This window comes from Cervus canadensis, chromosome 5 (assembly GCF_019320065.1).
Source record: "Cervus canadensis isolate Bull #8, Minnesota chromosome 5, ASM1932006v1, whole genome shotgun sequence".
In the NCBI taxonomy this organism is placed as follows: Eukaryota; Metazoa; Chordata; class Mammalia; order Artiodactyla; family Cervidae; genus Cervus; species Cervus canadensis.
The window spans coordinates 84,054,918-84,126,287 of record NC_057390.1 but is presented as its reverse complement, the minus strand read 5'-3'; the positions used below and the strand labels follow the sequence as shown (position 1 = coordinate 84,126,287).

At 52.3% G+C, this 71,370-nt stretch overlaps 2 long non-coding RNA genes across 3 annotated transcripts; both read right to left on the bottom strand.

Annotated features, from left to right (window-relative positions):
* Nucleotides 1–51,041: 51,041 nt before the first annotated feature.
* Nucleotides 51,042–53,471, bottom strand: LOC122442663. Its single transcript, XR_006269696.1, has 3 exons — nucleotides 53,350–53,471; nucleotides 53,005–53,101; nucleotides 51,042–51,502 (listed from the first exon to the last, which is right to left on the bottom strand). It is a non-coding gene; the product is annotated as an uncharacterized LOC122442663 (long non-coding RNA).
* A 1,821-nt stretch (nucleotides 53,472–55,292) lies between these two features.
* LOC122442662 lies at nucleotides 55,293–63,304 on the bottom strand. Of its 2 annotated transcripts, none has more exons than XR_006269695.1 (3): nucleotides 62,939–63,304; nucleotides 57,074–57,185; nucleotides 55,293–56,134 (listed from the first exon to the last, which is right to left on the bottom strand). It is a non-coding gene; the product is annotated as an uncharacterized LOC122442662 (long non-coding RNA). The 2 variants fall into 2 exon arrangements; XR_006269694.1 differs by lacking the exon at nucleotides 62,939–63,304 and adding an exon at nucleotides 59,454–59,584.
* Nucleotides 63,305–71,370: the final 8,066 nt, after the last annotated feature.

The following is a 71,370-nucleotide window of genomic DNA, read 5'->3' as shown; positions in this document are numbered from 1 at the left end:
CAACCATGCCCAGAGTGTGAGGCCATGGTCCAGCCACCCAGCTCTGAGGAGAGTGGACGCAGAGGATTCTAAGAACTGCCTGGCAGCCTCCTCCACTTCCCCTGTGAAGAGGGGACAGTGACAACGGTCCTGCCCACCCTGAGATGGCGTGCCCTCTCCATGACCCCTTCTCTTTCTCAGCACAAAGAGACCCCACTTGCCCCACCTGGCAACAAAATGTTAGTACTTATTGATTCTATCTTCTTTTATTTATTCTATCTTCTTATATAAATTAATCTAAAGCTCTAAGAAGTAAATGGGGAAAATTATCTTGGATCCATTTATCAGATGAGAAAGTGAAAGAAAGTCACTCAGTCGTGTCTGACTGTTTGCGACCCTGTGGACTGTAGCTTACCAGGCTCCTCCATCCATGGGATTCTCCAGGCAGGAATACTGAAATGGGTTGCCATTTCCTTCTCCAGGGTATCTTCCCAACCCAGGGATCGAACCCAGGTCTCCCGCATTGCAGGCAGATGCTTTCCCCTCTGAGCCACCAGGGAAGCCCTATTAGGTAAGACAATATGCCCAAACACAGCTATATTTGTTGTATATACAAATATATATAACACATGCACATAGGGACACACATGCACACCAATTACAGGCACTTCCTACACGTCAAGAGATGAGAGCACAAAGCTCTCATCACGTCTCAATTACATTCTTGCTGGTGGTACTGCTGTCCCCATTTTACAGGTGAGGAAAGTAAGGCTGTTAGAGGCAGGAGGTCCATGCATACAAGTCATGGAGCTGGGAGCCAGTGCAGACTTGGCCAAACACAGAACCCACGCTGTCCACTGCTCCCGGGACAGCAGAGGGACGACGGCTCTTCCAGGCTTGGGGCCGAGGATCACACCAGTCCGTCTCTGCCTCTCTGTCTCCCTGAGAAAATCTGCAGCATCAGTGATTGGGGGTGGGGGTACAAGCAGGGGAATGACCTGAGGGGTCCCCCCACAAAGGAGACCTGGGGTAACACAGCCTGCATTCTCAGCAGTAGAATGATCTCATGAGTTTCTGTTACCTTCTGTTGCTTGAATCATTATAAAGTGTTTTTTAGGTTATACATGTTTATTCTAAAAAGTTAGGGGGAAATAGAGTATTATGAAAAAGAAAATCATGTTATTGTCTCATTACCCATGTATAGCCACTGTCCATATTCCTGTGCATTATCTTTGGTCTGTTTTTATGATACAGCACACACACATGTCAATATAGGCTATATATTAATGTATGATTTTACCTGATTAGGTACACACTATACCTACAGCTTTACATGCAACCATTTAAGTCTAACATTACAGGGTAAACATCCCCCTGTATCATTAACTATACATCAGTGTGACTTGAATGGGCTTAAAATATTTTCTTATATATGTGAAAACACCAGGATTGATTTAATTCTTCCTCTATTTTGGACATTAAGGTTGTTCATTTCCAATTTTACCCATAGACTAGGGAGATACATTTTAAGACGAAATCCTGGAACACAGATCTCTATGAGCATGTCGAAATAGTTCCTGAGCATAAATTCCTCGGAGTTAAAATGCTGAGTAAAAGGCTGTGAACATTTTTAAGACTCCTGATCAATATTGCCAAATCGCTCTCTAGGAAGGCATTACCAAGTCATGCTATCTTTGTCGGTGGCTTAATGAGCTGAGTTTGGATTTTATATATGAAAGAGGGAAATTTCAGCTGGCGGAGCTAAGGCCTGGCCTGCTTCACGTTTCTCTACAGGCATACATCCACACCCATTTGCATCCATGGACTTGCAGAGGGTGGCACTTTGTAAGGAGGTGTTTAGGGGTGGGATGGTGGGAGGGGCCAGGTGAAGGATAGAAGGGACCACATGGTCCTGGGGTTTTGCCCCAAGAGGAGAGGAGCCTGTAGAACCACTTACTGGACCCCAGAGGTTGCAGAGCCAGGCAGTCTGCCTCAGACCCAGGGATCCCTGGGAAGAGGCCATCCACTCATCTGTGTCTACAGGAAACTGAGGACTTGCTGGCCCCCCTGCAGGCTGGAAGCCTGGGGCACCCCTGGAGGTAGCACCCTGCTCTGGACAGTGATCTCCAGGCCAACAATGACAGCAGTAAGACACCAGCCCATTCATTCATGGGCAGCAGCCCTGGATGGAAGAGGCCGGTGACCTCATGTGACCTGGTCCATAGGCAATTTCGGGGAATGTCAGAAATAACTGGGTACTCTCTGGGAGAAAGGGCTTCCTTGGTGGCTCAATGGTAAAGAATCTGCTTGCAAGGCAGGAGACCTGGGTTCATTCGCTGGGTTGGGGAGATCCCTAGAGAAGGATATGACAACCCACTCCAGTACTCTTGCCTGGAAAATCCCATGGACAAAGGAGCCTGACAGGCTACAGTCCATGGGGTCGCAAAGAGTCAGACACGACTGAGCAACTGACACTTTTTCTCTGGGAGAAGTCTTACCCTATCACTCAGGTCGCAGCTCCCGGGCCAACAGACAATGAAATTAGACATTCATAATTTTTCCCATCATTTTTAAGCATTGAATTGGTTTTTCACGGCAGGAATCCATTCATTCATCCTCGTACTGGAAAGCTAAACTGCAAGCATTTGGATGGTGGCCTCCTCAGCTCCATTAACCTTAGTGGGGAATAAAACCCAGGAGATGGAAAACTCTGTCTCCTGGCTCACAAGCTCAATCCCAAACAAAATCTCTACCATGGTCACCTATGTGTAACAGCTCAGTCTGGCTATGACCCTCACAAGTTAGCAGCCAGAAGAAGAGTGTGGTCTTCAGAGTTAATTACAGTCAGAGGGAGGACAAGCTGAGCAAAAGTCGGAGTTAGTGTTTCAGTTTACACCTCCCTAAAAATATAATTGTCTATTTAAGAAATCTTTTTGACTTCCCAGGTGGCCGAGTGGTAAAGAATCCACCTGCCAATGCAGAAGACACAAAAGATATGAGTTCCATCCCTGGGTGGGGAAGATACCCTGGAGTAGGAAATGGCAACCCTCTCCAGTTTTCTTGCCTGGAAAATTCCATAGACAGAGGAGCCTGGCGGGCTACAGTCAATGGGGCAGCCAAGAGTTGCATACAACTGAACGACTGAACACACACACACAAGAAAACTTTTTGCCTTGTTATCAGAAATTAGCAAATGAAAATGTATTTCCGGAGATGTATTAAAAGTTCACAAATATAGCATTACATAATAGAATAAGTCTAATCAATATTTCAATCTATGAAAGTCATGTGACTTATCCTTAAAGTGATATGCTTTAGAAGAAAAGTCCAAATAACCACAATTCTTATTTGTCATCATCAAATTGTTTTTTCTCCATCAAACCTCAGTCAGCACTTATCCTACAAATAATATTAATAACTACTGATTATCAAATTTTATTACTTGAATGGCTTAGCTCATTTAATCCTTACACATCTGTGATGTGGGGAATATTATGAAACCCCTTTCACAAATGAGACAGCTGAGGCTGAGGTCAAGTAGCCTGCCCAGCTTCCAATGTTTAGTAACTTGCTCAAAGGCCTTGCCCAGCTCCAAATCTTACAGGCTTAAATCCTATGTGCACCAAGCATTTGCAACCATAGGATCAAGAGTTACTGAGTGCATATTCCCTCGTAGGTACTTTATATGTCATATCTAGAATCCAGCAACCTCATCCTTCTAAGTAAGGAAAACAAAGTCAGTAGGGAAGCCCAGATCCAGACCCAAAGCCTGCTTCCTGCCCTTTGGGGCCATCCTACTCTTCCAGGCCTGCATGGAGAAACCACGCTGTGGGGCGGGGGGCGCCTTCTAAATGCTGATGCCCAGAGATTCTGACCCCATTGGTTCAGGGGGCCCAGGGCTTCTGCATTATTTTTAAAAGTCTTCAAAGGATTCAAATAGTCCACTGGGCAGAGGGCTAATCACTCCTGCAAGGTCCTTTCCTTCCTTCCAAGTCTGCACTGCGTGGTCATGGGCTCTGGGCCCTGTGTTTACCCCGAATCCTGCCCCCCAGGGGCTGCCAGGTGGTGAGGGGGCTGATGAGGAAGCAGAAAACCACAACCAGCCTGAGAAGTTTCCCAGTGAGGGCCTCCAGCATGCCAGGGAGGTTAGAGGAGAGAGGCTGGAGGAAGGAGGCTTCAGGGAACAGTCAGGAGAAGGTCCATGGAGGAGGGACTTTAAGATGAGTAAGAGTCAGCTGAGAGTAAAGGAGAAAAGGAATCTGCCCACTGTAGCGTCTCCGCTTCTCTTTACTGCCAAGGGGCATCAGAACACACCGCCCACCAGAGATGCCGCGGTCTCTGCTGGCCCCTCTGCCCTGCCGGGCGCGGGGAGGACCAACATCTACCCACCAACCCAGAGGAGCCACAGCCCCAGCCCGACTGCCTGGGAGATGAACTCAATCAGGCGAGACACGCGGAGTTCAATTTCCATTTCAGCTCTAAAGAGCAAAATGGGGATCTGGGTGGAAGTAGGATTGTCGACGATTTTTCATTATAATTGGGAAACTCACCCAGAAAGGCTGCGAGAGCCGAGATAATCAATCTCCTGTACCGAGTGTCAGGGCAGCCTTCCCATCTCATCCCACAGGGATGGAACAGAAGTCCCGAGAGGCCCTGGCGGTGGGGGGTGGGGGCGGGGGGGGGGGGGCGGTGGGGGGGGGGGTGCGGGCGCTGGTGTCACGGGAAGCCCCCTTCCCACAGACTAGTTCCCACTGCCAGAAAAAAAAAAAAAACACAGGGCGACATCCCCACAGCTTCTCAAGGTCCAAATCAATCACCTCCATCTCAATTCCCTTTTCTCATCAAACCCCAGCCGTAAACCAGCCCGGCCTCATCAGAATTCTGCTGCGAGGGCGCCAAGACTACAGGAATTGAGAACTAGGTCACCCCGCGGGGAGGGAAGGTCGCCGTGTGGTTTCATCTAACTAGGTGGCTGGAAAGCCCCCAGGCCCCAGTCCTCCCCTGAGTCACCAGATCTCTGTCAAGTGGCGGATTTGCAGAATCCAAAATTCGTTCTTATGGATAAAGAGCACGGGGTGGAGAAGGAGCACAGACCATTGTTGAAATCAGATCTGATCATTCAGGGACAATTTCCTGGGTACCTTCTCGACACCCCCCACCCCAGGGAACAAAGCAAAGGGACACTCAAGCCCTGGCCAGTGGCTCTGATTGAAAAGAGCTCAAGTCCCTGCTGGGCGCAGAAGCATGGTGGCCGTGAGCAGTGTATGGCTGGGGTGCTGGGGGTGCGCAGGGCAGGCAGAGAGAGCCTCCGGCCGTGATGCTTGGGTCCAGCTGAGGGTGAAGAATGAGGAGGGATTTCTCCAGATGAATACACTCACTGGTATCCCACCCATCACCCCCATTTGGTAAGAAAAGTAAGACTCCGGAAGAGCAAGCGTCAGCTCTGAGGTCACAGGGGTACCGGCCTCTCCCTAGAGACCATGCGCTCAGCATCTCACCCCAGACCCCCAGAACACAAGGAAGAGAACACAGGTTTGGGCTGTGGAGACCAAGGTTATAGGTGAAGTCATGAGTGGGCATGAGGTTGCCCAGAATTACAGAATGAATGGAAAAGGTGATCAGGCCGGAGTCCTAGATTCCCACCACTACCTGGGGATACGGAGAAGAGAAAAGGTCTCTAAGGGCCGGCTTGCTCAGTCGCTCAGTCATACCTGACTCATTTGGACCCCCTGGACTGTAACCCACCAGGCTCCTCTGTCCATGGGATTCTCCAGGCAAGGATATTGGAGTGGCTTGCCATTTCCTCCTCCAGGTGATCTTCCCGACCCGGGGATTGAACTCATATCTCCTGCGGCTCCTGAATTGGGAAGCCCTCTCTCTAAGGGAGCTCAGAAGAAATAAATAGGAGGAAAGCCAACCCTTATTCATTTTTACTGAGAAACAGCCTGGTTTCCTATGAATTTCTATTCCCAAAGAACTTCTTTACACTGCAGAAGTGAAAATCACTACCCAGGCCAGAACCCAAAACAGGACTAGAGCAGGGGCAGAAAGTGAGAGATGGCCTCTGCCTGATCTGGTCAAGGAAGGCTTCCTGGAGGAGAATAGTGTTTCTTCTGAGCTAATGCCCATATGGGCTTCCCAGGTGGCTCAGCAGTAAAGAATCTGACTGCCATTGCAGGAGACACGCATTCGATTCCTGAGTTGGGAAGATCCCCTGGAGAAGGAAATGGCAACTCACTCCAGTATTCTTGCCTGGAGAATCCCATGGATGGAGGAGCCTGGCGGGCTATAATCCATGGGTTCGCAAAAAGTCAGATACCACTTAGTGACTGAATGACAACAATGACAACGCCTGTATATAGGAGAACTCACGAAGCTCAGTGGAACAATTGCCTTGAAATAACACATATTATTTCAGATTCAGAATGTGACAAAAATCAATGTTGTACATGTAAGCTTTTGGAGGTAGCCTCAGATATGTAAATACCCTAAAGAAAAATGATGTGGAACACTGCTTATAAGTGGTTTTCATGAGGTCATGACTTTTATTGAATCATGAACTATTGAGCCGTTCTATCTTTAATTTGAAAAAGAAAATTCAGGAGATGACACAGAAACACATCAAGGGAAGTTTATCTGTTTGTTCCATTAAAATATTACCTGCCAGAGGAAAGTATGTACTATAATTATTGCCCTTGCTCAATGCATGCTAAATATCTCCACGTGGCCAGTGGTTTATTTTCCCTTCAACTTCTCTGCAGTTATTTCAGCTATTTCAGAGAAATCAGCTCAAGCAAGTCAATTTGAAGTTTAAAGAAATGAGACTTGGACTAGGAGATAAATAGTATCATTGCCGCCGATTTCATTGTTTCAAATACAAGATTTTATTTTGAGAGGAAAGTTTAATTAACCAGAGGTGGATCACTAAATTCTTTGACTTTAAAATCGTACTTTCTGCAAGATTTCACCTGTGAAATTCACAGCCTTTAATTACTGCCTCACATCTTAAAAGGGAGAACCTTTCTTCTGAGTGGCTAATAACATTATTATCCGAGGTAATTACAGATCCGGGGTCTGTGGTCCATCGCACCATAATGCATGGACCACATCACTCTGGTTTTTGAACTCTGAAAGTAATTTGTTAGAGAAACACTTTCTCCCCCACGCTGAAACAGTGTTGATGTTTTGGATCTGCTGTTAATTTCTGTTCTTTTATCTTTTTAAAAAGGGGTGAGGTGGGGGAGAAACATTTAGAAATCAGTCCTTTACTGGATGAATTTCTTCACTTCCCAGAAAGCAAGAAAACAATTGTTTCCTGTAATTGGACAGTTTGATTGGAGGCAGGTGGTGCTGAGCTGAGGAAACTGGAGCCACAAAGCCAATTTTGGCTTCAAGCACATTTCCTTGCGTTTTCAACTCCGGCAGCACAACATGGAAATTGGCTCCACAAAAGCCGACTATAAATTTAGTTCCCATCTCTGTAAGTAGCACCTTATCAGCCATGAAGCACTTTAGCAACTGGGGCCAGTGTGCAGATCTGACATGACTGCAGCGCTGCCCTCAGATACCCCAGCCTTCATTTCTCAGGCCAGTTCTTGCTGCCACAAAACAGGAATTTATGAACAATTCTGGAAGCATCATGTGCCATCGTTTTTAACACACGGGGATTATTTTCTTCTTCTGGGTTTGCTGACCTTCGTGTAGCTCAAGTTGCATTATCTTGAGTTAATATTTGCTTTCAACATTTTGGAGTAACAGGCCGTGTTATCCACAGGTCTGTAACGGGACCACAGATTACAAACATCAGTCCAGAGAAGGGGCCAAAATCAGAGGCGTGGAGGGTTCGTGGGAGCCATCTGTGACTCCTCTGCTGCTTCCCATCCAAACGTCCCCCAGCCTTTCCCTGATTTCTCTGCCTCCACCGCCGCCTACGGCAGCTGACAAGCAATAGTCCTTCACAGAGAAGCCGCGGCTCAGAGAGGTGAATTGCTTTGACCAAGGTCACACAGGAAGTTAAGAACAGAGAACTAATAGGCTTAGAATCTAACTTCCCAGCCCACTGCTTCAAGTACATATTTCTCCATTAATTTCCTCCCTGCTAAAAATCCATAATTCAAAACAGTCATGTTTAAGCAACTGGACACAGTAACAGGGCGGGGTTGGGGGTGGAGAAAGGCAGGAGGTATCCAACCATTGCCCTTTGTATATTCTGCATATTAAATCAGTTACTTCAAAGCTCCACTCATTTTGTCACTAATTTCTGGCCATGCTTAAATTTTCTTAAAAAAAAATGTTAATCTGATGGTTACATAAATTTTAATCTCCTTATTTATTTTTAGTAGTTGCAAATAATCTCTTCTAATCCTAAATAAATTAATGGCTTAAATAACCTCATTCCCAAATAAATTTCACCAGGTCAATCTACATATCTGTATAGAATTATTTTACCAAACAAACAAACAAACAAACAAACAGATTGCAAAGTTTGCTTAGAGCCTTGGAACTACAACACTATTTTCCAAGGTGATTACATCAAAGGAAATACCATTAAATTTTCCTTTCCAAGCTAATGGGTACCCATGGTTTAAAGTCTTGACTTCATTAATGAGAGTCTCTGAATCTAAACACCTAAGGTTTAAGTGCAAACAATGAGTCTCCTCCTCCACTCTGACTCTTTCCTTTTAATACTTGGCTTAACAATATTCTCTAAACGATGGTCTCTAAAGATACTCCAGGAAGAATTAGAGTTGTCCTCTCTCCCAGACTGTTGGAGAAAGAATTCCCCAGCCCTTTGCGTGTGTGCTCAGTCGATTCAGTTATGTCCAACTCTTTGAGACCCCGTGGACAGACGTATAGCCCACTAGGTTCCTCTGTCCATGGGATTTCACAGGCAAGAATACTGGAGTGGGTTGCCATTTCCTTCTCCAAGAGATCTTCCCAACCCAGGGATCAAACCTGTGTCTCCTGCATTGCAGGTGGATTCTGTACCGACTGAGCTACCAGGGAAGCCCTCCCCAGCCCTTGGCTGTGTCACAATGCCCAAGGCCCAAGCTTCGTGGTTCCTACCCTAGTGGCTGCTGGTGGCCAGCAGGGAACAGAAGAGACGGGCACACAAGCACTGTGACCATTTTCTAAGAAAGATCTCATGCTGATTAAACCTTTCAGAAAGCAGATTGAGTTTGCACAAGGAGACCTGGTTGATAGCTAACTCAGAAATCTTGGCATCACTACAGAACCAATATTTTCACAGAGGTGACACAGTCTTAAACAATGTTGTGAGTGTGAAGGACACAGGCAGCCCTTCGATCAGCATCCAGCAAGGGTAATTTTTCCTCCACCTTTTCTGGAGAAAGAGGCTGATGAAGGGTTTGGGATGGGGGATACGAATGAGAAAGGTGGGTAGGGTGGTGGGGAGTTTGAGCGCCCCTTCAGCACTGTTTCAATAAACGCAGTCATGGCCACAACTCACAGAAAGCTGGCCCAGCCAGGTTCAAACAGGTTCGGGGATCTTGCTGACACCAGCTCCGCAGCTGTTTGGTTTTCCTAATACGTGTAGAAACAGCTACACAGAACTTGGCTTAACCTCAATTTAACCACATAAAGTCAAAAGCGTGTTGCATTTCCCCTCAGTGGGAGGCAGGCCAGCAGCAGCATCTTTAGAGCCCTTGGGCCTTAATGGACCAGGGCCGCCAGCAGAATGGCCCCTGCCTCTTTCCTTTCCACCGGCCTCTGAGTCTCCCATCAGAGAGAGGAGTTCAGATGCTGACCCACAGAGGGAACGGCGCTTACACAACCTGGAGACTGCTGCTGGGACCTGCCAAGCATGAGGAAGGCTCCATCAAGTACCATCTAGGCATAGGCTTAGGGATCAGGAGGGTTCAGGATCTGCCCCAGAGCTCCTCGCTGGCACCTAGAAATTCACACAGTCCTCTTGGCAGTTTCCTCCTCGGGCTGGCGAGTCCTGGCCTGCCTCCCTGGGGGCTGGTTTTAGAATAGATCATGTTCGTGAAGGCGGCATACTGCTTGCTGAATGGCTGGTACTCAGCAAACAGTAACTATGAGGGTTGACTCATCACTTCCCATGGTCTCCATCCATCCAAAGGTGTCCGCATCCACAGCCAGGCCAACGAGCCATCGGGGAATCCTGACATGTCAACAGAAGCAGAGAACACGCGGTAGACGTCGGCCGCCCCTTTATAGGGACTTTCACCCTCTCTCCCGGAGCCCACCCACTCCCAGCAGTAGAGGAGCGAGCATTTCATTTCTGACTCCCTCTCTCTCATACTCACAGGCAAGAGGCCTTCCTTTGCAGCAGCCTTCCATCCCCTTCCATCCTCTTTCCCCTTCTTCCAACTTCTCAGGTCCTTCCTCAGCTTGAAGCCCAGCACACTGGAAAATTCACACCCTGAAATGCGGGAGACCCAGGTTCCATCCCTGGGTCGGGAAGATCCCCTGGAGAAGAAAATGGCAACCCTCTCCAGTATTCTTGCCTGGAGAATCCCATGGACAGCGGAGCCTGCTGGGCTCTAGTCCATGAGGTCACAAAGTTTCGGACACAGCTGAGCCACTAACACTTTTTTCTGCACTTGTACCAAGCCCCTCCCCTACTAGACACCGGCAGAAGTAGGTAAGGATGAGAGAGCAGCCAGCTGTCCAGGAAGCACTGTCCAGGGGAGGTGGACAGGAAGGCCCTCACAATGTGGATCTGACATCGCTCTCCTGCCTCTTCTCAAGCCACCCTCCTCTCTGCAGCTGAGAGTCACTCAGGGCCCTTTTCACCCATCAGACTCCGTGCCTTGATTTCTGGCCCACATCTTTAGGTGTCCAGGTCCTACCCAGCAACCCTAATGCAGGGTCACCCAGCCCATTACAGAGTTCTTACTGTGGCTCAACCACAAATCGGCCCCTATTGTCACTGACTTTCTATGTAAATAGATCTTCCCTTCCAGCTGGGAGGCAGGGCTGCTGGCATCACACAGAACCTGCTTCTCAGGCTTTGGTCTCAGCTGTGATGGAAAGACAACCCTCTGTAGGAAACAGCCCTGCTCCAACCACTGTGCCCACAAACCCTCAGTTTAGTTTGGATGGATTTCTAGCCGAGTCCTCGACACAGCAGACACCCTTATCGGGCAGGAGGCAGACTGACGAGAGAACTGCTTCTGCTCCATTTGGAAAGCTTCCCGCTCCCTGTGAAAGGCCTGGCTGGTCCACCAGACCCAGGCTCCATCAGATTTGGAAATCCCCCTGTCACAGTATCCTCTTTCCACTCTCCCATCAGAAGGTCATCTAACTTTTCCTTGAGTTTCCTCGGGGATGGAGTATTCCCGCCCGTGGAGGCAGGTCCTTCCATTATCAGACATTTCCCGTTGCTGGGAGGAATTTCTGTGTGTTGAGCTCCCAGTGGACACCAGCAAGTCTCAGTGCCTCCCAGCAGATTTTCGGCTCACCGTTGAAGATTATGGTGTCACCATGGGCCGCCACCCAGCCTGGCGTTACCAGTATCGGTATCATAAGGACAAGCTGTACCCAAAGTTTCACTTCTGCCGCGGTGTCCCTGATGCTATGATCCACATCTTTGACCTGGGGCAGAAGGAGACCAAAGTGGGTGAGTTCCCACTCAAGCCCTGGAGGCTGCTCATATTTGTGCTGACATGTACCTGGTGAAAAGCTGTGGCAAATATGGCTCTCTTTATCTGCATGCAGCTACACCCCTTCCCCATCACCTGCATCCACAAGACGTTGTCTGCGCTGGAACTGATCGCATCTGACAGGCTCCAGACAGGTGTGAACAGTGACTCTGGAAAACGCCAGGGCATAGTGGCCAGGGTCCACATGGGCCAAGTCATAATGTCCACCCGCACCACGCTGCAGAACAAGAGGCAGGTGATTGAGACCCTCCGCGAGGCCTTGTTCAAGTTCCCTGGCCACCAAAAGATCCCCATCTCCCAGAAGTGGGGGTTTATGAAGTTTAATGTGGATGAATTTGAAAACATGGTGGCAGAAAAAGTGGCTCATTTCAGATGGTGGTGGGGTTAAATACATCCCTAATCATGGCCCTCTGGACAAATGGCAGCTATCCCTTCCTTACACCTGCCTGCGTGCTAAGTCGCTTTAGTCGTGTCTGACTCTGTGTGACCCCACGGAATGTAGCCCGCCAGGCTCTTCTGTCCATAGGATTCTCCAGGCAAGAATATTGGAGTGGGTTGCCATGCCTTCCTCCAAGGGATCTTCCCACCCCAGGGATCAAACCCGAAGCTCCTGCGTTGGCAGAGGGTTTCTTTACCACTAGTGCCATCTGGGAAGCCCCTCTTTACTCATGTCCTCCAACAAATCCTACTTTCCTGTCCAAAAAAAAAAATTATTGAGCACCAATTGCATGACTGTGAAAGGATAAAATGGAAAATGAGAAAAACTTAGGTCCTGTCTACCTAAGCCTACCATCAAGGGATCATTATAACAAGGTAAGAAAATTATTGTGTAAAGAAAAAAAAATAGACCAAAACAAAATACACTAAAGAGAAATAGCAGTGAACTTCTGGTTGTGAAAATACAAGAAGTTCATTTTCTTCTCTTTTTTTTTTTTTTTTGTGCATGTGTTTTTAAATGTGGAGCAATAATTATTTCTTTCTTCAGATGTAAAGTTCTGATTTAAAAGGCATGTGCCCCCCATGTCACCACCTACTCCCACCCAGGGTGTCCGGGAGAGCCTCCTGGCACCAGGCTGTGGGCCCCATTCAGGGTTCAGCTCTGGCTCCTCTCCACGCCCTAGCAGATCACAGCCTTTCAGGGAATACCCCCACGGGGGCAATGCAGTCGAATGCAGAGGGCACACAGCCTGGCAACATGCAGGTTTGAGTGTGAGCCGCAGCTCAGCCCATCCCCTAGCGGGGTGACCCTGGGTGTGAGGGTCCCCCAGTTCCTCCATTCCCCCACTTCCTCTCCCACAAGTTGAGCAGCCCTGAAAGTTGTGCAGACCCACAGATGTGACACAAGCCGTGGGCTCCCCATTAGCAAAGGTGATGGTTTGTGGGACTTAGTTGAACCCCAGCAACTGCCCTCATCCTGTCTCTCTGCTTTTGCTTCCATCTGACAAAGGTCACTAAGCCCATTTATCAGACCACCTCTTAAGGGTAATGCCAGGGTGTTTAACGTTTAACATTGGCCCATTAGGTGGTATAGATGTGGCCTGTGAGTGGCTGTGTTCCTCTCCAGAGCAGGACCGAGGACAGGGCTGCAGGAGCAAGACCCAGGTTGAGGCACCCTGGTCTAGGAGGGACTCAACAAAAGCAGGCGTTCCAGCATTTTCCATGGCAGGCAACAGTAGTTAGCCTACCCTGCCCGCCTCCTGTGACCCTCACTCATCAGGAGAAAGTACTGGTGTGATTGGAGCCGCAGGTCCCAGAGAACATAAACAATGCCGGGGATGAGGGTCATTCTCAGATGAGCCGAGATAAGCTAGTTGCCTGTTTTCCTGACCTTCACAGTCATTCACACACAGTGGATGGATGATAACATTTAACTGTTTCTAATCACTGCAGTGTCAGACTTTATTTTTGGGGGCTCCAAAATCACTGCAGATGGTGACTGCAGCCATGAAATTAAAAGACGCTTACTCCTTGGAAGAAAAGTTATGACCAACCTAGATAGCATATTAAAAAGCAGAGACATTACTTTGCCAACAAAGGTCCGTCTGGTCAAGGCTATGGTTTTTCCAGTGGTCATGTATGGATGTGAGAGTTGGACTGTGAAGAAAGCTGAGCGCCAAAAAATTGATGCTTTGGAACTGTGGTGTTGGAGAAGACTCTTGAGAGTCCCTTGGACTGCAAGGAGATCCAACCAGTCCATCCTGAAGGATATCAGTCCTGGGTGTTCATTGGAAGGACTGATGCTGAAGCTGAAACTCCAATACTTTGGCCACCTCATGCAAAGAGTTGACTCATTGGAAGAGACCCTGATGCTGGGAGGGATTGGGGGCAGGAGGAGAAGGGGATGACAGAGGATGAGATGGCTGGATGGCGTCACTGACTCTATGGGCATGAGTTTGAGTAAACCCTGGGAGTTGGTGATGGACAGGGAAGCCTGGCATGCTGCAGTCCATAGGGTCGCAAACAGTTGAACACGGCTGAGCGACTGAATGACTGAACAACAACAGCAATGACTCCTCCACACAGCAAAGGATGAACTTAAGCCATTTCTTTGGGAGACTTTTAGGGTTTAAATGTGTTGTGTTCTCTGCATTAGGCATTTGTGAATACGAAATGAACCTCTTCTTTTCCTTTCCTATTCTCCAAATGAGGACAATCCCAGGAAAGCATCGCTAGGGATGTTTAGGAGATGGGTGGCCTAGAGTTAGCCCCGTCTTGGATAAGTCTCCTTTCCTCTGGAGCCCCAGTTCCCAGCTGTGAGATGCATGGTCTGGACCAGATCATGGCTCAGCGCCCTTCTAACCCCACAGCAGTAACCTCACTCCCCTCCCATCACCATGGTGAGTCTGTCTCCGGTTTTTCTCTTCGCTCTTTCAACACCACTTAATAAGTCACCAGGCTCTCCTTCCCGTCACATTTACCTGCTCAGTGGACAAAATCTGCCAAGAATGTACAGTGCCTGGGGCAGAGGAAGCCAGTAGCACGCACTCCACCCCAAGGGCAACCAGAGAGCATCGAGGAGCCAGCCAGACAAGTGCTAGTTCCCAGACCACAGGCTCCAGACCCAACTTCATTTGCCTAACTCCCAGCTGCCCTAACCCTGGGTAACCAGCAGCAAGAAGTGACATTTCTCTACCTGGAGGTTTACATCCGTATTGATGTGCTGGGGCTGCCACGACAAAGCACCACAGACCAAGTGGTTTAAGCAACAAGAATTTATTTTGAGACTGGAAGTCTGAGATCAAAGCGTCGGCAGGGTTGGTTTCCCTTGAGGCCTCTCACCTTGGCTTGTAGACGCTCTGCCTTCTCCCCGTGTCCTCACGTGGTCACCCTTCTGCGTGTTTCTATGCCCTAAACCCCCCCCCCCACTTATGGTGGGTTAAGCCCACCATGTGACCTCACATTACCTCAGTCATTTCTTTAAAAATTCTGTCTCCAAATACAGTCAGGTCTGAGGTCCTGGGAGTTAGGATTTCAGTCTGTGGCTCTGGGGGACACAACTCTGTCCATAATATCATCCATATTATTACTTTACCCATGAGAAAGCTGAGGCTTTTCCTAGATCTCAGAGCAAACTGGGAAGGAAGGGAGGCAGGAAGAAAGGAAGCAGGGAGGAAGCAAGAGACAGGTATTAGTATATTTTTTAAATCCTCCATTTGCACCTTGATGTTCTGTTTTCCAGGGCTTCCCGGGTGGCTCAGTGGTAATGAAATCCCCCTCCAATGCAATAGCTGCAGAAGACCCGGGTTTGAGTCCTGGGTGAGGAAAATCCCCTGGAGGAGGAAATGTCAACCTTCTCCAGGAGTCTTGCCTGGAGAATCCCATGGACAAAGGAGCCTAGCGGGCTGTAGTCCACAGAGTCACAAAGAGCTGGACACAACTGAGCATGCACACATGCATGCACCCATGTCGCTTTCCTATTTCTTTAATGCAATGTGAAGATAAACTGCATCGCCCCCTTAAGATAGTCAAAGAAATGCACCTGCAAGCAAAGTTCCCAGGAGGCGGTGCAGGTGGCGTCTGCCGGGTAGAGAGGACCTGCGGAGCTGGCTGAAGTCCTTCCTGGCCCGCATTCCACTTCGTGAGTCAGACCCAGCCTTCCTGTGGCTGGAATGTGCGGGCCTGCAGTGCTTATTCCTTCTCCACTTTGTGATGAGGCTTCTGATAAGGGTGACCCTCCCTCCGACAGGTGCGATCCTACAACCTGATTCACCCTCTCCTGTGGGTGTCGGACCCAGGACCGCGCACATGCCGGCCGCCCCTCACTTTCCAGCCTACCAGGACAACCACGTCCATCTCCTCCTGGCCGGGAACTCAGCAACTGGGCACTGCTGGTGTTTGTTCGAAGGTTCAGTATCTGAGACTCATGACTAAATTCAGTAATAACACCACAATTTCACCAAAAAGCATTATAGTGATTACTGAGTTATATTAGGAGCTTATTTAAGATAACATCTTATTTGCACAATGTAGTTCAAATAGATGGTTAGAGCAGAGAGCACAGTTGTTAAACTCCTGTGTACATTAGCATAATCACACTGGAAGTGTGTGCCACTTTTAAACATATGAACAGCTAAAACCGAAGCATAAATATATGTCTTTTAAGGTGGTGGCACAGTTAGAATAAGAGGGTTTAGGTTTATATGTAAACAGGAATTTAGTTGTCTCTTTAGCACAGTACAGTAGGATGTAAAAATCTCTCCAAGACAGCTTTGTTAAAGAAGCCAAATCTCTCATCCCAAACTGCTGCGTTTCATTAATAATAGTTTCTGTTTATCAGATACCTTCTCTGTGCCAGGCACAGGGCTGGGCACCTTACGTAACTCTCTCATGTCATTTATTCCTCCTTGCACTATAACAATAAATATTATTATCCCCATTGGAAAGATGGTAAAATTGAGGCTCCAAGAGATGAATTGACTTGTCTGAGGCCACACAGCTAGAACGAGAATTCAGATCTCACTCCAGCATCTGGGCACCCTCTGTGTTCCCTGCACCTCTGTTGTTGCAGTTGTTCAGTCGCTAAGTTGTATCCAACTCTTTGTGACCCCATGGATGGCAGCACGCCAGGCTTCCCTGTCCTTCATCATCACCCAGGGCTTGCTCAAACTCAGGCCCATTGAGTCGATGATGCCATCCAACCATCTCATCCTCTGTCACCCCCTTCTCCTCCTGCCCTCAATCTTTCCCAGCATCATGGTCTTTTCCACTGAGTCGACTCTTCGCATCAGGTGGCCCAAATATTGGTGCTTTAGCTTCAGCATCAGTCCTTCCAATGAATATTCAGGGTTGATTTTCTCCTGTGTTACCTGTCAAAATATGGGGCATGTCCAGCCGGGTTCCAGACAAGGCTCGGGGGTCTCCATCAGCCCCCAGGGCTCTCTAAATGATCCTGGTTGCAGAACCCTCACTCAGCTCCAGAGCATGGAAGGAAAGCAAGCCCAGAACCTAGCCAGCGAGGGCAACCTTCTGCACTGACGCTTTGCCCCGCCCTGAGACCCAGGCAGGCTGGGGGTGCTCCATGCTGGAAACCAACTGTTCTCGGGCACATGGGAACTTCCAGGGAAAGATTGAGGGCAGGAGGAGAAGGGGGTGACAGAGCCCCTGACCTCTCACCTTGCTGCCGCCCACAACCATCCCACTCAGGTGCTCTCACCCGGTGGAGACTCATCCCTACTCCGTGTCGCTCATCATAGCCTAGCAGATGGCTTTCTGTGCTGGACTTTGTTTTTCTTAAAAGAGAAGTGTGACCTGTGACCCCTGAGCAGCTCTGAGCAGCTCAGGTCAGCTCCGGGCCATGCGCACCAGCCCACCAGCCTCCCAGCTCCAAAGCTGTGCTTGAGCTGCCTTCAGACCGCCACATCTAGGACTTCTGCCCCAGTCATTCAAAAACACAGTCATTCTCTCGGTATCCCCGGGGGATTGGTCCGAAATTCTTGGGTGCTCAAGTCCCTATACAAAATAGTGTAATACTCGCATATAACCTATGACATCCTCTCTTAGATGTGAGGTCACCTCTAGATGACCTGTTGTCCGGATACAATGAAAATACTGTGTCAACAGTTGCCCTCTTGGCAAATTCAAGTTATGCTTATTTGAAACTTTCCAGAATTTATTTTTTCAAATATTTTTGATCCAAGGTTGGTTGAAAACACAGATACAGAATGAAGAAAACGGAGGCTGACTGTAGTTCATACTAGTGTAGTCCAAACACTAAGCTCACCTAGGATTCCTTCCAACGATAGCTTCCACGTGGCTCCTCCCTGAACTTATGAGGAATGGTAATTAGTCAACTCCGTTGACTAATTTAAGTTCAACTCTGACCCTCTGGTTAAGAAAGCTGTATGACTGGAAATTTATCAATATACCAATTATACAGTATATACTTAAGCATGTATTATATGACACATATAGGGCTTCTCTAGTGGCTCAGATGATAAAGAATTTGCCTGCAATGCAGGAGACCCAGCTTCAATCCCTGAGTCGGGAAGATCCCCTGTAGAATGGATTGGCTACCCACTCCAGAATTAATATGCGTGCATGAGTGCTAAGTTGCTTCAATAGTGTCTGACTCTGTGCAACACCAATGACTGTAACCCGCCAGGCTCTTCTGTCAATGGGATCCGCCAGGCAAGAATACTGGAGTGGGTTGCCGCGCCCTCCTCCAGGGGATCTTCTGGATCCAGGGATCGAACCCCCATCTCTTACATCTACCTGCATTGGCAGGCAGGTTTTTTACCACTAGAGTCACCTGGGAAGCCCCACTATTTTATACATACATATATATATTTATATATACTTACTTGTGTTCTGTGCTTAGTCATTTAGTCATGTCTGACTTTTTGCAACTCTGTGGACTATAGCCTGCCAGGCTCCTCTGTCCATGGGATTTCCCAGGCAAGAACACTGGAGAGGGTTGCCATTTCCTACTCCAAGGGATCTTCCCAACCCAGAGATCAAACTTGCATTGCAGGCAGATTCTTTACCCACAGAGCCATTGGGAAGCCCATATACTTACTTAATCATGTATTGTGTGTCACATGTAACAAATTCATGTCATGTCACACATTGAGTTATACTGCAGAGAAGGAATAAATCTGCCAAAGTTTCTTACAAGTGTTTTCTTTGAGCATACAGAACATGCCACAGTAATGTTAATCCTGCTCTGTCTCTGCACACACTGCCCAAGTGGATCTCGGTAACCTGAAGGAACACCAAGATCTCTCTTCAGGTCCCAGCTCCACCCTCTCTCAGCTATAGGACCTGGGCTGAGGATCTGGCCCCAGGTGTAAACTGAGACAGCCAGAGCGGGGACCCCACAGAGTAGGTGTGAGGATGAAAGCCCCGAGCAACGTGCCCAGCACACACGGGACACCAAGCTGAGAGGAGCTGGAGTTTACATTAGACACACTGGAGTGTTTCTCTTGGAATGTAACCTACTGTGCACAGCTTACTCTAAGGGGCCGTGTCTACACAGAGCATACCTATAAAAACTCCCTCATCAGCTGTCCCAGGCTTTCTAATATCACTGCATCCCAGGTGTCCTGGGACAGTGACGGACAGAAGCCGTCCTCACATTCCTCGAGCTGAGCGAAGTGACCCTTTGCAATCATTTGTATCTGTCTCCATCGGCCCTGGACAGAGTCCCCTGCCACGGCTGTATCACATTTCTTCCTTTGTCTCTGGTGTAGCACAGAGGACCCTGGCAAACTCTTGTTACTGGATAGATGTTGCCAAGTTTGCTGACAGTTGATGACCTTTTTATTTTCCTTATTTATTGTTTGTTTGTTTGTTTGTTTGTTTATTGGCTGTACTGGGTCTTCTTGCCATGCAGGCTTGTCTCTCTCTTTGCAGCGAGCTGCTTTCTCATTGCCCTGGCTTCTTTTGTGGAGTATAGGCTCCACGACACACGGGCTCAGTAGTTGCAGGGCACAGGCTTAGCTCCAAGGCCTGTGGGACCCTCCCAGACCAGGGATCGAACCCGTGTCTCCTGCATTGGCAGGCAATTCTTCACCACTGAGTCACCAGGAAAGTCCAGCTGATTTAAGAAGACAGACAGATTTAAACACAGGTTTCACTTTGTTTCCCCCAGTAGCCAACCAAAGGTAGATTCTAACCTGGTAGACACTCCTGTGTGTAGCAAATGGGTGAGTTCACCCAGTCCCCATGCTGGCCTTGGACCTGTCAGTCTTATAAAAATAATAAGAGGAACTGTGAGCACGTTGAATGCCCACAGGCCCTGCACACTGCAGTGGGGAGGAGGGGAGAAAGTACACATGGTCTGTGGGCCCATCCTTCCCCCATGAGATAGGTAGTGTTAGCCCCATTTCACAGATGAGCAAACTGACACCCGACAAGTCTCATTTGCCAAAGGTCACACAGCTGCTCAGTGTTTATCTACACTTGAAAAGAGAAAGACACTGATGTCTGTTCTAGGAATTAGGAAGATCGATGCTGAGAACACTTAAAAATAGTCCTGTGCATTTTCCCATTTTTGAAACAGGTTTACTAATCAGGGACACGGCTCAAAAAATCCAACAAAATGACTCAGTTCCTAGCAAAATGTCACGGTTCCCCATCACTTTGGGACAACCCCAGCAAAGCCTGTGAGGACAGACAGAGAGAGAAGAAAAGGACACATCAGCGGGATGGTCAGAGCCATTTCCTCCGTGTCACCCTGCAGCCGCCTGTCCATCAGCTGGGGGCGGGGGGCTCACAAGGCGAGAACGCCCGCTGTGAAGGCAAGGGCAGGCTGGAGGGCTCACTTCCTGTCTTCTAAATATATTCTCGTTCTGATTGTATCTCGCCCCCTGCGTCATGGAGCATGATCGCCCTTTACGGTGCAGATAGCTCAGGGACTCCTCAGCCAGGAGGAAGCCAGACTTTCTAAATGCCTTCAGGAACAGCATGCTCAGGCCCTGCTCAAGCACTCGCAGTCTCTTCCCCTCCTCCTCTCTAGCTCCTTTTCTCCCTCTTGCTCCTCCCCATTCTGCTCCTCCTCTCCATCCTCCCTCCTTCTCTCCATCTTCCCCCTCCTCCTCCCCATTCTCCCTCCTCCTCCCCATCCTCCAGTTCCTCCTCCTCCCCACTCTCCCTCCTCCTCTCCACCCTCCCTCCTCTCCATCCTCCCTCCTCTTTTCCATCTTCCCTCCTCCTCTCCACCCTCCTCCTCCTCTCCATCCCCCTCCTCCTCTCCATCTTCCTTCTCTCCGTCCTCCCCTCTCCCCTCCCCCCTCCTCCCCAGCCAGGCACTTCCAGCCTCAGGGTGGGCAGCCAGATCCAGCAGCTCTGCTCTCCGTGAATGTTATCAGAGGAAACACTTGAGACCCAAGAGGCAAACAGAAACCATCCACACCTGTGGCTCTCCGCCTCCGGATGCCCCAGCCTCCATCCAGGTGTCCTCAGGGGAGAAAGGGCCCATTCACGTCTGCGGCCAGTGGTCTGTGGGCCGCGTTCCTCAAACGCAGCGGAAAGAAAGGGAACGCACACAACAGGAGGTGGCGGAGCCACCCAGCAGCCTCAGAGCAAAGACCAGCCGAGCTGCTCGGCTGATGCCTGGCCCCCGGCCTCAGATCATCGGTCCACTGGGACCTGCAGCTCCTCCTCGGGTGACCTGAGGACGAAGTGATGTGGTGCCCTGAACCACGTAACACATGCTCGGCAATGGGCTCAGAGAGGCTGGGTCCCCACTCTGGACCTGGTACGTTGCCACGATCTCCTTCAACACTGACAACTGGGCTCCTTACTTCTCTCGGTCACTATCTGTAACTACGTCCATTTCGTTGCTGCAGATGGGAAATCAAGGCTCAGGCAGCTGAAGGAACCTGGCCTGTATCACAGAGCTTGGAAGCGGTGGATCTGGAATTCCAGTCCCGTGGAATGGAGGCCCATGTGCATCCTTCTGCTGCTCAGCATCTGCCCCCCAGGCAGCCCAGGCCCCTGGCTGGTCACAGAGGCAATATTCTCAAGGGTGCGATGGGGAAAGAGGCTTAGAAATGGAGGTCGGGAGCCTGCATGTAGAAGGACACACGTGACTGCCTCAAAGCCTGCACAGTGCCAACACCGAGGAGACCGGCTGGGGGCAGGGTGACCAGCATGGTGTTCCCTTCCCGACAAGCTGAACTCCCCAAATACTTAAAGACACCTCAATATTCAGAGACCACCGACTTTAATATAAACAATACTAGGTAGCTTATACGTACTGATTTCCTGCTAAGCGCCAGGGACTGTACACTTGTCAGTAGTATATTCAAGTATCCACAATCACTTAATCCTCACCACAGCCTGCCAAGGTAGGTTCTAGTGACCGTCATTATTTGTATATTGTAGGTGCTGGAGAAGACTCTTGAGAGTCCCTTGGACTACAAGATCAAGCCAGTCAATCCTAAAGGAAATCAACCCTGAGTATTCATTGGAAGGACTGATGCTGAAGCTACAATACTTTGGTCACTGGATGTGAAGAGCTGACTCATTGGAAAAGACCCTGATGTTGGGAAAGATTAAAGGCAGGAGGAGAAGGGGGCGACAGAGGATGAGATGGTTGGATGGCATCATCTATTCAATAGGCATGAATTTGAGCACACTCCAGGAGATCGCGCAGGACAGGGTAGCGTAGCGTGCTGCAGCCCATGGGGTCACAAAGGGTCGGACATGACTGAGCGACTGAACAAACAGCAAGTGAAAAACCCGAGCTGGAGACCAAAGAAGAGACGTGGTTAACATCACACAGCTGGGAACTGGTGCGGCCTGGGGTCAAGTCCAGCCAGCTGGGCTCTGGCATCTGTACTTTAATCGATGTGCTATTTTTCTTTGTAGGATTGTGTTTTAATTTTTCAAAGGGTGATGTGGGGATTAGCTGCCAAGGGCATCCAGGGGTTCCCACTGTGGTGGAGAGTCACTTCCTGTCGGAGTCCTTCACGACAGGTCACGGAGGTCGGAGGCCAGGGGTCACCCTGCTCCCTCCTCAGGCTCACCCCACTCCCCAGGGCCGGCGTGGCTCAGCCACACTGGTAGGAGGGGTTTCTGTGGTACTTCTCCAGTACTCCAGGGACCACCCCTGAATGCCCCCTTGCACGCCCTGGACAGCAGCTCCTTCCTAGGTCAGGGAGAAGGGAAGGGGGCAGGCCACCCCTGAGGGAGGGTGGGGGGCAGGGGGATGTCTCCATGCAGGCTGGGAGTTTGGGGTCCTCTCCAGGCCTCAGGCCAGCACCCCTTCTTGTCCCTCAGGCCCATGGAGGGAGGAGAGTGGCTGAACACCATGCTCTCTGAGGTTCTGAGAAGAGCTTGTTCTCAGAGCTGAGGCAAGAGCCTCGGGTGGGCAGTCATTTGCTATGTGACCTTGGATGAGTCCCTGAGGTCGCTGGTGCTGATAGGAAGTGGTTAGGGTGACGCCCTAAAACCATCCCTTCTGGAGAACAGTCAACTCAGAGCACCCACCTCAGGGTGACTCCACTGGGCCTCCTCGGGACAGGACCCCTGAGTCACGCAGCCCATGTTTCCCTGGTCTCGGTGATCCTCAGGCTGCTCAGTCACCCCTCCCCTCCTCTCTCATGAATGATGGGGGGCTGTCACTGATCGGTACGGTCATGGACCACCCCAGTCAGTGCGTATGGAGCCAGGCCTCACGAGCATCTCTTCCCAAGTGGGCACTCAGAGATGTCTCGCTGGGACCTTGGAAGCAGCTTGGTGAATTTACACCACAGAAATGGGCAGACGAGGACTTAGTTTTTGTCTTTCTTTTGGTCAGTTGTTAGACATTTGCCAGCAGTGTCTCACTGGAGCCCATGAGTGGACAGGCAGAGGGGACCCCGCACTAAAGCCTCCATCCCCCTCTCCATGACTCCCAAGGGGGCAAGAGCCTTTATTACTGCTGGTCGAGGGCACAGGAGCTGCACAGCGGGACACAGGTTCCCCTCCCAGCCCCACCGTGCCACGCAGTCCTTAAAGTATCATCCTGAACGTCTCAGAGCTGACCGAGCAGTCATCTGCCATCTGCAGAAGGAGGTCACCACTGGAAACAGCAAACGAAACAGGGCCTTCCTAGACACCGTTACTCCAGCAACAATCCACTGTTGCTTGGGTTTTACCAAGCGTTCTGCAAGTTTTCTTTCTCCTAACTTGCTTTGATCTTCATGATCTCTTAGAAACCTCCTCCAGAGAAGGGCACACAAAGTCTGGAAAACCCAGAAACAAAGGGTTGCTGTTCACAGAAGGGCTCCTTAGACTTGCCCGACTCAAGACCCAAAGCCTGAGCTCAATACTCTGAGCGAGTGTGCTCAGTGACTCAGTCAAGTCCGATTCTTTGCAACCCCGTGGACTGTAGCCCGTGAGGCTTCTCTCCATGGGATTCTCCATGCAAGAATACCGCAGTGGGTTGCCATTTCCTCCTTCAGGGGATCTTCCCAACCCAGGGATCTAACCCACGTCTCCTGGGTCTCCTGAATTGACAGGCGGATTCTTCACCATCAGCACCACCTGGGAAGCCCCGAAGTGGAGTCACCCTCAGGAAAAGCAAAACCACATGTTCCTTCACGCTCTTCCAATCTCATCCGAGTCATCTGATTCAAGGACTGATTCAGATCCTCTTCCCATTTCTGCTTCACGTCACGTCGTCAATGACCGAGTCCAGTTGGTGAGCAGAATTAGAAACATACGTCAGTTTCTATAGCAAGGCAGGGAGTGATTTTCCTGAGAAGTCAGTTTCAACACTGCCCTCTGGAAGAAGAGTCAGCAAGAGAATCATGAACATTCACCAAGTAAATGTTCTGAGGATGGGATCTGGCCCTCCGATCTCCTGCCCCTGCCCACACTGGCGCTCCCCTGGGTGAGCCCTGCCTCCATCCTCCACGCCCAGAGTCCAGGCACTAGGGCCTTCCCACACACTCACCCTTAGACTCAGCTACAGGCACCCTGTAAATGGCCAGGCCCTCCACAAAAGAAGACCCAGGGTTCTCCCCAGACGGTCTCCTGAATCAATTCTCTCATCTACTAATAGCGAATTGCATCCCCTGCTTTGTTTGATTTTAATTAAGTTTTTAAATGGAAAAAGTCACATACACATGAGGTAACAAAAAAAAAAAAAGAGAGTAGGAAAGGATATACAATAAAAAACTGAGCTACTCTCCTCGCTAAGACCCCACATCTTATTCCCCAGAGGCAATTACTATCACAAGTTCCCTGGAAACTCTGCCTATGGAGTTCTTTACATGCACGGGGCAAACCCTATTTGCTGGCTGACTTGACAGCATTATTAGACTCTCTTTCCTTGCTCTCATGCTGCAAAGCCAGATACTCACTTTCCCAAGTCTTCTCTGCAGCCGGGGATAAGCAGGTGAGACCCTGTCCTGGACAATGAGAGATGAGGGTGAGATGGCCCATGGTGGAGGAGGAGGAGCCAGGGGGCATCTTGGAGTTTCTCAATTTCCAGATTTAAAAAAAAAATTCAATTGTATCTGGCACTGACCAGCACCCCCTCCTCATTCTTTATACTTAGATGTGATCTTCAGAGCCACAGCAGCCATTTTGGGGCCATGAGGAAACTAGTGTAAGGTTCTAAAAGCCAACACTTTTCATGAAGGTGATATGGGAAAGGAGGAAACTGGGTCCCTGACAACCCTGGTAAGCAGCAACTGCTCCCCTCCAGATGTGGGATTATATAAGAGAAACAAACATGTAATTTTTTCCCACTAGTGTTAGTCCATTGAATCCTACAGGCCTGTCTTACTCTTTTCAATATTGCCAGAGTATCCCACTGTATGGTATATATTTCAGATAAACCCTGATCCCCTTCTAATAATGGACATTTTTGTTGTTTCAATTTTATCCCATTACCCACAATGCTTCCGCAAGCATCTTGGTAGGTGGGTCTCCATATGCATGCGGACACCCATCTGTAGTCATTTGTGCAATGGATCCTGTTCTTGCTGCCACTGCCTCACTTGACTGGACATTCCGAGCCCCTCTTCCTCTCCCAGTCCATCACCAAGGGTTCACACTCAGGATCCCCTTTTCCTTCATTCACCCCCCTGCCCAGCCCTGAATCCTGGGACACCCATGGCCCTGGCCAGTGTTCTGGGTTCCCACTACCCAGTGACCCAGTTTGGGTAAATACTTTAACTTTCCTCCTCTGGGACAAAGACCCAGGCTTGCTCTAAGCTGGCCCTCCTTCCAGCCCAGCCCCCATCCACCCCCAACCCTGTTCTAGACCAGAAGAGCTGCAGGCGCCTAGGTCAGCTCCTCTAGCCCTACCCCGGAGCCATTTCCAGAGTCCGCCTTCCCCATCAGACTCTCTCTTGCTCCGGAGAATTGGTCCACGTCCACGCCTGAGGCCTGGCTCCCACAGGAAGCACCATGAGCGGCCACACCCCACCCCCAGCCAGGCCCTGGCCCCGGTTTCAGCACCTGTAACCAACCTCAGAAATTCACACCAGAAACCCAACCTCACACCCCAACCCAAATCCCACTCGTCAATAGAAGCTGACAAATACCACTGTGGGTGGAAATGGACGCACAGAGATGGGACACCAGATAACTAAGAACACTCAAAACGCCCATGCATCTTTGGTACCAGTGACTGCAGACACACTTCACGTTCTATCAGATCAGACTGGCTTGCGATCTCCAGCCTGTGTCCAGCCAGCCAAGGCATGCTAAGAGCTGAAACATATTTGAGGGTGGCAGGGGCCAGTGGGGGCTTTACCCAGACATGCTGATAACATTTTTCAGTATAATGTTTTGTGTTTTAGGGCAAAAAACCATCTTCTTTGATGGGCAGATTTGCAAAGCTGATTCTAATATGTGCCTGGGGCTGGCCACAGGCCAGGGTGCTGGGCTTCTAGGGCCATGCCTACTTACCCCTCTCTAGCCCTCCCCCTATCACCCACCCCCACCCATCTGGGCCCACAGGGAACATTAGGAAGGGGGTGGTCTTCCAAGATCAGCAAGTCCAGTGCCCTGATGTTGTAGTTAGGGAAACAGGGATCAAAAGGTGACAGTCATTAGCAACAGCACAAGGGGCAGGAGCGACAAGATGCTTGTCTGAGCATGGCTACAGTGTCTCTACGTCTACACCGGTCTTGAAGGCTTCTTTAAGATACTCAGGGCTGTCTCCCTCCCACAGTCAGAGACGGGAGGCTGGCAGAGGTGAAAGAACTTGTTCTAGCTCACACATCTGGTGAGGAGCAGGGCTTGGGCATGAACTCAGCCGCCCAGCTCTCCATCCAGGGTCCTTCTGCCATGGCCCCCTGATGCCACTCCTGGCACCCGAGTGAAAACTGGGGGTCGGAGAGCAAGAGAGAGTGTGCTAAGGAGAGAAATGACTGGTTATGATTAAACAACGAAAATGCAAATAAAACACCTAAAACCATCCAGCAGGTGTTCGTAAAGCCCTGCCTTTCTTCTTAAGTAAGCAAGCACCTGAAAACCAAAACAACGAGGCATTTCAGAGAGAGAAAGAGAGAAGGCATCCTGAAAGAGCTCCCACTGCCCAAAGCTGGATCGCTTGTGAGCAACAGTGTACTGGATAATAACCCGAAGCTTAAATATCTGGGAGTCTACGCCAGTATAAATAAAGCATACTGAGTGAAGTCAGTCAGACAGAGAAATATCTTATTCCCTTGAATGTGGAATCTAAAAAGAAATGATACAAACAAATATATTTAGGAAACAGACTCACAGAACAAACTTATGGTTACCGGGGTGGGGAAGGATGGGAGGAAGAGATAGGTAGGGAGTTTGGGATGGACAGGTACACACTGCTATGTATAAAATGGATCATCAACAAGGAACAACTGTACAGGACAGGGAACTCTGCTCAAAGCCATGTGGCAGCCTGGATAGGAGGGGAATTTGGGAGAGAACAGCAACATGTTTATGTATGGCTGAGTCAACTTGCTCTCTACCTGAAACTATCACAACCTTGTTAACCTGCCACGAGGGCCTGAGTGCTAAGTCGCTTCAGTCATGTCCAACTCTTTGCAACCCCATGGACTGTGGCCCGCCAGGCTCCTCTGTCCATGGGCTTCTCCAGGTAAGAAAACTGAAGTGGGTCGCCATGCCCTCCTCCAGGGATCTTTCTGACCCAGGGATCAAACCTGCGTCTCTCAGTCTCCTGCATTGGCAGACAGGTTCTTTACCACTAGCACCATCCAGGAATCTGCTATACGTCAATATAAAACAATAAAAATTTTTTTAAAAAAAAGATCCATGGCGAATAAATAAATAACTGAAAAAAATAAATAATGGGGAGAAACTATTCACCCCGACAGGAGAATTCCACAGACTTCATGTAGACACGCCCCCTGTAAGAGTAGGAGCAGGACCACCGTCTGCCGTGTGTGGGTTCTGCTCTATGACGTGCCTCTGGAGAACACAGTACGGCCAGAGGGGTGACCTGATGGTGGAGGAGCCTGGCGGACTCTGCCTCCATCAGCCAGGTGATCAAGGCCAGCGTGGCTGTGATGAGTCACACGACAGGATGAATACAGACTTCGCCTTTGTGGTCTTCCTTCCAAAACCCATAGTCTAGTCTACGCATGAGAAAAACATCAGCCAAGACAAGAGCACAGGGCTTGACAAAATAACCTGCCCTCAAAACCATCAAGGTCATACACGACAAGGACAGTCTGAAAAAGCAGCAGAGATCAGAAGAGGTCGAGGAGATGTGACCATTAAATGTAAGAAGGTTTCCTGGAGGGGACCCTGGGACAGAAAAAGAACTTGGGGGGAACACCCCAATAACCCATAGAATCTCACTGATAGTGGTGGACGGATGCCGGTGCCTTTGTTGAGACAAATGACTACGGCTTTGCCAGCGGCCAACAAGAAGGGGACAGGTGTGGGGGGTGGACTCTCTCTGCACCCTTGTGACTGCTCTGTAAATGCACAGCTCTTCTGAGCGAAAGGCTTATTTCACCGTAAATAAAGATGCAGAAATGCCTGGCAATCCTAACAGAAGCTGGGCTTCGCTCATCACCCATTCGACGGATTTGGGTATTTGAATGGGCTGGACCACTCCAACTCAAGTAAGCCAGGGTCTCCGAGCCTGGGGCCTGAAACCGGCATTCACAAGGTTCTAATGAGAGTCCCATGCCATTTGGGGGTGAAACCACTCGCCAGGGTGAGACAGGAATCAAGTCCTAAGGGCTTCCGTGGAGGCACATGGAATTCTAAACAAATACTGGAGTCCTCGTCAAACGAGAAAGGGCCACACTGAACGTATTTCCTCCCTGGCCAGCCAGACCTCTAAAGGTCTCCTTGTTGCATCTCCTCCAGCGGCTCCCACCCCCCACCCCCCACCCAGGGAGTGCTGAATGGCTGTGGAAATCAGGTGTTGGAGGGGTTCAAATTTCCGCTCAGTGTGAAAATGCAAAGTGACCTGGGCCAGCAAGGAAAAGAGCAGGTGTCCTCTTTCGTCCAGCTGGGGTCACTGTCCCCTAAGGGGCCCCCCAGCCAGCCCTTCCTGCCATACTGAGGTCTCAGACTTGACTGGCTCGAGCTCCCAGAGGGGGACCCCAGGAGTGCTAATACCACAGCAGGCCCCGGGAAGACCTGAGCTCCGAGCCCCGAGTTTCTCGGCCAAGAGGGGAGCCATTTCCGACTGGGGAGGGCTGGCCCCAAGCCAGCAAGTCCCCAGATGCCTTGCAATGCACACCTGAGCGGGGTAAGAGAATAGGTGTGTGTAAACAGTATTTGAAAGAAAAAATAGCTGTACAAATACAGCACTTGTTAACACAGGTGTTTATAGGTGGAATTATTTTTCCAGGGCTGCTGTCTCCCAACCTTCTTTGTAAGTCACAGATCACACCTGCAGGGACTTTCCTATGAAATGAAGCCACAAAGGGGAAATGGATAGTCCGTATCGACTTTACGAAGCAGGAGTCCAGCGATCGGCGGCAGGCCTGGCTCATTTTCACCCAGTTTCTCCCTTGCTGGAGTTACTTTCTTTTTCTTTTTTTTTTTTTTAACTTGCTCCAACAGGATCTGGCCTGTTCAGGGCTTCCTGCTCAGCTCCAAAGCTGCCCATGACCACCCGAGGGCAGTCTCAGCGAGATGGAGGCTTCCCCAAGGCCAGCAGACACTGGTCGCTTCCTTGGCAGTATTATCTTGTTCTACTCTCTCTCTCTCCCCTGGGGGAAGTATCATTGTTCCTATTCTGTGGACAATGAAACCAAGGACACTTGTCTGAAGTCAGAGAGTTGATAAGTGGAGGACTCCTGGGAGGACATCACCTCCAATGGGGGCTGAGTCCATAGCTGCCAGGACGGGACGCCCCTGGGGACAGGGCTCTCCGGAGAAGCACAGACTCATTCAGCTCAAAAAGTAGAGTTTATTGTCTTGTTCCACCTCATAGAAGGAGGGCTTCCTTGGTGGCTCAGACAGTAAAGAATCTGCCTGCAATGCAGGAGTCCCGGGTTCGATCCCTGTGTAGGGAAGATCCCCTGGAGAAGGGAATGGCAACCCACCCCAGTATTCTTGCCTGGAGAATTCCATGGACAGAGGAGCCTGGCGGGCTACAGTCCATGGGGCCACAAAGAGTTAGACAGGACTGAGTGACTAACACACTTTCATAGAAGAAGGCAGTGCAGTCAGGTGGCGATGGGTTTACAAACATTAAAAGTTACGGAAGAGAAACTTAACACCACCCAAAGTTAGTTAAGTCGCTCAGTCGTGTCCAACTCTTTGCAACCCCATGGACTGTAGCCCACCAGGCTCCTCCATCCATGGGATTCTCCAGGCAAGAATACTGGAGTGGGTTGCCATTTCCTTCTCCAATACCACCCAATGGCACACTCAAAAATGGTGAAGTGAAGTGAAGTCGCGTTGGAGTCTTTGTGACCCCATGGACTGTAGCCTACCACGCTCTTTGTCCATGGGATTTCCCAGGCAAGAGTACTGGAGTGGGTTGCCATTTCTTTCTCCAGAGGGTCTTCCCGACCCAGGGATCGAACCCGAGTCTACCACATTGTAGGCAGACGCTTTACCATCTGAGCCACCAGGGAAGTCAAAAACGGTGTAGGTGGCCGATTTTATGTTAGTGTATTTTGCCACAATTTCAACTTTATGGAAGAGAAACTTAAAACTGAGAACATCCTACTCTGCATGAAAACCTAACCCAAAGGAGGTGAGTTTGGTTTTCTTTTTTTTTTTCTTCATTTATTTTTATTAGTTGGAGGCTAATTACTTGAGTTTGGTTTTCAGTGAGTCTGTCTGTTTCTGGTAACACCCGGTTTTTGCATCTACGCCCAACTCTGTCCCCTGGAAAGAACTTCTCTTAGAGGAGCCTCTTATTCATGCAGATGTGAGGTGAGAATTTCCCCACTGTTGGGGGGAAGCCCTCAAAGGTGAAACAGCCCAAATGCAGATGCTTCAGAGCGAGGTGTGAAGGGCTCCAGTTCCCGGTCTCAAAGGCCGGGAAGGGTGAGGAGGGAGGTAGGGGGTGGGCGGGTGGCGCGGCTCACTTGGCTTGGAGGAAGGAGGGCAGCCCTGGGCACAGAATGACGGGCGTAAGAGAGTGAGTGGCAAGGGGCCGGGAGCAGCAGCAGCCACGGCGCGGGCCCTCCACTTGCCCTGCCGTCCATGGAATGTGGCAGCTCTGGGGACCCTGGGAGGGCTCTGTCTCTCTTGGAAAGGACAGAGAGGAAAGAGCAGGCCAGCAGACCCTGTGGCCAGCTGACCAGAGGCTGCTGGTGGGAAAGCCCAGGCGACAGCCTGGCCGCAGGTGCCCAGGGCTGAGCAGGAGGGAATGGGGAGGCCTGGGAGAGGCTGTATCTCCCACAAGCACCCAGACGGGGCTCAGACAGTTCTGGTGGGACTCAGGATGCGTGATCCCCGAGGGAGGGGGGAACCGGGCTCCTTTGCCATTAGTAGCTTTTTTTTTTTCTTTTTTTTTTTTTTCATTAGTAGCTTTTGATGTCACTGCATCTGCAAATCAGGGGAAACCTTATTACTTATTACTTTATTACTTGGTTTTAGCAGCAAGGTCTTCCCTTGTGGCTCAGCTGGTAAAGAATCCGCCTACAATGCGGGAGACCTGGGTTCAATCCCTGGGTTGGGAAGATCCCCTGGAGAAGGGAAAGGCTACCCACTCCAGTGTCCTGGCCTGGAGAATTCCATCGACTGTGTAGTCCATTGAGTCGCAAAGAGTCGGACACGACTGAGAGACTTTCACTTTCACTTTAGCAGCAAAGCCCTTTGACTTGCCTTAAGGAATGAGGAGGCTTCTGGAAACTTTACGAACCATCACTCTGCTCCAACCTTTGACCTCTACTCCCAGGCCAGCTCCATTTCACAGATGAAGAAACAGAGAGTCAGAGAGACAGGGGCTTTCACAAGTGGCCCTGGTCCTGGAAGGCTGTCTGGGGCTAAGTCCAGCCGTCCTGGTTTCTACTGTGGCTCTTTCATCCTCTGTGACGCTCTCTCCCAGAAAAAGGAGGGAGCCTGGCCTTCCCTCCAGACTCCTCCTGGGTCCTCCCTGGACCATCTCCACCCCTGCCTCTCCTTCTGACTGCAGATGGTGCCAAGGAGGACCAACACAAGGGCCTGAGCACCCACTGGAGTCCGGTGGCTGGTCTGCCCTGACACTTGCCAAAGGGACAGAGAGAGAAAGAACACCAACGGAGATTTTCAAAAGTCACCACCGAGAAGCTGAAAGATTTTCCATTTGAATTTATGACAAGCCTTGAAAAGATGGGATGATACCTCATTAGCCTTTGTTTTACACCATTCTAATTAAAATGATCTCATAGGATAATTATAGACCCACTCCTCCATCACTTGGAAATAAGTGGGATGCTGGGCCATACTCTCCGCCCGCCACACTGGAAGCTCCAGGCTTCACGCTGACATCTGCACCTCGATCGCCTCTTAAAGGAAACCAGTCAAGGGCGTCCAGTGGGCATCTCAGTCATCTCAAACACTAAACTGATGTTTCGTGAACCCCATGGGCCAAGAAGGGGGTCATTTAAAAAATGGATTTTCATCACCACTGTGCACTATTCCTCTTATCTCTGTCACTTGAGGGGCTGCCACCACTGTGCAAAATGCACGCACACACACATAGGGGCAGTTTTCTGATATGAATGCCCAGTGTCCACCTTTAAACAGAGACCACACACACATCAGGCCGCATCTTCTGACCCTTTTCTCCAGGGCTGGTTGGAGCATCCTGGGTTCCCTGTGGATGCTTGTTCAACCATGATCACCTGGAGCGCCAGGATCTTCTGGGGCTTGTCATGTATGAACCATCTCTGCCTCTCTGGTCCTAAAGGAGCATCTCTCCTGAGCTGCCTGACTGAGAAGACCGCCTCCCTTCCCTTCCAGCCTGAAGCTCCAGCTGGGGCTAGGGCCGCACACCAAGCACAGCCCAGAGGCGCCCCCGGGAACAAAGGAGCCCACTCCCGATAGTTTCGGATTCGTGATCTCTGAAGAAGATTTAGCTTCGGGACCAGGGACCAGGGACCAGGCTTGATCACTCAAGAGCTTTTGTATAGCAGAGTTTTATTAAAGTGTAAAAAGGGACAGAGAAGGCTTCTCTCGTAGACATCAGAAGGGGGACAGGGAGTGCCCCACTCGCTAGTCTTAGCAAGGGAGCTATATACTTTTCAATTGGTTATTAACAATAAATCAAAAGAATGTCTCAGGGTTATAAAGGTCTCACCAGACCCACTCCCACAATTTACATTTTAAGATGACAGGATTAGAACTAACAATAGAAAGATCTTACCAGACCCACTCCCATAATATACATTTTAAGATAACAGGATTAGTCAGAAGGTTCTCAAGAAGGAGAAACATGTCCTCAAGCAGGATACATTATTGTTATATAATCCTTAGTACAGAGTTTAAGCCCAGTTGCTTTGTTGTGTAATCATCAACTCTGAGCTTTAAAAAAAAAAAAAAGTTTGTCCTTTTCTCCACCTTGAGAGCTCCAGACCCCTTTCTCCTCCTCGAGGACCCGGACTTCTTATCAACCTGCCTAGGAATTGACTCTCACTACCTGGACGACAACCATCTCTCCCATGTTTCAGGGTCAAGGGCAGCTCACTCCAATTTACCCACTTTTTCATATCTCTCAGCACCGACTTCTCACTCCGTGATGTGATTACACCCCGTGCCCATGAAAAATCATGAAATAAAGGGAGATAATTAATATTCAGCCTTGCCAGACAGAAGCACTTGGGAGGGACCCATCCTGTCATCAGAGGGGCCGCCACTTGTCAGCTGGAGGGCAGAACTAATGAGATGTATCAGCTGCTTGGATCCAAAGCAACTTCCACGGGATGACCAATGCCAAGTGGCACAGGTAGAGACAGCCGCACACAGGCAGACCTTCCATTCTGCATGCACATCCTGAGCGTGGTCGGGCTGTGATCAAGTTCAGGGCCGGACCCAGCCAGGCCATCCGGCTAGTTCTTTCCCCTTTCTCGGAGTCAGCCATGAGGTCAGTCTCAGCACAGCGACAGGGTAGTGGGGACCATGTAGGCCTGTCCTCTGCACCCTAGAGCTGCATCAGCCCACCCAACAACACACAGCACCCCCACCTCAGACCCTAGCCCTTCCCAAAGCCTACCTCCACTCAGGGGTTGGGGAGGGTTCAACAGTCAATAGGCTGGGGGACTGATGCTAAAGCTGAAGTTCTAATACTTTGGCCACCTGATGCCAAGAGCTGACTCGTTGGAAAAGATCCTGATGCTGGGAAAGACTGAAGGTGGGAGGAGAAGGGGGCAACAGAGGATGAGATGGTTGGATGGCATCACTGACTCAATGGATATGAATTTGAGTAAACTCAGGGAGTTGGTGATGGACTGGGAGGCCTGGCGTGCTGCAGTCCATGGGGTAACAAAGAGTTGAACGCGACTGAGTGACTAAACAGTAATAACAACAGGCTGAAGATGGACCAGCAGGTCCAGCTAAGGGTGGGACAGGGAGGGGATGCCGGAGCAAGGCAGGAGCACTGGGGGCCTGGGCTGGAGGCTGAGAGTGGGCATCTGGCTTTGCTGTGGGTCAGCCGGCATCAAGACTGACAGATGGAGGCAGGTCCAGGGGCTGGGTCCTCAGGGGTAGGTGGGATGCTTTTAAAGCCCGTGGAATACAAGCTGGCACAAAAACTCAGCAAGCCCCCAGCAACAGCGGAGGGGAGGGGTCTCAAATAGGGCCTCCCTCACCGGCCTCCGAAGGAACTAGCCCTGCCGACACCTGGATCCCAGACTGAAGCCTCCAGAGCTATGAGAGGGCACATCTCACTGTTTAAGCCCCCTTGTCTGGGACACTTTGTTACAGCAACCTGGTAGCTATGACAACCCCCGGGTTACAGGTGAGGAAACCTGGGGAAGGGGATGAAGGACTTTGCCAAGGTTGTACTGCCAGAGTGGGGCCTAGTTCTGTGCCCCCATCAAGAGCCTATGGGTTCCCAGGTGGCACTAGTGGTAAAGAACCTGCCTGCCAATGCAGGAGACAGAAGAGACCTAGGCTGGGGGAAAAAAAAAGAGACCTGGGTTCGACCTCTGGGTTGGGAAGATCCCCCTGGAGGAGGAAACGGCAACCAACTCCAGTCTTCTTGCCTGGAGCATCTCATGGACAGAGGAGCCTGGCAGGCTACAGTCCACCGGGTCGCAAAGAGTCAACACCACTGACCCAGTGAACTTTGGCCTAGAACTTGTCTCTTGACCTCCCCGAGCAGGAGACATCCAGTCCCGAGCGGCCTGGCCGTGCAGCTGACCCCTGACCATGGTCACCCCTGTAGCGGGAGCTGAGTCAGGGGTGTCATGCCCTCCGCCGGGTGGAAGGGCAGCCAGGGGCTCACAGCAGGAGAATTCAGGAACTGGGGCCCCAGCTGCCAAGTCCTGGGAGGGTTCTCTAACTGCTGCCACTTCCCCACTGCTCACCCTTCTGTCACTGCCCCTCTGCCCCGTGTGGCTGTGAATTAACCCTTCACAGAGGCAAAGACCAGCCTTGGGGATCAGCCAGGGCAGGAGGTAGAGGAGGGCTCTGTCCTCCGTGAACCCAGACCTGCCCAGAAAGTGGAGGGAGGCTGCAGAAGGCAAGGCAGCCTTTGCAGAGGGATTTGGGTGTGAGGGGGGAGCCCAGGCCTAGAGACACTGCACCAGAAATTCCCTGGGTCCCCAGCATCCTCTGAGCAGGGCCTGACGAACCAAGGGCGTCAATGAAGCCTCACTCCCTGGGGGACCCAGAGGCTGCGGTCCACCCTGGTGAGCTATAGAGGGAGGAGGGGCTCTCTGACTGTGGACACAGTTCTACTGCTGATCTTCTCCCCTGTGAAGCCAGCTGCGTCCCCTTCTCCTCCTGTTCCATGAGAAATCCTCTCCTCCTACTCAGAGGGGTGAGACAGGGCAGGACGGGAGGCCAGCAGGGTCCTCAGCGGGCCGTCCTCCAGGCTCCGGGCTCCAGGAATTCAACCCAGGCCAGGTGGGCTTTGCTCTGCACTGGTAGGTGCACGGGAAGTAGGAACAGAGAGGAACAGAGCGCCCCCAGAAACATGCGGGGGTTCACCCAGGCCAGAGCCATTGCTCGGGCACACGCGTGTGCACTGGGGCAGCAGCATTCACCTGGAGTTTCTGAACTAAAAGCATGCCTTTACATACATGGGCTTCCCTGGTGGCTCAGAGGGTAAAGGGTCTGCCTGTAATGTGGGAGACCTGGATTCAATCCCTGGGTTGGGAAGATGCCCTGGAGAAGGAAATGGCAACCCACTCCAGTATTCTGGCCTGAAAAATCCCATGGACAGAGGAGTCTGGCGAGCTACAGTCCATGGGGTGGCAAAGAGTCAGACACGACTGAACGATTTCACTTACATACATGAATCCCTCTGATCCCACGAGGCCTATGTTGGTGTGTTAATACACAGATGGGAAACTTGGGTCTAGACTGGCCGGGTGACTGGGCTGGCACTCAGACCTGTGGGCAGCCCGGGTGATGCCCTCAAGAGCAAGGGCCTCCCCCAACCACCATCTTCAAGGTACAACTTATGGCCACAGGGAGAACCTGCCCGACTCTCAGAGCTTCTGCAGAGCTAAGCTCTGCTGGAAAACCCTCTTCTTTGCCTCTAGCACAGCCCTTCAAGCTGCATCTGAACCTGTTTCCAGAGTTCTGTCCAGAGCTTAGGAGAGAAGCCCTCATACTGTGAAAGCACTCATGAACCTGCAGACGTTAACACGCACCCGAAGTCTCAGCATCTCCCAAACGCCCCTCATGCTTTAATTGGGGCTTTCCCTCTCTCTGGGGGGATGGGTTTGGGGGTGGGAGGCCTGTGGTTGGCACAGAGATCGATGCAGAAGTCCGGGGGGCATCCCTAGGCTCCTTTCTCCCCATGTTACCACAGCTCCGACTTTGGACAAAAGAATAAGATGACCTAGAGCCCAGCCCAGAGCAGGCCTAGGAAAGGCACGCAGCAGACAGGCCTGCTCACCTCTGTTTCCCACCACTTCTGCCATTCCCGGCGAGCAACGTGGACTCAGAGCCTAGGTCACCCCACCCACATGGCAGTTCTCAGCAAAACCCGACAAGATTCCATCCTTGGTCCCGGGTGTGGTGACACCTTCGGCGGGCCTGGGCCCTGGGACGTCCCCCGGAGCCCTTTGGCCGTGGCTGGCACTTGGAGGCCCTGGTCCACCCAGCTCAGAACCAGAGATCCAGGGCGGGAAGAATGTCACACAGGGGCGAGCAACGGCCTCATGGAGCTCCAGATAGATGCCATCTATCACTTCCCTGGGATCTGCAAGCCTGTCGCTGCCTGGGAAGATGAGATTAGACAGAAGTCCAACGAGATACCCAGTCTCTCTCTCGCTTCTGTCTGTGACCCGAGAGCACAATGTCAAGTGTAGAAACAAGCAGGCGGGCCTGCCTGTGCCTGGCTACCCTCCCCATTGGCCTCAACTCTCCCCCCAGCTTCCCAAAGTGGCAGCCCAGCGGGGCTCTGGGGCCTGCCGTTGTCCAGCCATGGTCACCACTCCTGGGTTTTCTAGAAAGAAGCACAGTCCCACCCACGAGTCTCACCCAATGGAAAGGCCCCACACAGCGACATGAGCCCTGCCCTCAGTCCTGACCTTTGCTCCCCAGAACAGGTGATTTAAGGGAATACGAACGATGAATGCTTCCTGTCCCGTTTGCATTTCACCTAGTTGGGAGAAACTAAGAAAGAAAGGGTCAAGAGCAAAGCGTCTTAGGCTGGGGTCTGATGGCCAAGTCTCGCCTCTGGAAACCCTGTGTCTCCTGCCTGTCAGCACCTCAGAAGCAGGGCTGGGACTTCAGCCTTAGAGATGGTGGAACCCCGAGGGCTCACCTAGCCCCTCAGCCGTTCCCCCGCACCCCCAACGGCTCCAAGGCCCAGAGTCCCCCACAGAAGTTTCCATTTCAATCCGAGCTCCAGGAGCACCAGGTCAGGATTTGCTTCCTTAGCTGGCGCTCCTCCGATCAGGCCGAGGCTGCAGGGGATAGAAGCTCAAGGGTCTGACGACGCTGAGCCCTGCCTACGGGGGCACCGGCCTTCCCACATCCTGACCTGTCCCTCTCTCTGGCATGAGGCCACCTGTTCTTCCTCTCCAGACCCAGCCTGGGATGAAAAGACCCAGCTCGGGCAGAGGTAGACCTCTTCCAGGGGACAGTCATCCCTGGGGGTCCGCCAGGTAAAAGTGGGAGAGACAAAGGAGGGCTCTCATCAGGAGTGGAGGTTAAACCTGACAGTGTCTCCAGCCAGGTGACCCTCCAGGGAACCCAGAGAAACATGTACAGTGACAACCCAGCCCTCTCCTACTGGCCATGACCCAGGGCTCCCTGGCTGCCTCTGATGAAAAAAAGAATCCAAACTCTTTGAGCAGAGAAAAGACCAAATCCAAGTGGGCTAGAAAAGTCCACGTGTGAAAAATACCCAACTCCTTTCATCCTGTGCTTTAGTTTGTGAAGTCTTCTCCTGCTCCCAAACCTACTGCTGCTGAGTATCTGGAATATTTGGAAATTCTCGGAAAATATTATAGCCCTGTTCCCTCTGAGGGTTTCCCTGGTAGCTCAGCTGGTAAAGAATCCGCCTGCAAGACAGGAGACCCTGGTTCATTTCCTGGGTTGGGAAGATCCATTGGAGAAGGGATAGGCTACCCACTCCAGTATTCTTTGGCTTCTTTGCTGGCCCAGCTGGTAAAGAATCTGCCCGCAATGCAGGAGACCTGGGTTCGATCCCTGAGTTGGGAAGATCTCCTGGGAAAGGCTACCCACTCCAGTATTCTGGTCTGGAGAATTCCATGGACTATGTAGTCCATGGGGTCACAAAGAGTCAGACACGACTGAGCAACTTTCACTCCTTCCTCTAAACACATGTTCTCCTCTCTCTCCCTCTCATTCTGTCAGTATTGCTCTCTTTCCTTCCTGTCTCCTTATCTTCCCCCCATTCCCGCCCCAGTTATTTCGCTCAGTGTATACTTTTGTCTGTGTGTGTCTGCTTCTTGCATCTGTCTCTGGTCTCTATCTCTCTGTGTCTGTCTAACTCACTCCGTGTTCATCTCTTCATCGCTCTCTGCTGTGTGTCTGTCTGTCTGTGTCTATCTCTTGCTCCGTGTTTGTCTCTCCATCTCTCACTGTCTGTGTGTCTGTCTGTCTGTCTGTCTGTCCCTATCTCTCTCCCCTTCTCTTTGGGTGTCTCTCTTACTCTGCCTGGAGGGAGTGCTGCTTCTGTGGCCCCTGTCCCCAGATGAATGTTTCAACATCTACAAATATTAACTTCATTAATTTGGGAAGGACTTCTCGGTACAGAGGTTAATTGTCTTACCCTGACATGTTTTTACGGAATACATCTGGGTGACAAAATTAATTTCCTCATTAGCTATTTTTAAAAGTGGAACAAGCTGGGGTAGGGGGTGGGGACCAGTGCACAGACTTTGCAGTGTGAGCTGTTCTAGCCGTGCCTGGGCCCCCTTCCTGGGACACCGAGGTCAGGGCTCGGAGGGACCCTGGAGGCAGGGCGGGCCTGCGGGGAGACCTGAGGGCTGAGTGCCGGCGGGAAGCTCCAAGGAGCCCACACCAGGCCCAGGTGTGCTTACAACAGGGCCCCACTCTGAGGGGCGGCCCAGGTGAGTGGGCAGAGTGCCAGCCTCCTTGGGTGTCCAGGCCCAGATCCAGGGCAGGGTGTCCAGGATTCCCTGAATGAAGGTCACCAGCCGGGAGGCTGGGAGTCTAGCAGGTGAGCACCATGGCCGCTGGACCAGCCAATCAAGGCCCGAGGCCTCTTTCCTGGGCTGTGAAGGCAATAGCAGCCCCCCGCACCCCCACCACTGGCTCCCAGCTCCCCCTGCCTTGAACTCTGGACCCTGAGACTCCAGCTCCGAGGTCCCAACCCTCCATGCTGTCCCAGCCCCTCCTCGTCCTCTGTCATCCCCTCCCTTCAGAGCCACCTTCCTGTCCCTCTCACTGGTGGCCCGGGAGAGAGGTGACCAGGATGTGCAACCCCAGCAAGACTCAGCGCTTTCTTGAGCCAAGCCTGCTCCCCACTTGGCTTCTTCCAGGCAAGTGTTCGGGCCTCTTCTAGAAGAAAAGAAAGCGGACGCCCAGGGGCCAGACGCTGCCCTGGGACAAAGCCAGACCACGAGCCCCTCCCTTCTGGTCAGGCCCCATGTTATCTGCCCCTCCTTTCTAGGAAGCAGGGCAGCCTGGGATGTGGTGCTGATACAAATCCTGAATTTCCTGTTTCTCTAAACAGAGACAGCATGCCCGCACACACACACATGTACACATACGTACACACACATGTACACATACGTGCACACACATGCACGTATACTTGTACACACACACATATACACACATACCCATGCACACGAGCAACACTCCCCAGCAACCACTTCTGACCAACCCCTGCACATGTGCATACTGCGGAGACTTCAGGAACAGGAAAAACCAGACCCAGGGAGCTATCTGAATGTCACCAGTCATCAGCCCCAGGCAGGAATCAGATGGGCTGCCAGCGCCTCCCTCCCCATCTTTATCTGCTGTTCAAGAGGGCCTCTCCTTTCTCACGGCCTCCTTGGCTTCCTGAAGGCGGCAGCTCAATGCAGGCATGGGAGCCCTGGCATGAGGTCACGGGCAGCCCCTTCCCTACACTCCTGCTCCTCCAACTAAGCCCCGACTGGGCGGCCTTGTGCTTGAAGGTCAGTGAGGGCCCTGCAGGCACCCCGCCCCCCACCGCCAGCACCCTCCTCACCTTCAGAGAACAGTCCCTGGGCTCCTGGAGGCACCAGCAGGGGCTGAGCACACACCGAGAGGGAGCACACACAGAGAAGGGAGCACACACAGAGAAGGGAGCACGCACAGAGAAGGGAGCACACACACAGCAGGGAGCACACACACAGCAGGGAGCAGCTGAACCACAGTCAGAATGGCTTGTGCTGAACTCCCCGTGATCCTTCCTCTCAAGCCCCAAACTAATGTAAGTCTGAAGTCATCTCCACCCATCTCCAGCCTCCTGACAGCTGTCCTTCCTGCTTCCAGCCTTTCTACCCTGGGTTTCCTGGGACAGGGACTCCAGACCTCCCTCTGAGAGGGAGAAGTCTGGCAGTAAAGTGCAATGAGGCACAGTCACTCCTGCTCCCCCAAGTAGAGATGCACTCCAGCCAGTCTGCCCTGGGAGATGATGAGGAGCAAGCCTCGGGGTGCCCCATACCCCCTGAAGTGGAGCCTGAGGATGGGGGAGTATAGGGATCAGGGAAGGCTCCCCGGTGAGGATAATCCCAGAGCTGGGTTCTGAAGGATGAAGAGAAGTTTGCTGAGCTGGGAAAGGACAGGCAGAGAGGAAACAGCATTTGTAAAGGCCCTGAGACTTGAAAAAGACCTGGCCTGACCAAGGAACTTAGAGCTGCCACATGCGGCTGGCAAGTATACGTCAAGTCAGAGCGGGTGGGCAGGGGACAGAAGGAGGCCTGGATGTCTCTGCCCATCTGTTCTTAGTGGGAGTTAATCAGGACAATGGCAAGACCTGACTGGGAGTTGGGAATGGCACTTGGGAGGCCAGACAGGAGCTGTGAGAGCCACAAGTTTGCTTTCACTAGGAACCAGGAACACTTCTCCTAGTGGGATCACCTCCTCTCCACATAGTCAAAGCTATAGTTTTTCCAGTTGTCATGTAGGGATGTGAGACTTGGTCCATAAAGAAGGCTGAATGCTGAAGAACTGATACTTTCGAACTGTGGTGTTGGAGAAGACTCTTGAGAAGCCCTTGGACTGCAAGGAGATCAAACCAGTCCATCCTAAAGGAAATCAACCCTGAATATTCACTGGGAGGACTGAGACTGAACCTGAAGTTCCAATACTTGGCCACCTGATGCAAAGAGCCGACTCACTGGAAAAGACCCTGATGCTGAGAAACGCTGAGGGCAGGAGGAGAAGAGGGCAGCAGAGGATGAGATGGTTGGATGGCATCACTGACTCAAAGGACACGAACTAGAGCAAACTCCAGGAGAGAGTGAAGGACAGGGAAGCCTAGCGTGCTGCAGTCCAAAGAGTCAGCGTCAGTCAGACACGACTTAGTACAACAGCAAGAGATGGCATGGAGACAGTGCAGATGGATCCTCAGAAAACCTCAGGGAGGCAACAGGAGGGTCTGGCCCCGGGGCCCAGTAGACAGGCCAGGTTCCTGACCAGCGAGGCGGTTTGCCCATGAGTTTTATAGAACCAGGAAAGTTTGATCTTGCCCTGTTTCAGAGATGGTGCAGCGAGATAGTGGCAGGCATCGTATCACAGCCAGTCAGTGCCGGGCCAGGAATAGCGCCCGCTCCTGTGGACCCCCACACTGGGCCTCGCGCCTTTGATGTGGGAGCAGCAGCTGCACGCGCCTCTCTGCACATACACCTGCTGGCCTGCGTCACCTCCAAATGTGGGCATCCGGGTGCGCGGAGGTGCCGCACCTGAAACATCCCCCTCCTTCCGACACCGCAGAAAACTGTCCAGGAAGAAAGCCCTAAGCCAGAAAGGAAAGCTGTCGGGGAGCCAAGGTGGCCGTGTCAGGCTCTGCAGGGTCCAGGTGAGGACCTCGGTTCACTCTAGCCAGATCTCGTCCCCGCCTTGGAGCCAGGACCTGCCGAATCCCACCCCTTCCACCAGAGAAGCGCTCTGAGCAGAGGCGTGAGAGTGCCTAGCAGGCACGTGTAGAATGCACCAAGCACTTCTGTGCAGAGGCTGCCTTCAGAGGGGAGGGGATTAAGGTGGAGCGGTCCCAGAACATCCTGGGGGGTAGCAGTGGCTCCCCAGGGCTCGCCTCCCTAGAACCCACTTCTCTCCTCTCTCCCTGGGTTTTCTGTCTTTGAAAAGAACCCATCCTGGTCAACCATCCGCTTAGCATTGCCCAGAGCCACTCTGGCCAGTGTGTGCAGAAAGGGGACCACAGGCGTCGGGATGTCCAGAGCCAGTCCCGCCTGAGGACAGCGGGGTGTGTAGGCCACCCCGAGAGGCACAGGCTTGGAAAGCCAAGGTTTTCTTGTAATCTGGGCCTTGGGACTTTTTAAGAGGGAAAAAATAAAAACGTGTTGTCTGTGGTTTTGTTCTCAATCCAAAGGCATGGTGCTTTGGAGAGTGCTCAGATTCTGCTTTTGGCGGATCTTAGGATCCAAAAATATGATGATGGATGGAGGAAGGGCAGTGCTTTTTAGGATTTAACATATTTTCTCAGGCACATTTTAAGCTTGATTATAGCTTGAAATACTAATGGTGTGTCTTACGCTCAACAAAGAGCTTCTCTCTGCCTAAAGGTACCAGGCCTTTCTAGGAATGATTACAATATTCTGCTCACCCCACTGACCGGCTAAAAACCGCACACCTGAGGGCTCTCCACTGCCCTCAGATGCAATCATTGTTATCATCTTTATAGAGATTAGTGAGGGCTGTGCTAAGCATGTGGCATCTATTACCTCATGTAAGTCTCAAAACAAGCTTTAAAGGAAATAGCATTCGGCCCATTACACAAAAGAGAAAGCCAAGGCTTAGGGAAATGTCAGAACTTGTCTGAGCCCACCACACACAGTATCAGCGCTGGGATGAATCCCAAACCTAGCAACACTGTATTCTATACAACATCCACCCTCACCTTCCTCTACTTCCTATCCTGATGGAAGAGTTTAGGCCTCACCCCCTGCTCCTGAAGCCCCTCCCAAGCACCCTGCCCACGTCTGACAAGGGAGCATCTCCAGAAGAGGCAGCATCCTTACTAACTTTACCTGCCTCCCCCCGGCCGGGATCCCTTAGGCCCTGATGCCAGTGGTCCCTTGCCATGTCCAGCACAGAACCTGGTACCCAAAAGGGAGGTAGTAACTATGTGTGAAAGTGAAAGTGTTAGTCGCTCAGTCATGTCCAACTCTCGCAATCCCATGGACTGTGGCTCACCAGACTCCCCTCCATGGAATTCTCGAGGCAAGAATACTGGAGCTGGTTGCCATTCCCTTTTCCAGGGGATCTTCCCAACCCAGGGATTGAACCCGGGTTTCCTGCATTGCAGGCAGATTCTTAACTGTCTGATTGTGGAGTGAATCATTTAATTCTGCACTAGAGCATCATTTTCACTCTTGACAACTTTGTCTATCAGGAAAATTAATAATATCTACCAACAGGATCTGCGTCTCCCCAGGCTTGATGGTGAGAAAGATGACCTACAGAGGCAGGTAACGTTGAGACCAACACTCAGAGGGTGGGCTCAGGAGGCCAGTCTGGCTGGAGGTTTTGTTTCTGTTCTGTGTTTTGGTTTGGGGGCCATGAGGCATGTGGGATCTTAGTACCCCACCCAGGGAATGAACCCTCAACCCTGCCCTCACCCAGTTTTAACCACTGGACCTCCAGGAGTCCCAGGCTGGAGGTTTTGCATTCACACAGGCTCCCAGGAATACTGCCGCTGGCCACCGTGGCCTCTCCGAGTTTGAGAAGTGACCATCTAGCCAATTAAAGACACACATGAGGCTTACCAACATTTGGGACAACTTCAAAACTCTGGCTCAAACTTGTGGTTACCAAGAGGGCAATGGGGAAGTGAGATCACTTGGGAGACCAGGACTGATGCACACACACTCCTGTGTATAAAATAGATAACTAATGAGGACCTTGCTGTTGCTCAGTCGCTCGGTTGTGCCCGACCCTTGGTGACTCTGTGGACTGATCATGCCAGGCTTCCCTGTCCTTCACCGTCTCCTGGAGTTTGCTCAAACTCGTGTCCATTGAATTGATGATTCCACCCAACCAACTCACCCTCCGTGGCCCCCTTCTCGCATCAGGAACCCTTCTCCCTACTCTGAAATGACCTATATGGGAAAATAATCTTAAAAAGAGTGGATAGATGGACACGTATAGCTGATTCACGTTGCTGTACTGCAGGAACTGACCAATATTGTAAAGCAGCTATACTCCAAAAAAATTAATGAAAGAAAACCCTCTGATCACAGCATGGAAAAAAAAAAAAAATGAATGAGCACATTCTCAGTTTTCTACTTGAAGGAGTCATTTGCTACAGTGGGGGATTTTTCTCTGCACTTTCTGAAATGCCAGGAAATACAATTTCAAATGTGACTACCATGTCCTCATCCGGGCACTGCCAGCTCACCTGGCTGTACCTCAGAGGGCGCCCGGGGCTCCCCGCCAGAGCGCCAGCGCCCAGCTTAGAGTTACGTTCTGACTCCTCCAAACATGACACCCTGTCCTTCGGCACGGGTGCACTCAGAAAAAATTCCCGTAGACCACACACACGTACACACACGCCCGGGCCCCACACATGCACACGCACGCACACACACACACAGCCTCAGCTTTCGGTTGGCAATGAATGTGCGGTGTTTTTCTGCATCTCACTCGCGGGAACGGCCCGCAGGGATAGCGGAGGTGCCGTCCCTCCGCGCGCCGGGGAGATGCCCCCTGGCACCAGGGCAGCGTCCCCATGGGCCCGGGGCCGGTGAATCACGCAGCCCAGTCCTTCCCCAGTTCCCGGAGCTGGCAGAGCTGACTGAAAAACCAGTAGCAGCTGGCAGGAAATGGGTGCGAGCACTGACCACAGATAAACTGTAGGCCTCCGCAGAGCCGCAGCAGAGAGACCCTGCGACAGGAAGTCGAGCCGTCAGGCCGCAGCCCCACGCCCGCTCACGGGGCACCCCGGGGGCCACGGAGGACTGCGGGCCCCCGATAACGCCGGGGGACTCAGCTGTGGGGTCACGACCACGGGAGGCGCACGGGCGGCCCGACTGGGAGGGCCCGCGGCCCCAGAGGGAGGGGGAAGAAGTGGCCAGGAAGGAGGAGGAAGCTGAGAAAAACCCCTGACTGGGAGTTCCAGGCTCTGCCTTCAGCAGCAGCAGAGGCAACGGTCCTGGCCGGTGGGGCCGGTGATGAAATAACAGCCGGCCCGGGGCTACCCTGTCAAGGTCAAGGCCGCGAAGGCCCACACGCATTTCTTACCCAGGGTCCCTGCTGCAAAACGACCCACTGCCGGGAGTAAAGGGCCTGGCCCCACTTAGCACAGGAGGTAAAGAAGCTCCGCTCTACACACAGTGTGCAGACTCAACGCTTGCAAACACTCTTCAAGTTTCTTGGCCAATTCAAGGGACAGACCCTCTCAAATATATCATGACAGAGGCATCAATGGCCGGGCAGCACGCAAACCCTTCCATACATTACCCAGCTTAATGCGCTAGGTAGGTGGGTCGGATCACACCCCCGTTTTACAGATGGGTAAACTGAGGCTCGCGGAATTAGCCCACCTCGCCCTGGGTCGTGAGCTTATGAAGGACAGAGCCCTAATTCAAGGTCTGACTGCAGTCTCCATGCTGGGCACCAAGTTCAATATCCTCCACTCACAGGGAGAGCCTGTAGGTGCTGGAAGGGCGGGAGAGAGACGGGGAGGTGAGGAGACCTGAGAGTGGGGGCCTGCAGTTAGTATCTAGTAACATCCTCCCACAGCCTGGGGCAGACGTCAGGCCAGGCGGCCCAGTGAGAGGGAACCGAACGTCTTTGCACCCCAAAGCAGACCCAGGGGTCCTTCCACAGACAGCCGGAGCAGGGTGACACTCTGGCCACCGGCTCCTCGGGGATATCTTTGGACAAGCTCCAGCTCTGCACTTGAACTCCTGAACTGGGTCTCCGACTCCCAGGGAAAAAGAGGCTGGGCTGAGAAGGGCCGATGTGGGCATTCCCAGGCCTCTGTCTGCCTCTCCTGAGGGAGGCACGCTGCAAGGGGCGGGGGTCGCCTTCCTGGCTCTGAGGAGCAACCCAGGGCACCTGCCTCAGGGGTGAGAGCGGCCCCCTCTGCTGGCCCCAATTCGGGCCCGTCTCCCCGTCTCTAGCAAGATGCAGTTCAGCTGGGCGACTGACTCACCCTTGTTCCTGGAACTGTCTGAAGGCGGGAGAGGATGCTGTGGGTAGATTCTAACTGTATCATCTGAGCTGGGGCCGGTAGCAGATGGTCCTTAGGAAAAAAAAAAATACTTCCATGTGGGCTTAAAATAGCTCAGCACTCACCATCAGCTGAATGGGGAAATATAGGAGCTCATGGGTCACGTGGGGGTGGGCGCTGTAGGCTGCAGGTTGGGACACGGGGCCCCGGGGCACAGCCGCAGCAGCCAGGCCCAGAAGGCGGGAAGGGGAGGCCACGGCACCCCAACCCCCCACAGTCTGCCCGGCCTGGAGGAGGCGGTGGCGGCCCCCTGACAGTCCAGAGTCCATGTGACCCATGGCCACGGAGAGGACCGGAGTCTGAGACCCACAGCTGGGGCGCGGGCGCAACGCCTGAACTTCGGAACCTGCCCAGGCTAAATCTCAGATCTGCCACTCGCTGTTCCGTGCGCCCTGGGGCAGGTCGCTTCCTCTTTCTGCGCCCCAGTTCCCCCATCTCTGAAGTGGAGCAAACTCAGCAGCCTTCTCTGGGGCAGGCTGGTGGTGGTGGGGGAGGGTCTGCAGGAGCCTGGCCCCGGGGAGGCGCTCTCTAAGCTGGCTCACAGCTCGGAGGGCTCACCCAGAGGCAGGAGGCAGGTCCCCTCTTCTGAAAACTCTTTTCCTGTCCTTATTTAAACCACGCTATGGTTTGGCGGTGACAAGGGACAGCTCTGAAAGTCTGAGTCTCGTGTTACACCCCGGGGCCAATGCCTGTGCCCTGGGAGGGCCAAGTGATGGCAGGAAAGACACCGCAGGCTGGGACAGGCGGAGGAGGCCAGCTGCCCTAGAAGCAGGTGGCAGGCGGGCGGTCCGGCTCAAGCCAGCAGCCAATGGCCCTCAGGGCTCTCTCCTGACCCCCAGACCCCAGCAATCAGAGTCCCCCTGTCCCCTGGTGGTCTCTGATGGGTAGAAGACCTCCCAACTGTAGGACAGAGGAGCAGTACCCTCCAAGGGAGCCAGAGGCCTTTGGGCCATTTGTCCAAGACAGAATGTTGGTCTGGGAATGGACGGCTTCTATACCAGTTCACCTCTGTGTCCTCGGAGTAAGCGGTGTGCTGCATTAGTAAATGTTGAACAACCAGCTCCGCAGGGGATTGGAAAGTGGCTTTGATTTGTGCCAGTCTTCATGGTGCCAATACCCCCACCCTGGGCAGTGTGCTCACCCAACGTGGACTTTGGAAAGACATGGCAGGGTCTGCTTCCACCAGCTCCCATGCACGGCCACGATCGCTGAGACGCCAAGCAGCGTGCTAAGGGAGAAAACAGTGCTTTCAGTCAGACTCTGGGTAACCACCGCTCACCCATTGAACTTGATTCGGTCCTGACTGCTCTTACTAGGCTGGGTGGCCTTGGGCAAGTGACCCACCTACGCTGGGCCTCCCGCGTGAAGCGAGGCCCAGAAGCGCCACCCTCCGTATGAGGATAAGGGTGGTGTGGTAACAATGCCCACACAGTAATAGCTGTTACCTCGGCACACACCTGAGGGCTTGCACGTGGCTCTCGTTCATCAGGAGCACTTAGAGCCATGCCCACCCACCGCTGCTCGAGCAGCCGTCTCCCCGCAGCCCTGCGTACCCCCCTTCCCCTCACACGCTCCTTCAGAGTGCTGCCAGGCCGGTCCCCACTGCCCCTCCCTCCTGCCCCTGGGTCCACCCAGGGCTACAGCCTCAGCCCCCTCACCAGCTCCCACCGACATCTCTGGGTGCTGCAGACCACCCAGCTCGCCTTCCGTGGTGGCTCCCTCTCCTGCCAACCCTCCGCAGTCTTCTTTTTCTACTCTCCCTGCCTGGGCATTTTTTCCTCTGCTGTGGGCGGTCAGGCTGCCTCGAGCCTTAGGCAGGGGTGTGCCTCCCCCAAGAGGGTTTCACCAGCCCACTCCAGGGGCCTCTGCACCCTCTCCACGTCTACCTGCTACTGCTGCTAAGTCACTTCAGTCATGTCCAACTCTGTGCGACCCCATAGACGGCAGCCCACCAGGCTCCCCCGTCCCTGGGATTCTCCAGGCAAGAACACTGGAGTGGGTTGCCATTTCCTTCTCCAGTGCATGAAGGTGAAAAGTGAAAGTGAAGTCGCTCAGTCGTGTCTGACTCTTAGTGACCTCATGGACTGCAGACTACCAGGCTCCTCTGTCCATGGGATTTTCCAGGCAAGAGTACTGGAGTGGGGTGCCATTGCCTTCTCCACTCCACATCTACCAGCCTGTCCCAAACTTGCCTCCACCCAGGCTGCTGCTCTGCCCGCCTCAGCATCAGAACCCAACTCCGCTCCACACGCCTCCTTGGTTCTTCATCCAGAACCCAACAGACCACTTCCTGCCAGACCTGTTCTGCTCCCAGCAACTGTAACTTACCGAATGCCACACCCCCCAACCCCGGTCACCTGGTCCTGTTTGCCTCCATCCTCCCTCTTGGCCCCAGATCTAATCTCCCCCAGACCTGTATCCCTCCAGGCATCTGGCCAACCCATCCCCTTGGTCTTCTCTCTTCATCGCAATCTCCCAGTGCAAGCAAGTACCACTTCTGAGGACCTGGCCACACTGCCCCATCTCACTGGCCTCTCCTCTAGCCTCGCCCTCCAGTCCATCCTCTGTATCCTTCCAGGGTGAGCTTTAGAAATCTCAGAGGGGGTCAAGCCACCCTCAAGTAGGAAGTGAAAGTGAAGGTCGCTCAGTCGTGTCCAACTCTTTGCGACCCCATGGAATTCTCCAGGCCAGAATACTGGAGTGGGTAGCCTTTCCCTTCTCCAGGGGATCTTCCCCACCCAGGGATCGAACCCAGGTCTCCCACATTGCAGGCAGATTCTTTACCAACTGAGCCACCTGGGAAGCCCCAAAATCTCAGAGGCAGTTAGACCACCCTCAGGTAGGAAGCTCAGACCAAAATCTCAGCTTGGCTTCTCAGGACCTGGGGAACCAGCCTCAGCCTACTTCTCTTCTCTCTCTCCCAGTCTGTCTACCTGTCTGTCTCTACTTCCCCTCATCACCCCCTTCTCACCCCACACTCCTGCCTTTTGATTTCAGCCAATCACTGCTTCCCCCTTCCTTACATCACACCCCCTCTGCACCCCACCCAGGAGAGGACCGAGTTCTATACCATTTTCTTCATAGCAGTTAACATGCTTTGTCTCACCTCCTTCTGTGTTTAATTGATTAATATCTAAGCCTCCCACTGGGCCAGTTATTCCCAAAGTGAAATTGGCTGAAGTTTTGAGCTGGGTAATGCTTTACCTTGCTATTGTCTGTGACCGGCAGGAGGGCTGAGCCCCACCCACTAGATGCCTGCGGCACTCCCAGCCATTGTTCAGTTCAGTTCAGTTCAGTCACTCAGTCGTCGGACTCTTGGTGACCCCATGGACTGCAGCATGCCAGGCCTCCCTGTCCATCACCAACTCCCGGAGTTTACTCAGACTCAGGTCCATTGAGTCAGTGATGCCATCCAACCATCTCATCCTCTGTCATCCCCTTCTCCTCCCGCCTTCAATCCTTCCCAGCGTCAGGGTCTTTTCAAGGAGTCAGTTCTTCCAATCAGGTGGCCAAAGTATTGGAGCTTCAGCTTCAGTCTCAGTCCTCCCAATGAGTATTCAGAGTTTATTTCCTTTAGAATTGACTGGGCTGATCTCCTTGAAGTCCAAGGTACTCTCAAGAGTCTTCTCCAGCTCCACAGTTCAAAAGCATCAATTCTGCAGCACTCAGCCTTCTGTATAGACCTGAGACCATCTCAAGTCAGGGGGTTTTAGATGGAGAACTAGGGTCTAAAGTGCAGACAAGATGCCATAAAACCCTGAGAGGAGAAACCAGTGTGGGTGGGAGCAGCACAACAGAAACTATAGGGGATTAGCATCAGGTTGGCCCTTAAAGGATAGGCTAATAATAGCAGTAATAATTAATAATTGTAGCTAATACTTAACTGAGCACTAACACTGTCTTGATCGATTTTTATGGATTATCTCACTTAATTTTCACCATCACCCCAGGACACAGACGTTAGTCATACTCCCATTTTACAGACAAAGAAACTGAGGCTCATAGAATTAAATAATGTGCTTAAGTTTGCACAGCTCACTATCGGCAGAGTCAAGATTTAAACCCATGTGCTCTGACTTTGGGAACAATGCGCTCAGACATTGTCAAGAGGGTTTGGGTATATCGGCTCCTCTACACCTGTGGCACACAGGTCCTCAAGTCTGGCAGCCTAACCCAACACAGATTTATTGCCTCACAGTTCCGATGGGTCAGGAATCCGGGAGTGGCTTAGCTGGTTCTTCTGGCTCCCAGGCTCTCAATCAAGGTGACAGACTGTGGTCACCGCAGGCTCCACGAGAGGAGGGTGTGGCCCCAAGCTCACTCACGTGGTTATTGCAGGCCTCTGGTCTTGGCTGGTGCCCTGGTGGACTCCTTGCCCCATGGGCCTCTGCACAGGGCCGCCAGCTTCCCCTCGAGCGAGAGCGAGAGAAGAGGGCAGAAGTCACAGTCCCCGTGGAGCCTCATCACCCTGGAAGTGACATCCCATCACTTTTGCCAACATCAATTCTTGGGAGGCGAGTCCCCAGGCCCAGCCCACACCCACTAGGGATGAGATTGCACAAGTGGGGCCCACCCGGGGGCTCGCGGAGGAGCTGGGTGCCCCCAAACAGCATGGGGTGTAAGCCCATTGTCTCCCTGCTTGATTCCCCAGCCCAGGAATTCTACTTCTGCTTCCTTAAGTAACAAGAATAGCCTCGAAGTGAGTTAAACTTGATTCCCAACCTCAGAGAATGGTCCTCCCATTCTTCCCAGGAAGTAAAGTGAAATGAACTGAAAGTCGCTCAATCGTGCCCGACTCTTTGTGACCCCATGAATTCTACAGTCCGTGGAGTTCTCCAGGCCAGAATACTGGAGTGGGTAGCCTTTCCCTTCTCCAGGGGATCTTCCCAACCCGGGGATCGAACCCAGGTCTCCCACATTGCAGCCAGATTCTTTACCAGCTGAGCCACAAGGGAAGCTCTCTTCCCAGGAACTGAGTGCCAAATAAGACGAGTGCTCCTTAAAACTCCTGTGTACCGCCAGCTGCGTAAAGAAGCGCCAGTGTATTTGCACCATGCTGGCATGAGCCTGAAAACTTGGCACCGCCGGTCCCTCTGCCCACTCCCTCACCACCCGACGGCGGGCAGCCCCCTGCGCCTCTCGAGTGCTTCATGTTCCATTGTCACCCTTCCCTCCCCGTGACCCCTGATGAAGAAACCTCCTGAAGAGTCCCCCCTTCACCCACCTCCAGGCATCACTGTGGACAGCACCTTCTGAGAATCCCTACACACACAGGGCAGACCACCTCTCAAAGACCATCCACGGCTCCCCGTGGCCAAAGGGCAAGGCCCTAACTCGAGCCTGGCACTCAAGACCCTCTGTCTTGTAGCCCAAACCGGCTCCCCACACAGCCCCCCTGCTCCAGCAAAGACGGTCCACGAGCTCTGACCCTTCCTGCTTCTCACACCATCTCTAAATCTCAAAATACTTTTCCTGCTCCTCTTCCCTTACCCAAACCCTAGTCTCCCTTCAAGGTTAAGCAAATTCATGCCCAACCTTCTCAGTGAACCTTTTCCAAGGCTACTCTGACTCTCTGAAGATGAACTTGGCAGGAGACAGTGTGTGCTCAACAGGGTCAATGAAATAAAAATACTCACCAGAGCAAGCAAACTATTCTAGAAAAACTGAGTGCCCTCCCTAAACCCACAGTCCTGCCCTCGTTTTCATGACCTATTGACTCCCTTGTGGTCACCCTGGACTCGACTTTCCAGCTCTCCTGGGCAATGGTTCCCATATCCTCCCAGCTGAACCCCTACCCTCTCTGAGCCCTGAGCATCTCTGGCTCCCAAGGTGCTCCTGACCAAGTCTGAGTACTTTCATGGGCAGGACTGTGTTCTGTTCATCTCTGAGTCCAGAATGGAGCTGAGAAACTGGGATAAATGTGGTCGGGAACGAGGAAGAAGGTGGATACTGCTCCTTGCAAGGACTCACCTCTAAAAAATACACTAGAAGCGCTTTACTCTTTTTCTTTTGGGCTCAGAGACACAGGCTCTCTTTCTGCTTGAAGTCGGAGAATATAAACTCCACGCTGTGTGGACAAGGAAGAAAGGATGAGGAGGAGAAAAGACCAATCACCCACTGCAACTGCTTCAGCTGAAGAGGCGCCGAGCCCAGACGACGCACGCCCAAGGCCTCGAGTGAGATACAGAGGCAGGACCAGGGAGAGGCAGGCGAGGAGCAGCACACCCCACCTCCCAACACAAGGGCGTACCCCAAGTCTCCCCAGAACAGGCTCCAGTCCCCTGGGCCCCACCAGATGACACCCACATTACTCACTGCACATCTACTCTTGAACTTTACATTCTGCTGTTCTCTTTTCACACATTGTTCAGAAATAAATACTGGTGCCCACATTACATTCTGCTTGTAAACAGCTTGCCAGAGAGGAGACAGGCCCAGGGCTCTCTGAGACGGGGAAGGAGGGGCAGGGGAGGGCAGGCCATTTGCATAGAAGGTGGAGTTCGATGTGAAAGTTGCCCGGTGTGAGCATGGAGCCCTGCCTGCCTCCTGGCACCACGGCCGTGAAGGCAGGGCCTCAGCTGTTCTCAGTGAAGCCTGGCTTTTCTGCAAAGCACCTTATCTCAGATTTTTGGCGTCTGAGGTTCACTTCGGACCCTTAAAAATAAAAAGAGCTTTTTTGTGTGTGGGGGTTGTATTTGAAGACATTTACTGTTTTAGAAATTAAAACTGAGAAAAATGCTTGGATGCTTATCAGTTGGTATCAAAAATAACAGGTGGTGCTAATGGTAAAGAATTCACTTGCCAATGCAGAGATGCAGGTTCAATCCCTAGGTCGGGATGATCCCCGGGACAAGGAAATGGCAACCCATTCCAGTATTCTTGCCTGGAGAATCCCATGGACAGAGGAACCTGGCAGGCTACCATCCATGGGGCCACAAAAGAGTTAGACACGACTTAGCGACTAAATACAACAAACCATAAGTGAACTCCACAAGCGAGGAAAATGCAGCAGATGAGGACTGTGACTATGAGAGTCCAGTCGGATGGGATGGGCTGGCATCATGCTGAGGTCAGGAGTCTCGGGTTCCAGGGCCAGCCCTGCCTCCAACGTGTGGGCGTCTATGAGCAAGCCACCAAAAGCGGGGTTTGTGGGCCCCGTCAAGTGGTGAGTGGTGGGGTGGATGAACTCAGTGGCTTCTGAAATTCTCTTCTGAGAAGCACAGATATAATTATGAAACATCCACAAGTGATAACATTGTGTGTATTCACCCTACAAACTCTAATGAATATGAAATGCCATCATTGCTTACACATAATATGACTTTCCAACCAAAAATGTATACATAAGTCATCTAACAATATTATCATAACCAAGAGTTCTATAAGACGACAGGAGGACAGTACAAAAAACTAAACAGCTTTCCGTGGAGCAATAATCATTAGAAGACTTCTCAGTTCCCATTCCCAGTACAGTTCATAAAAATAATATGTTGGAATAAACCTAACAAGAGAAGTGTAAGACCAACATAAAGAAAACTGTCAAAAAAGCATCAAATATTTCTTATGAAAGATCCTACTCCTAGATGGGAAGTCTCCATTTTTAAAGATGTCAATTCTTCTTCAGATTAATCTATAAATGTAAGCTTAAAAGTTGTCATGGAACTTAGCAAAATGATTCTAAACATCTTATAGAAAAAATAAACATGTAATTATAAATAATTTATAAAAGATAAATGAATAAATATAAATATACATATAGCTTACATATATATGAATTATATACATATATATTCATCCAAAATTGGGAATACATACATATTCATCCAAAATTTGGGAGAGGGTAAAACTTAGGGAGGACTTCCCCCTAAGTATCAAATACATAATAATCAGAACATAATCAGTTCAGTTCAGTTCAGTTGCTCAGTCATGTCCGACTCTGCGACCCCATGGACTGCAGCATGCCAGGCCTCCCTGTCCATCACCAACTCCCGGAATTTACCCAAACACATGTCCATTTACTCAGTGATGCCATCCAACCATCTCATCCTCTGTCATCCCCTTCTCTCCTGCCTTCAATCTTTCCCAGCATCAGGGTCTTTTCAAATGAGTCAGCTCTTCGCATCAGGTGGCCAAAGGATTGGAGTTTCAGCTTCAACATCAGTCCTTCCAATGAACGCCCAGGACTGATCTCCTTTAGGATGGACTGGTTGGATCTCCTTGCAGTCTGAGGGACTCTCAAAGGTCTTCTCCAACACCACAGTTCAAAAGCATCAATTCTTCAGTGCTCAGCTTTCTTTATAGTCCAACTCTCACATCCATACATGACTACTGGAAAACAATAACAAATGATAAAACAAAACATAATAATGTATAGTAATTAAAGCACTGGGGATATATGTGCATAATAGACAAATAGACTAGTAGAATATATTAGTGTCCAGAAATAGACCCATTGCAAATGGAAATTTAACATATGGAAAAGGAAGGTAGAGCAGCTTTAAAAACATGGCCACAAATCCTTTGAAGTGTCTTCCCTCTAGAGGAGGGGCCCATGTCTCCTGAATCTGATTGGACAGGTGACTTCCATCCAGTTAAGTGATGCCATGTGCCTTCCATGGTGAGGCCCTAGAAGGTCATGCACCTTCCCCCTGGTTCTGCTCCCTCGAGGTGCCCTGAGCTTCCATCAAGACGGCAAGCCACCCAAGGCTCCATACTATGAGGAAGCCCAGGCCACACAAAGGCCAAGTGTAGGTGCTCCAGGCAGCTTTTTTGAGGTGAGTCCAGCTTTTGAGGCCACCCAGACCAGGTGCAGTCGTGACAGGCAGCCCAGATCTGAGGTCAAAGTCCATCGTTAGCTGGTGGGTGGGTGCCTAGGTCAGGGCCCACGTGCTGATAGGGGCCCAGTAGATGATGGTCTCCTTTTCTTGCACCTCCCTAAGGGAAACTAACAGAGGGAAGATTCAAGGCAGCCCCTGCAGACATCACATCTTGTGTTTCATGTGAATACAGCAGTAGGAGTCCTGAAAAACAGGTCATCCCAGCACTGCAGAGCAGCCGCCTGCAGAGGGTGGCTTCATCCTTCATTGGTGAGTCTTCGCATCTGTGAACAGGAGAGCCAGAGGCGGGATCAGAAGGGCAGTGCCCGCTCTGGACTCTGGAGACAATGACTGCGTCACTGGGCTGTGCCGGCGAAACAGCACAGAAACAGCTGGAGAACGACCCTAAGGCATGAGCTCAGAGCCGGCACCTCGGAAAGCTCGTGGGACAAAGACAGGGAGGGCTTGCTGAACGGCCAAGAGACGGCCCTCGCCTGTGTGCCAAGAAAGGAGTGGCACTTCTTCCCACTGCCTGGTCCTTTCCGTTCTCATAAGCAAGGGCATTTTTTTTCTCTCGCAAAAGAGACGAGATCTAAAAAATCAAAGAACAGACACTGAGCCCAGAAAATGCAGGACAAGGACTCACGTCTGCTTGAGGTGAAGCATGGTTGGACCTGGCCTGAGCAGATGGCAATACGTTTATCTAGAATAAAAACACTGCCTATGACACTGTATCTCCTATTAAAACTGCAGCTCAAAAGGCAGAAGTCCACAGCACAATCAAACAGCGCGGCACTGCTCACATACAGAAAACTTGGAAGAGGAGAGTCACTGAATCAAACACGATACACACACACAAGATGAAATTCCAGGCAGCCATGCAACTGATGTTGTATGGGTAGGTTTATCGACAAGGAGATATGTTTAGAAGATGCAGCCAAATGAAAAAGAAATATTTTCAAAGATGTACATAGAATATGATCCGATTCTGGCCAAACGGTATAAAAAGCAAAAATTTACATACAGGGGTAGAAATGAGAATAGCAGTTAATATTGCAAAACAGCGAGCACATCTGAGTGGTAGCAAGCATAATGCATGGTTTTATTTTCTCTTTTTTATTCTGCATTTTGTGAACATGCACCAATTTTATGTTCTGGAATAAAATTAATGTTTTGATTTCATTTTTCAGATCCCAGGGAATTGAACCAAATTTGCAGTTTACCAGTCCTTTGTCATTGAACACTCCTGCAGTGGTGTGCTGGGGTCATCCGAGCAGGTATTACTGTCTCCACTTCACGGCTGGGGAAGCAGGGTTCAGGCTGGCCGGCTCCTGCCTAGAACAGAGGGAACCAAGGCTGGATCTCCAGGGCTTGCTCTTCACCAGGAGGACCAAGAGGACACAGAATCTAAGGCCAAGCCCTCCAGGTGCCCCCAAGTCTGTGCCCACCCCCAGCCAGGCTGAAGACCCCAGACCGAGATGGCTCTTCAGCCCTTCTCAGCTCTAGCGTCACCGTCTTTGAGTTTTGTTTCGTGTGTTCTGTCCCTTCCCGTCACATCGGAGGTGGCTGCCCGAGCTCTGAGCCTCAGTGGAGCCAGAGGACACTTTTCTGCCAGAGGACACTTTTCTGGCTGTGAATGGCCTGGGCTCCTGCAGACACTGAGCTTTCCTCCCAGGCTGTTCCAGGAACGTTCCTGACCACCGTGTCCAGGAGGGGTGACATCGTGGGGTCAGTTCCAGACATCTTGGGGTTGCGGGGGGCGACTCCAGGCCAGATCAGACCAGCCTGGGTTAGAGGATCAGCAACTAGGAAATTTGCTCCTTGGAGGGGCTGACAGGGACCCCAGGGAGGGAAAGAACAGTGCCCTGTCAGAAGCACAGGAATCTCTGGCCCAGAAGCCAGAAGTGTGGAGAGCCGCCCCCCAACACCCTGCCCCGTCCGATGGAGGAAACAAAGACTCCAAGCCCTGGGGCAGGAGCCCTTCACCCTGAGCCAGGACTCAGAGGAGGCAGCAAAGGCTTGGGGTTTGGGGACCAGTTGAACCTGAGCTTCCAGCCTGTGAGCCTGTGGCCTTGCCGGGCAGGCTGTGGGCCAGCGTCATCACTGCTTGTCCTGATGCTGAGGAGTCCTCTCCAGTCCCTGCCTCTGTCTCTTCGTGTCATGCCACCCTCATCCACTGACAGCAATGGGCCTGGCCAGCGGCATCACCTTCCTGGTGAAAAGTCTTCAGTGGCACCAGCCCGGACTCCCCTCCCAGCACTAAAGACATCCAGACCCCGCTCCCAGCACTAGAGATGCCCAGACTCCCCTCCCAAGAATCCCAGACTCCCCTCCCAGCACTGAATATGCTCAGACTCCCCTCCCAATATGCCCAGAGCCCCCTCCCAGCACTAAAGATGCCCAGACCCCTCTCCCAGCACTAGAAATGCCCAGAGCCTCTCCCAGCACTAAAGACACCCAGACCCCCCTCCCAGCACTGAAGATGCCCAGACTCCCCTCCCAATATGCCCAGACCCCCTCCCATCCCAGCACTCCCATCCCAGCACTCCCAGACTCCCATCCCAGCACTAAAGATGCCCAGATTCCCCTCCCAAGATGCCCTGACTCCCTTCCCAGCACTAAAGACACCCAGATTCCCCTCCCAGCACTGAAGTTGCCCCAGCCCCAGTCAAGTTTTCCCAACTTGTCCACTGTAGATCTCTCTATACAGCCCTAGTATTCCAGTCTCCCTGGCCACCGGCTCTGCCCAGCGTCCCTCATCCTCCACCCCAGCCTGGAGGCCCTTCTCCAACAGCGATCCCACTGAAACCCTGCTCTGCCTTCATCAACCTGCTGAGATTCCCCTCCACCACCACAGGGCCCGCCCTGGGCCAGACCGCCACCACTGGAACTAAATCCAGTCCTCCCAGTGCACACTCACTCTCCACCCCTTGTGCTTCCATAGCACTTGCAGCCTCTGCCTCAGTCCTCCTGTATCCACATGGTCCACCCCCACCAACTTCCAGAGGGCAAAGTCCACTTCCTGTTCCTCTTCGAATCTCACCACCCCAAATCCCCATCACCTTCCAGGGCAAGACTCAGTGTACACAATAGGCACTCACGGAAGGCTTGTAACAGTGACAGAACTTCACAGCCAGCTCAAAATTCTGCTCCTAATCTAGCAAAACGGTAGTGTGTTTGGTACAAAGAAATCTACAAGCTGGTGAAACAGTCTTTAGAACCCAACACATCTAAATCTTCGATGCTCTAAGCTCTTCGTGAAATCTTTTTTTTTTTTTAATTTTCTTCAGTTTTTGAAAAACAACCTCAACATTTTATCCCCATGCTATGCATAGATTCTGTCCTTCTGAATGTACGCAATGCTTTCCCTATCTTGCCCGGTCACCCAGGACAGAAAATAAAATCACTTTTAGAAATCAGAATCCAGAAGAAGATCCATCACTAAAATTCCTGGGAGGGGCCCCCCAACCTTCCATGAGCATAACTTGTAGGCCAGCGTCTGAACCGAGGTGCCCTGTGCCTCTAAACAGATGACCTGTCACCATAGCAACACTAACATCTGTCATTCCCTCAGAGAGAGAACACCCTTTAAGAGAAACCTACCTGGCAACATGTCAGGCTAACTTCTGTGCTTCTTACGCATCCTCTCAGGAATCTAGGCCCGAGGACCATGGGGTACACAGTGCTTCCGCGAACAGTCTAGAAGGGACTGCAACAGCCAAAGTGGCCTCTTCCCTGACCTGTCCCCACCTGTCCTTGGATGAGTCAGGTGCTGGGGCCTCCCCAAAGCCACAGCCTATTGGCCCTGCACTAGGGCACTTACACAAGCTGATTGCTATAAAACGATAGCTGCTGCTCCAGTGCTTTGCATGCATTTAACCCTCAGGACAACATTTGCAGCAGGTGGCAGCCCCACTCAGCGACGAGGGGTGCCTCCAGCACGGGTCCCACCCGCCCTCTGCCACCATGGGGGCGAGGGCCACGCCTGGCTCTTGGCACACCATCCACACCCATTTTCCCCCAAAATCCCACTTCATAGAGGAGGAAACCGTCTTGGGAAACTGAAGTCGCTGGCTCCTTCAGAAGCCGTGGAGGTGGCGAGTGGCCAGCTCTCCTCCCTGGGGCAGCCTCGGGGTGCACATGCCTCCTCAGCAGCGCGGGCACCACGTGAGGGGCCCAGCTGTCTCCCTCTGAGCCCAGGAGCGGGTGCCCACAGCTCTGCTCGGCTCAGGGACAAATTTCAACCTGGAACCCTCACCCAAGAAGATCTTCCTCATCGAGGCTGTCAGTCCTTCTGGATCTTACGGAGGGGGGGCACCTCTGTGTACCTGAGGGAAGGAGGGTCATGGAAGCACGTGTGAGACTTTCATCCGCAAGAACCACCCCAGGATCTCGGCAAGACGCAGATGCTGTTGGGTGGGGTCAGGGTGGGGCCTGGGAGCCTGCATTTCCACCCAGGTGCCAGGTGAAGCCACTGATGCCCCAGCTTTAGGAAAGGGGACCTGGCCCCTCTGTGTAGAAGCAAAGATATGTCATGGGAAGATGCAGTGTTCCCCTGCCCCCTACCCCTCCACTCCCCGCCCCGACCCCCACCGCTTTGCAGGACTACTGTAGGCTGCCTGTTCTGAACCACAAGTTGCTAAGGAAGCTTTAGAGAAGGGGAGGGGTCCTGACCGCCATCCCACCCCAAGGCCTTCCTGGGCTCTAAGCTCACTGTTAGGAGCAGGATGGTTTCTCTGTTTCTGATACCCCAGGGCCTCGCTTAGGACCTTCTGGAAGGAGCAAGATGCCCAATAAACACTGACTGAATAAAGCAAAGGGGGAAAGAAGGAGGGCAGGGGGGAAGGAAGGGATGGAGGGGGAACTCTGTCCCTGGCCCAGTCTCCCCGCCGCCCCTCCTGCCCACTGCATTTGCCACCAGCCTCCCGCCTGGAGCCACCACTGCAAGGTCAGGTCCTAGCCCAGCAAGGATCCAGCTCTCCCCATCTCCTCCCTAGAGCTGCTGCCGATCCACCCGTGACCCATGGCTACTGCCACCCACCCAAGTGAGTCAGACCTGGCCCCCATCTCTCCCAGCCCCTACAGCCGGTAGATTTCTAGGCTGCAACCTCATGCTTCAGCTGCTATACCCGCTCTGTGCTGAGCGGGACAGAGGGGTAGACAGAAGGGCCTGCAAGAGACGGCGAGCACCGCGCTGCCAATGGCCTCTGCACCCTTCCTGAGGCTGCATGCGACAACCTGGGCCCGCCCGCGGGCGCTGGCAGCCCAACCTCAGCCCTCCTTGCTGCCCCCCAGGGGCCTTGCCAGCCCCCCTGCAAGGACGCCCCCAGGATGGTGAGCACCAGGCCAACCCACACCAAAACACACCTTCCTCCCTGACGAGAGGGGACTTTACCAGCCAGGATCCAAGGTGAAGAGCCCTGCAAGAGCAGCAGTGGAGGGGGGGGGGGGGCGGAGTGAGGGGAGAGAGAGTGTAGGAGGAGAGAAACCCCCTGCCCAGGAGCCCAGAGGAGCCCACACCCCCTGGGAGACCCACCCCTGGCCATCAGAGCAGCCACGGAAGGAGTTATCTAAGAAGCTAAGAACCCGACGCTTTGCAACCTCAGCTAATGATTGTTAAAGGGCAAATATTTATAAACAGCATCCCTACACAAGACTTCCCTTTGGTTTTTTTTTTTTAATAATTATTGTTTAGAGACAGTCACAACCCCCACCCCCACCCCCAACACACACACACACAGCAAATGCTACTTTTGACTGGTGTTCCTAAGGAAATTCGAGCTTCTCTGATAGCTCAGTTGGTAAAGAATCCACCCGCAATGTGGGAGACCTGGGTTAGATCCCTGGGTTGGGAAGATCTCCTGGAGAAGGAAAGGCTACCTACTCCAGTATCTTGGCCTGGAGAATTCCATGGACTGTATGGTCTATGAGGTGGCGAAGAGTCAGACATGACTAAGCGACTTTCACTTTCAAGGAAATTCAAGTCGTGGAGAAAAGCGAGTTCACCAGAGAAAAGAATCAACTTTTTATTCCTCAAATTGACTTAAAACCGTTCAAATCTCAGACACAGTTTCCTCAGAGTGGCTACCAAGACTGACTCCCCAGGGACACACAGATGGAGCCGCCATCCTTTGGGAACGGGGGTTGGAGGTGCTCTGTGGACCTGATCTAGCTCCCTTTGCTTTACTTTCCCAAAATAGAGGCTCAGCCGGGAGGTTCGTCCACAGGTGAGTTAACTCACTCCAAGAGGGACGTGACAGCAAAGAGTGTGTCTATGAGGTGTCTATGAGGACAGACAGACCATGCAGGGACCATGGAAGAGCCATCAGCCACCCCGCCCACCAGAGGTGGGGTGGTGCTTTTCCTGCTTCTGCACCTCAAGACACTCTTTCCATGAAAGTCCACAGAGCAAACGTCATCACCGTTGCCTCCCTCCCACCCAACGCCCTAAATGATGGGTGTCTGCTGTCCCCGTGGCTCCGGGAAGACCCCCGAGTCTGGGGTGGCCAAGGCAGAACTGACCTGAGGCTCAGGGGCCTCCAGGGCCTGGGAATCTCAGGTCAGGTCCAGAGGCCAAGGTCTACCGCCAGCTGTCTGCATTCAGCACTGGCTTAGAGAGTAGCCAGCAGCCCATGTTGACGGGCACAAAAAGTCACCGGCAGCAGTTTGACAATGCGGCCGGGCGGCTGGGCTTTCTCACCGCCAGACAATGCCCGCTGGACATCGTGCGCCTACTAAGAAGCACAGCATTTCATTAAACAAACCAAGTACGGATTTGGTGGCTCTAGCTTCTATAGAGATGCAAGTCTTTTCTCAGCGGAAGGAGAGCTGGCAGCTTAAACCCTAATCCGTCACGCGGGCCACAAAGTAGCCATAAACCCTGAAAGCAATGAGAAGGGGTTTTTAGGGGAGTGACAGCCAAGATCACTGAGTGTTATTCTTCTTCGCTCCACTTTGTCTCTTCCTTTGTTTTTCTACCTTTCTTTTTTTTACCCCACTTTTCATTTATGTTATGTTCATATATTTTTATGCCCTTATAAGCCACCCGAAATCTTTTCTTGAACAGGGAAGGATATAGTAAAAAATACCTGAAATGAAATGGGATGACACGGGATGAGGTGAGATGAACGATGGGCCGTCAGACTGTCCCCGGACCGAGGAGGGGGACTGGGGCCCCCGTGTGACCTGCCTGCCCAAGTCCTCCAGGGCATGTCCCCGGCAGGGCCAGGAGAAAAAGAGCTCCTGCAGAAGCAGCCGTGTTATGGACTTTCTGGGGGTTCCAGCTTCCATCGCTCCTGGCTCCAAGAGAAGGGTTTCTACTGTCGAAGAACCAGCAGTGCCAGAATTTCCTGGGCGGCCAAAAACACAATCACAAAACTGAAATCTGGGTTTCTGGCCCCACTGAGCCCATCTCTGAGTGGATGGGATGGAGGACCAGAACTCTGACCAGGTGAGTCCTGGCTCAGGGCTCTAGCACCACTGTCCTGGAAACATCAAGCCCCCCGACCAGACTCCACAGGGCATGTCCAGGACCCTCCCGTCCTCCGCCCGTGGCTCCCTGGCACCCACGTCCAGGCTCCCGCAGCATCCGTGCTGGGCCCTCCTTCCCTCTCTGACACCCACTCCCCCTCGAAGCCGCAGCCAGGCAGTGGCTCCCTGCTGCCCCGGACCTGAAGCCCCCTCCCTGATGGCCCCCACCCCGGCTCCAGTGGGGGCCTGGACGGCTCCTGGGCGGGTCTCCCCCAAGCCTGCCAGAGCCTCCCACTGCTCCACGTTGGCCTTCATTGAGCCCCAGCTGGGGCACCCAGCAGAGAAACGTTGACTCGGCAAACACAGGGATCGTTACGACTTCCCTCCAAGGACTCACTCGCCTCGAACACACACCTCGTGACAAAGCACACCCCGCTGGACCCCTCACCCCGCGACAGTCTGAACACTGTGTGCCTTTCCACGTCTCCAAGCCTGGCCCCTCCACCAGCTCCCCCTCCTTTCACCCTGATCAAACAGACTTAAGTTTTAGCCTCAGCTTCAAATGCAACTTCCTCTAGGAGGAGAATTTTTCCTCCTCTATGATTTTTCTCTTACTCATTCAACAAACATTTCCTCTGTGTGCACTCTGGCTCAGGCACTTCACTGGACTGAGAAGGGGCAAAGAGGTGATCTCTGTCTGGAACCTGGAGGGGCAAGTAAATGCCACAGTGATTCAAGGTGTCAGCCCCTCCCAGGTGCCTTAGCCAGAGCCCTTTTCTGGTCCTCTTGTTTCACTCCTACATCTTTGTAATGTATCAAGGGTGCACACACACACACACTCACACACACACACGCCCTCCAAAAGTGAGTGAAAGCTGAGTCTTGCTCATTAGCTTGGAGACTTACAAATAAAAGTTCATCTAGAAAGTTTAATTCAAAGAAACCAGGCCTGGGTCAGAGGAATATAAGTAAGGCTAAAAGTGAAAACTAGCAACCTATTAAAACCACAATGAGACACCACTCTCCACCTATTGGAATGCACGAAATCCAAATGGAGCCACCAGGATTCTCATACACTGCTGGTGGGAACACAAAGGTACAGCCACTTTGGAAGACAGATTGACATGTTCCCACCATGGATGATCCAGCAATCATGCTCCTTGGTTTTGACCCAAAGGAGCTGAAGGTTTGCACCCACACAAAGTCCTACACATGGATATCTAGAGCAGCTTTACTCATAACTGCCAAATCCATCTTGAAGGACAACCTAGACATCCTTCGGCAGGTGAATGGATAACTCAACTGTGGGATATCCAGACAATGGAATATTATCCTGAAAAAAAAAAAAAGAAATGAGCTATCGTATCAAGCCATGAAAATATATGGAAGGACCTTAAATACATAGGCTAAGTGAAAGAAGCCAATCTGAAAAGGCTACTTATTGCACGATTCTAACCATGCAACATCCTGAAAAGGGAAAACTATAAATACAGTGAAAAGATCAGTGGTTGCCAGAGGCTAAGAAGGAGAGAGGGGAGGGGCAGGATGAATGGATGGAACACAGAGGACTTTGAAGGCAGTGACAATACTCTGTATGACATTAAAATGATGGACATTCCATTAGACCTTTGTCCAAACCCACAGATGTACAACTTCAGGAATGACCCTTAATTAAACGATGGACTTTGGGTGATGATGCGTCAATGTAGGTTCATCAGGTGTAAGAAATGCCCCACTCTGGTGGGGGATGCTGATAATGGGGGAGGCTACACGTATGTGGGGGCAGAGGGAAGTCTCTATTTTGCTTTTGATTTTGCTGTGAACCTAAAACTGCTCTAGGGCTTCCCTGATGGCTCAGACGGTTAAAAATCCACCTGCAAGGCAGGAGACCTGGGTTCAATCTCTGGGTTGGGAAGATCCCCTGGAGAAGGGAATGGCTACCCACTCCAGTTTTCTGGCCTGGAGAGCCCCATGGACAGAGGAGCCTGGAAGGTTATAGTCCATGGAGTTGTAAAGAGTCAGACACAACTGAGCAACTCTCACTTCACTTAAAACTGCGCTTAAGAAATTATCTTAAGAGAGACTCCCCTAGTGGTCCAGTGGTTAAGACTCTGCACTTTCACGGCAATGGATGCAGGATCAACTCTGGTTGGGGAATGAAGATCCTATTGGCCATGCAATGAGGCCAAAAAAAATTTTTTTTAATTATTTTTTAAAAAACCTACCTTAAAATGTTTTTTTAAAAAGAATATCCATAATAAGAGCAGCCACTGCTTGCTACTTATTCTTACTAGTGACAAAGTCAAGGTCACCTGCTGTGATGGTCAGAGCTGAGAGCACGTGGAGCCCCTCCACACACACACACCCATCCCCCCACGCCTTCGACCACCACCCTCCGCCTCACCAGCAGTTGCAACAACAGGGCTGGAGCTGCCCCCACCCCCGATCCCGACCTGGCTGAGCTCCCCGTATGTAGCACGGAGCCCAGGGGGCCCGCCAGGCCAACCGCCTGAGACCATGGGGCCATCAGGAGACAGGAGCCCCTCTGGGCTTGGCAGGCACAGTTCAGGGAGCATTGGCTGGCAGCCTCTGAGGCCAGCCACGTCCTGAGCTGAATGAGGAACAGGACAGCACAGGCCTGGAGCCCAAGTGCCTGGGGGCAAACGCCCGCTTCTGCTTCATCCCAGTTCTGTGACTTTGGGCATGTTACTTTGCTTCTGTGTGCCTCAGTTTTCCCATCAGTGAAATGGGGAGAATGATGACCATGGTCTCCACGTTACAAGATTTCTATGCCACCTATGTGAGGTGATACTACAAAGCCCTTTCGGAGCTGGATGGATGGAGGCCGCACGGACAGGCTGCCGTGACTATTGTACTGCCACTGTCCAGCAGGGCACCCAGCCCTTTCTGTCTCCTGGTTTATTCAGTCCTCACCCCCACCTCCAAGGAAGTCTTATCATTCCTGTGCTCAGACCTCTTTCCCAAAGCCACCAGACCAAGGCTCCCTGCCTCTGAAGCTCTGCCCCTGGCGTCGGGACGTCCCCGGGGAGGGTGTACCCCAAACTCCAGGGGGCAGCGGGGCCCGCTTGCCTGGCATGTCTGTCGCTCAGGTGGACCTGGCCGGGGCACGTGAAGTCCCAGCTGCGAGGGGGGAGGGGAAGCTGCACAGAAAAGCCCCAGGTAATGTAAATGGAAACTCTAACCACCCGCCCTGCACCTGGCGTTTTTGCATTTCCCAAGACTGCTGACGAGATGGTGTGGAAGCTTCGAGCCACGGAGGAAACAGGACACGTCCACAGGCATCAGGGAAGTAGGCCTGGAGCCCAGGCCACTTCTCGTCCCAGCCTGGAAACTCCATGATGGAGCTTATTTAAAGGCCACCCTCAAGGTGACCTGGAAAACGCCCGGTCTAAGCCAGACCCCTTCCCAGGGGCCTTGGAGCCACAGCCCAGGTGCTGGTGGAGACTGTCTCTGGTCCAGAGAGGACAATGCCTTATCCCCCACAGACTCCTGGGGATTCAAGGGAAGCCCAAGTCCATTTTTCCAGGTTGCAGGCAAGTTCCCCACCACACCCCCAGATCACATTACTGGGAACTCCAAGCATCTGGTTCCCGCTGATGCCAAGTGTGCGGGTCGCATACCCCAAAGACACAGGCAGCACAAGGAAAGTGTGCCCACGGCACTTACATAACCCATGCAAGGTCACAGGGAACTGGAGGAACCAGGACTCAGTGCCAGATCTGTGTGCAAGACTCCCTCACTCTCCCAGGGCCCATCCGAGCAGGAACCACAAGCAGGAACCACAGCCCCCACAGTTTAGGGAAACCAGTGCCAGCCTCAGCGATCTGGGGGAACCCCGGACACCAGAAGGCAGTGTCCCTGGCTGTGGACCACGGTGAACTGCAGTGCAGCCCTGTGCAAATGACCAGGGCCCAATTCCTGGATCAGCAGGGCTGGGCCCAGCTGCATGAGACAGACAGACAGACAGACAGGCACGTGCTGAGTGATCAGGGTGTGGAGAAGCTCTGGAGACCTCTGCAGCTGTGCAGTGGAAGGGGGCACACCCCCAGCCAGCTGGCACCCGCCTGTCAGCACCGATGCCCACCCGTAGACAGGGAAGTACCAGCTAGCCCGCAGCCAGGGCCCGGCCCCAGACACAGCTGCCAGGAGAAGGTGGCCAGGAGGCCTTCCAGCCCCCATAGAGGCATCGACGAACTGAGAGGCGGGCGGAGCACAGCCTTCAGAGACCCTAACAACGGCCTGGCTGGTCTGCACTGAACACGTCCTATGTGCGTCCCTGCAGGGGAGCACACACAGGAGGGGCTCGGGGTAGTGCCCACCCCCCATTCTGGTAGGCTAGCTGCAGGGCTAGTCCAGTGGATCTGAGCCCCTTGCCCACACCCCCACGTCCCGAGGTCAGGTGCAGCAATACTTGTCTGACTTGTTTACTTACCACTTCCCCAAACACGTCCCTGCCCATCAGATGTTCAGATGCAGGAGGCCCCTCAGCTCTGAGCTACGAAGCCTGCTGTCTACAGAAACTCTTCCTGAGAGGGTCGTCTGTGACTGACCATGACATCGACAGCTATTCCCCAGGAACCGAAAGTTCCAGAACGAAAAGGCAAATCAAGGCCAGATGCTGACTGAGGGCTCCACGGCGGCAGGAAGTAAGCTCCAAACCCGCATGGAGCCAAGCGCAGGCTCACGAGCCGCCTGGCCACCTTCTCCGGTCCACTACCCTGAACTGCGTGCCTCCCGGCCCCAACAGGAGCGCCGTCCTCTGGCCCAGCACGCTGTCCCTGCAAGCAGAGCCCCTGGTCACCTTGTGGATACAGAGGGCACAGCGCCCAAATGAGGTGACGCCAGCCAGGTGAGCAGCCCCGGCCTTTCGCTGTGACATTGCCATCAGCATCATCAGGCCAACACCGGGGAGCTACACCCACAGCGGAATGGGCCAGGTGATGCGAAAGCAAGAACAAAACCCAAAACTGGGTGGGTTATTTTTTATCACCCTGTAGACTTGTAGCAAAGACCTGGGCAGCTCCAGAAACATCCAGGCAGGAAGCAGGTTTCTCTCGTCCTCTGCCCACCCCCCTCATCCTCCCTTGCCCCTTCCCTCAGGAACCCCAGAAAGTGGATCAGGTCAGAGCAAAGCGTTCCTCGTTCTGCCATCTCCACAGGGAAAACTAATTAGTTGCCAAATATTCAGAGTGGGTAATTGCTACCTGAATTAATAAGGGCAAACAGCCGGCAAGAAAACAGTGGTTTCCTATTCCAGAGTTCCAGGCTCTGCTAGGGGAAGGACCGGCTCAGGGGAGACTGGGCACCTGCTGGCCACTCCTGCTCCTGGACGGTTCACACACCCCTGGGGCCCAGTCACCATTTGTGTCCGCTCAAACACGCACACAAACACTACATGCACCACACACGTGCACACTCATGACACACCTGCACGCACATACACATGTATGTGCCTGCGATGCACACAGGCGCACACACACACACACAGGAACACACAGGCACACATCTGTGTAGGCACGCACCACACACATCCAAAGGTTTGAGGAGGATGGTTTGCACAGGACCCTGGGGCCCCAGGTTGTCTCAGCTCTGTCCGGGGGGCACAGACACCACACTGCGGGGGCTGCAGGCAGGATGAAGAAGGGGAGGAAGGCAAAAGTTGAGACGACCCCGCAGAGAACACAGGCTCTGGGGAGGCTGGAAGGGCAGCCCCCAGGCACAGACTCCAGGGTCATATCACAGCGGCCCTGGGGAGTCTGCTGAGCTCTGTCTGTGCCTTGCTGGCTCTGGGCCTGAGTTTCTGCCTGTGCAGAAACTGAGGGAGCAGTTCTGAGCCGCTGCCCTCCAGGAAGGCTTCAGTTCCCGTCTGGGTCCACAGTCGTCCCTGCGCTTCAGTCCCTCCCTCTCCCCCTGACCAAGGACTGAGCGCAGGACTTCCCCTGAGCTCAGCAGGCAAGTCACTTCCTCTGGGATGGCCACAGCTCTCAAGGTCACGGGCAGCTGGGGCCAGAGCCATCCGGCCACGCACACTGCTGTCAGAGCCACACGGGACCCTGGGCTGTGTCTGGAAGGGCTGCCCAGGCCGCCTGCCCGTTCACGAGAAGCCGCTGTGGAAGTTTAGCATGTCTACACGATGCAGACCATCCTTCCTTCGCTTCTTCATTGAAAGATGCGTTGTTAACAGCCCTTGCCACTCGTACATGGAGAACCGTCTCTCTAACAGCCAAAGGAGAACCGTCTCTCTAACAGCCAAATCCTATCTCAGCCGAATGGCTGTATCACAAAAGACCTAGCTGAAACCCTGCTGAGGTTATCTCACTTCAGGTATTTCCAATCTTGGGCTTTTATAAACATTGCTTATATGCACTCCTGTCAAATAAATAAGAAGTCCTGTGTGTGTAGACATCTACATGTATCTTTGAAGATTCCTATGTGCTAGGAACCAAGTCTGGAAGGCCACCCGCCAAGTTCACTGTGTGGACGTCCAAGGGACAGGATTAGGGGAGAAAACTCAAAGTCTTGTAAGCAAGGGTCACTTTTTAAGTAAGAAATAGGTAAAGGGGGAAATTAAATGCAGGCACTCTTGAGCCTCTGCAGTGGGCACAGAGCTGGCAGGAGAAAAGTCTCAGGAACACAGAGGGAGGAAGGCGGCTCGTCCACGAGGGAGAGGCCAGGAGCCACTGCCTTGCTCCGCGAGGCCGACTCTCCCCAGGGTGGAGAGGACCAGGGTTCAAATCCCGACTCGCAGCACTAAGCAGGTGCAAGAATTCAGTCTCCTGTGTGTGGGAAATATAGGCATTCTCAGAAGCCAGGCTGCCGTGAGATCAAGTGAGATAAACCAAGACAGCAGAGGGGTCGCCACCAGGGTCCTGTCCTGTGACCACGGCTTCCTTCCTCCTGTGAGCTTCAGAGAAACACCAAACCGATGGCTGATCCCCAGCTCCCCAGCCTCCCACAAGGCCGACCCAGCAAGGAGGTGGGTCATACACCCCGACTCTTGCCTCCCAGAGAGGGAACTCCTGACAGCCATTAGCACAAATGAGAAGCTGACTTGAGCATATCTAGAAACCTCAAGATGATTAATGATTGTGACAACCCACCCCCCACCATAATCACTAATATAGCAATAGACCTACTGGCTGATGTTTTTTGGTTTGGGGGTTTTTTCTTCAATCTTTCTTGAATTTGTCACAGTACTGCTTCTGTTTTATGGATTTTTGGGTTTTGGGTCTCGAGGCATGTGGGACCCTAGCTTTCAAACCAGAGATCAACCCTCTACCTCCTACATGAAGACAAAGTCCCAACCCCTGGACCACCAGGGAAGTCCCTGGCCAATAGTTTTTAAGGTACTTTTTTCAGGAAAACTCAGGGAGTCTAAGAACCTAGAAAGAGCAGCCCCAGTGTTGAGCAGGAAGGTTTTAGACAACCTCAATGGTTCCCAGGTGGCGCTAGTGGTAAAAGAGCCCACAGGTTGGACCCCTGGGTCAGGAAGATCCCTTGGAGGATGGAATGGCAACCCACTCCAGTATTCTTGCCTGAAAACCTCCATGGACAGAGGAGCCTGCTGGCCTGCAGTCCATGGGGTCGCAAAGATTTGGACATGACTGAGCACACACACACACAGCGATGTGGACAAAGTTAAATGACTTGCCCCTTCACACTGATAGGCCTTTCCCCACTCCCCAGATTGGGGGTCAGGGCTCCTGCAAATTCTACTTCAAAGGGAGATGCACCCATGAGGGAGCACCCAGAGCAGTGGGCCTCACCCGTCTGTGCCCCCGTGGTCGCCAGATGCCTACCCTCCAGGGATCCACAGCACCCAACCAGGACCAAGGCCAGCTCACTCATGGCTGTGTGCCCTTGGGAATGAGCGATGTGAGCCAAAAGGCCCAGGCCCCTCACCTGGAAAGAAGCACCACCCTCCTCCTGAGCGGTGGGGTCGGGATGCCCTGAGGAGATAAAACCAGGAGCTGAGAGCTGGAGAGGGGACAACCCCGAATCCACATGGCTCTCAGACGGCAGGCATACG